The 71,618-nt window shown below is 45.9% G+C and overlaps 1 protein-coding gene, 1 long non-coding RNA gene and 2 pseudogenes across 3 annotated transcripts; all 4 read left to right on the top strand.

Annotated features, from left to right (window-relative positions):
• The first annotated feature begins 14,084 nt into the window (after positions 1-14,084).
• LOC148593031 (sialic acid-binding Ig-like lectin 15 pseudogene) lies at positions 14,085-18,620 on the top strand (annotated as a pseudogene).
• A 1,577-nt stretch (positions 18,621-20,197) lies between these two features.
• On the top strand, positions 20,198-28,695 carry LOC148593032 (TATA element modulatory factor pseudogene; annotated as a pseudogene).
• Positions 28,696-60,606: 31,911 nt separating this feature from the next.
• Positions 60,607-65,168, top strand: LOC148593033 (ectopic P granules protein 5 homolog). 2 transcript variants are annotated; one of them, XR_015913826.1, is made up of 4 exons: positions 60,607-60,955; positions 61,861-62,005; positions 62,918-63,089; positions 63,961-64,117. XR_015913826.1 is itself a non-coding variant. In XM_088532684.1 (4 exons), the coding sequence occupies exons 1-3, from the start codon at positions 61,870-61,872 to the stop codon at positions 64,088-64,090; spliced, it is 438 nt and encodes a 145-aa protein (XP_088388810.1). In that variant the 5' UTR covers positions 61,737-61,869; the 3' UTR covers positions 64,091-64,124; positions 65,133-65,168. The 2 variants fall into 2 exon arrangements, 1 of the variants encoding a protein (XP_088388810.1); XM_088532684.1 differs by lacking the exon at positions 60,607-60,955 and adding an exon at positions 65,133-65,168 and having other exon boundaries at positions 61,737-62,005; positions 63,961-64,124.
• Positions 65,169-66,962: 1,794 nt separating this feature from the next.
• On the top strand, positions 66,963-69,858 carry LOC104571250 (uncharacterized). The gene is made up of 5 exons (XR_728753.2): positions 66,963-66,998; positions 67,664-67,853; positions 68,347-68,560; positions 69,378-69,538; positions 69,658-69,858. It is a non-coding gene; the product is annotated as an uncharacterized LOC104571250 (long non-coding RNA).
• The last annotated feature ends 1,760 nt before the right edge of the window (positions 69,859-71,618 follow it).

The raw sequence follows: 71,618 nt of genomic DNA on the forward strand, positions 1-71,618 counted from the left end.
TTCTTGGAATTCAGATTCTTGGAATCTGAAGTTCTATCTCATCAGCAGCAAACTGTAGTCAAACACAAACAAGATTCAGAAGCAACAGGTGCCAAAGAAGAAATGACATTTTCAGGGGACTGCAATCTTCATACTTCCAACTTAAATCCCTTTGAGATCTTGGCAAATGGTCAAGTCAAACCACCCATCAGCCGCTTTCCAGTATAGCTTAAAATCAGAGCTACAAGCATTTTGCTCCTTGCCAGAGCAGCAATTCTTCAAACAAACAGGAATCCAAAAGACTCCCATGGACCAACCAGGCAGAACCAGTGTCATCCAGGCCACAGCCCATGACAGGCCAAAGACTTGGGAAGCCTTCGATAAGAGCGGAGGGATGTCAGCATGGGAGTCACACAGCAGAGGCACGCTGCCATCACAGCAATTCTCCCAGGGGAGGCCACTAACTTGGGTGCTGCAGGTTTACATAATCGAGCTGAGGAGGTAACCGACGGCCCATTTGCGATGTAACCAATAATCACAGCGGTGAGTTTTGCAAGTTCGTTTGTTCCATTGTCCCTTCAAAGAATGATGGCTACTCACAAGACTTGCAAGAGCCTGTGCTTTTAGATGGAGCTGGGAACAAGCAATGAAAGAAATGCATCTGAACATTGCTGACCATGCATGTGGGACTGTCCATGTGCTCCTCAAATACACATATCTGCATTTCTCCTGACTGCAGGAGGGGTAGCCAGACACTGCTGCTGGACAAGACAGCTGCTTTCGGGCATGTGACAAAGCCATCCACAATGTAAATTCTTCTGGGAATCCATCCAAAAGCATTCAGGGGATAACTGAAAGGCATTTATACATGCAAAGAGAAAAAGGCCCAAAGGCTGGGAAACTAATATTTATTCAAAACAGTCAAGCCTGCCAGGCAAGTAAGTGATTACACCACAGAGAAGGCACATCTCTGTCCTGTCTTCCCTGCCCATATCATGGATTAATTTTTCTACAACACAATTTTCTGCTTCAGGGTAAGCAATGCCTTTCACTTACAGGAACTTGGCTCTATTTCACCAAGTGCTAAACCAAAATCCCTCTGTATGGCACAGTCACCTACAGCCCACTCCTTCAAAGCTTATCTATGAATGGTGGTAGCCAGCCAGCTCCCCATCAGAAGCAGAAACACTCCTCTTACTGCCAAGAAATGAGAACATGGGGAATCTAGGGCCAGATACATATCATTTTTTAGGTACTTAAGGACATGCTGTGACGAGGCACAGTGATTTTCAAACATACGCAGACAAGCTCACACCCAAACCAAGAGATTGTGGAAATCCCAGAACGGGTTTACTTCTGCCTTTCTGGGCTGCAGATCATTGCCACATCTTTGCCTCACCCAATGTTCCAGTTCTTCTTCATCCCACTTTCCAGCTGTGCTTCCCGGACTTCACCTTGTGTGTGCTGAGCAGCTTCCCTCCTCTGGTGCAACCTGACTTTCTAATATGGCCTCTAAGCTTTCAGCAAGGCTCCGGTGGTGGTTCAGTAGCCACTTGCCCCCAATGGCTGTGAGCAGGATGTAGAGTGGTGCAAATTGGTGGATTGTTTGCTCCAGCCCCACGTGTGGTGAGAACTGATATGAACAATGCGCTCCCTGAAACACTTCTCCTGCACTTTATCAGCCTCTGATCTTAATCCCAGGAGTCAATGTCATAATTCACCACGCTAAATGAGTGCAAGCTCCCCTAGGCAGGGACCTTATCTCACTTGATATCTAAAGAGCCAGGCAAGCTTATGGCAATGGCGCAATTAAGTAAAGGTTACAGAGACCTGAAAGTGTTAGCAGGAGATGTTTTGGAACACTTCTATTTTATTAAAGACTCAATGAAGCAAAAGCAAGTACTTTTACATGCTATAACTCACATGACTCTTCCTGGCATTTTTGCCAACCCAGCAGATCCCAGCACCAACACAGAAAGAGAAACCACCAGCCTTGGGCACCTACCAACACACATGTGACAAGTGCTCTAATTTGAAGGACTGCTGAACATTGCAGAACAGTGACTTGATAACCTGGAAAGGAATTTGCCACTTATTGTTAAATATTCCATTGGCTATCAGAAAGCTCTTGTGAGGCAATGGTAAATAAGAAACAAACACCCGGGAATAATATTTTAGCAACATCCTCTTTTTAGCCCATTTGTCTGCACCTATCAAAATTTCACACCCTCTCTCAGTAAACAGAGCTCCAAAATAACATCCCCAAATGAGATAAAATAGCAATCCCACCAATCTCATCTCCAAACCACCTCTTACAGAACCCCTGCTACAGAAAGCAGAAAATGATTCTCTCTGGCTCCTAGGGGGGCAAACCACCCCATCAAGGCAAGCAAAGTTGCCACAGCACCGCCTTCATCTCAGCTAATTTTTCTTCTAGCAAGAAAAGGAACTGAGTTTGTATCCCCAGCCTCTCTGAGAAATCAGCTGAAGGCCTCCTCTTTCAGCAGCACCTACAGTGCTTGCCCTTCATGTAGGCCATGAACTACCTATACGAACTATTGGTAGTAATACCCTTAAAGGCAAAAGTGTCTATAATACTCTAACTACTCATGTCCTTAAAATATAATTGCTCTACCTATGACTCAATCGCAGATTTAACTGCAATGCAGACAATCCTAGGACAATCAGATCAAGGTTATCAAAGGACATTGCTTCTGGATGCAGTTCACAGGAGAGAGTCATCACTCAATAATTCCTCATTTATCACCTCAACAGCTTGGCTTCGAGAAGCCCTTCTGCAACTCACCTTTCCTCCCACATTTTCCCTCTGTGGTGAGGAAGGGCCTGAGTGTACTGCCTCACTTCCTCCTCCTACATATGGTAACTTGGTACTAGGTTAAGTTCTGGAGCTCAGCTCAGGGGCAAATGGATGAAAATCATCTGTGTTATAATGAAAGTTATATACTAGATCAGATTAAAAGGCATAGTGGTCTCTGCCCTTTGAACCTTCCCATGAAAGTCATCCCTTTCAAATGTGTGCTATATTTAAGAGTGAGCACAGAGTCTTGATGCCTACAAAGAATAGAGAACTTCTTGCTGGCACCATTGCATGAGCTGAGGAGTAGTCAGAGCACCTTTGGAGCTGTAAAGCGGCAGATTATACCAAGAGAAGAAATTCAGCTGACGGCTGTAGATGAAGGAGGGAAAAAAGGCTGAACAGTCCAGGCCTTATTCACATTTCAGGCACGTGCCAGCTTAAGGCAGTATTGTTAAATACAAACCAACATAAAAGTTAGATTTTGCATTTGGGTCAGTGAAATGCTATGAACTATCAGACTCTATACAAATAAATAAATAGAATAAATAGAATAATTTTCTTGCAGAAGATGCTACACTAAACATAACTTCAGCCTAGAGGGACTGGATAAATGATCTCAGGCAAGGCAGAGTGTGAGTGATAACAAGAGGTAGAGAGGTATTTTCCAGAGGTTTTTGAGAGTAGGGTTTCCATTCCAGGCTACAAATCTGCCTGTAAGGACTCAGAGCATTAAGTGCTTCTGAATTTGCCCTGAGTCTGTCACATGAAATGACAGACATGATCCAAGCCCAGACCATGCATTGGTCCCATTGCTTCACTGGCCGAGGCTTTCGTATTAAGGGAAAGTTCAGGACCTGCTTCTGATATCCTGTGCTCCTAAATTCAATCAATCCATGCTCCTTTCCCAACCTACGGAGTAGGGCTATGCAGCTCCTATCTGAAGGAAGAGCTTTGAAATCCACTACTAAAGGAGCATCTCTTAAGTGATCGGTTTTGCTCATTCAACAAGGAAAGATACAGAACACAAAACTCTGCAGGCTCCCTTCACGGTACAGGAGGAAGGGTGGCCAGGAACTTCTTTTGTTGTGACATTTTAACTGCCTTTAATGAGACATGTCATTTGGAACTGGCTAAAGGACAGGGTTAGTGTCTCTGTGCTGCCAGTTGCCTCTCCCACTACCTCAGATTAACTCCCAACATCACGTGTAGGAATCCGCTCCGTGCAGAGCTTCAGCGCTCACCAGCCTAAGGGACACGAACTACCCAGTAGTGACTGCCCTGCCAAACTCCACAGACACAACTGAAACTACAGAAAGGCCCTACATGAAGGGGGTACCTGTACAAAAGCTGTATCACGCGCAGAGCCCTCCCTATTCAGCATTACTGTTTGCATGATAGCACTGCCAGGTGGGGAGGAAGGACAGGTTAATGAGACCCAAGCTCACTTGGACATGAAAAGCACTGTGTTCAATCTTAAAACTCTCCATTGGTGTCTTTAAGCAGCAGTCCAGCCAAAGGTCTCTTTTAAGTTGTCTGTCTGGTAACCTGATGGTAACATCAGGCATTTCAAGTCAAAGCAGGAATTGTCAGGTGCATCTACTTATGACCAAGCCCAGTGCTGAGATTAGATGATCACACTAAATTCTGCAAGCCTGTAATAAAAAGTTGCCTTAACCCAAACTCTACTGCTGCCTGGAGAAGGTGGGCACAGGTGTTATCATGATTCTTTCTTTCTTATGGTTCTGACCTGTCTTGGTACAGGCAAAGTTGAGCCCTCATTTATCAGTGGATGTCTCAAAATGCTTTGAACAGCCAGCAGTGAAGACAGAAAGTCCCATTTTAAAGAAATAAAACCCATTCTTCGTTTCAGCATATGGATGTGACCTACAAAGTCAGGAGATATGTGGACACCTTACCAGAGGAATGTTTCCTTATGCATTTGTTCTTTTATCCACAATCCTCTGCCAGCAGTCGGAAAGACACAAGCCTCATTTTTCCTACAGCAATTGCCTGCTAGAGGAAAAACATCTAAAGATGGATCTAACTCTATTTAGTTTACTTCACTAAAGGCAACAAAGGCTCACCAGGATCCTTGCTGATGGCCCTTAAATTCACCATTGCACCTTTGCTGATGGAAGAGCCCAAGGCACTGCAGGAACAACAGGGCAGGCAGGAGAGTCTCCCTTTTGTAAGGGAATAAAAAGAAACCCGAGCCATAAATGAACGACCAAGCCTGTTTCCACACCGGAGCCTGATGCAACAGCGACCATGTTCCGAGCGGCGCCGAGTGCCAGCGAGCAGGCTCAGTGTCACCTGCAGGAATGCTGCCTGGTTAGGCACCCCCATCCCTCATTCACTCCCCACCCCGATGTACTTTCCTTGCACTGCAGGTACTTTGTTTTTCCCTCCAGTTCTGTGAGGATCAAGTGAACACAGGGGAGGTTGGCAGAATGTCCTGAGAACCGCAGTGGCTCCCTGAGAAACTCAGCATGGCTCAGCTGGCAGAAAGCAGTCAGAGGGAAAATTCCACCAGCCTCTTGGATTCACCTCCCAGCTACTTTGCAGGCCCAATCTCTTCAGAGAAGGGTGCCAGATTTAACAAAAGATAAGGCTTTTGCATTGAACATGTGCAGACTGGCATCCTCAAAGGAATAGGGGCAGGACTTATATGTGCCACTGAAATAATTAAAGTAGAAAACCTTGGAATTAAGACTCGGAGGGAGGGAACAAATGGCTCCAGTCTGGTCCCTGCATAAGAGGGTGCATTGTCAGCAAAGGCACAGACACCGCTGCACGAGGACTGTCAGGGATTACAGCTGATCTGTGGAATCCCTGGCTCCCTTAGCAGAGAACGCTAACCTTGAAAAGATTAGAATGTATCTATGAGATAGGGAGTTCACACGGAGACAGCAGAAAGTTATTAACAAGTTTAAGGAGGGTTTGGCCACGGAGCAGAAACTGGCCAAGCTAAGAATCGTCCAATCATAACTCTGTCACTAGCTACTGTCCTTTGTAGTCCTCACCAATAAGCAGCAGCCACGACGAGGAGAGCTCGGTATAAATAATGTACCTAGAAAACAATAAAGCGTAGTTTGCGTTGCATCTTCTCCAGTTGTTTGTGTTTTTGGCCACCACGACTGCGACAACTGGTGACCCCGACATGATAATAAGAAGTGGATCGCCTGGTGACTGGCGGTGGTGGCAGAGCCCGGCGGAACTTGAGAGCAGCAGGGAAGCTGCCTGGTCCAGACCTGTGATTTGACTCCTTGTGAAGGTGAGCCGCCGGGAACGGGATTGACACCTCTCGAAGGTGCGCCGCGGAGAGCAGAAATACACAGACATGGGGCAAAACTTGACAAAGCAGGAAGCCCTAGTCTTATCTACTTGGAAAGCTTTGCTTGTTCACAGAGGTATCACAGTTACTGACTATGCGTTATACCGAATGTTGTTTTGGTGCCGGGGGCAGCGTCCCCCTCCTGTAGAGGCTGTCACGGAGCAAATGGATGCTTTACAGTGCTCTACTGGTGCCCCTGGGCCATCAGACCATAAAGATGATCTGAGTCATAAGTATCCCTTGCCCAGTGAGCAGGCAAAGGTGCAGCAACGGTGGGAGTCTCTTAATGAGCTCTCACCCCCTCTCTATAAAACACCTGTGCAGCAGCTGGCTGAGTGGGAGGCTTTGAATAAACCTGTGCTCCCCTCCTCCTCCTCCTCAGGAGGAGGAAAAGGAAGATGATGAAGAGATCCCCAGTAAAGGCTTTTACCACCATCCCTGACGTTACAGCTTGAGAAAGAGATGGGGGAGGATGTGCCCCCGTTGCCAGAAGATCTGGACTGGGACTTGTAGAGTGCTGCTGGTTATGCAGCATATCCTGGATAAATCTGGGAGGGGTAAGGATATCCAGCTTGGGGATTTGATCCGTCTTTTAAAGTGGGGATTGGAGAATTGTAATGCTTTAAGTGAGGACAGAAACCATTATTAGGGCTATTATTTCTATTTGCTATGTTTGCCTGTATTATGTGTTGTATCCTTTGTATAATGATGCTGACATGAGGTATGGTTGAAACTGCTATGAAAACGTTATCTGTTCAGATCCTTTGCTACAATATATTGACCTCTACAGATCACAGGGTGGCATGTATTGGAGGTGGAAATTTGTATGATCTGTAGAGTCATAAAACTATTGTGTGAAATAGAATCCAGATCTTGAGAAAGAAGATGTTTGCCTGCCCGGGCTGAGTGATAAGGAGCACGGAGGAGGCTGCTCAGCCAGGTTCACATCCGACCTCCTCTGAAAGCAGTTGAAGGCAGCTGCTCGACCGGGCTTGTAGCCAACTTAACTGCAAACATCCTCTAAACTAATTTGAAGGTCAAACACCCAAGAGGGAGGAAGATGAGAAAGGCAGGACCCTCAGATTGACAACTGGGACCACTTACTGGTATGCGCACCTGTGCATCCAGGAGGGAAGGTTATATGACTGAAGGCGGAGTTTGTCCGCCCCCCTGGTCTGCCTGCTGGCACGTACTGGCCCTATGTGGCAGGATGCACCGGGCATAAAAAGACAGTGCAGAGAGAGGAGGGAACGAGGCTCCTAACACTGAGACCCACGTTGTCTCTGTGGGGACGCCTGCCGAGTTAGGAGCCTGTCAGCAACCCTCTAATCCACCAACTCAAGAGGATGTTCAGTCTCAGTATCCTGCTGGCAAGTATTACCTCAAGAGTAATTATTCATACTTTGGTGCTTTGATGTGCTTGCACCTGAATAGACGCTCACCGTAGCCACCTTGTTTTGTGTGATTATTGCCAAATCCCAAGCCCATTTGCAACCTAATTGGCGACAAGGATGGGATTCGGCAATTGAAACAGTGGAACTCACTAGTGGAGTGCACAGCTACGTGAGGTCGTGCCACTGGATAGAAACTGTGTTTGTGCTGTTTGTGTGTGTGGTCTTTAGATCTTTATTGTGTAATATATATCTGCAGAGAGGGCTGAATAAGCACAACAAGAAAGTCCAGAATTTGAAAGCGGGAAAGCCAGGAATAACTCGGACTGCGGCACCCCCCCCCCCCCCCCCCCCAACCACCACCACCAGTGAAAGACTGGGAGCCGTACTCTGACTTGTGTCCTTGGAAAGAGACTAGGGAAATACTTCAGCATAGGAAACAAGAATGAAGTGATGGCCAAGCTTTGTGCGACGGGCACGGAAGGACCGGCAACGGTCCTTACAGATTGTAAAAGCCTCAGTTGCTACTGGAGTGGAGGCCTCCTTAATATATGGAAATCCCAAGCAATTTTTGGGGAGGAAGCCAAATTGAAGCTGTGCAAACATAAATATAAATGAAAATAGAGAACCTCCCAAAATGATTGTATTCAGTTATGATTATTCCTGTCACTGAATATATAATTGGAATTGATATTTTTAAGGGACTGACTTTGAACCTTTCTGATGGTTTGTACCGATTTGGAACAAAGAAAGAACTATATTAATACCCAGAAAATTTTAGTCAGAAAATTCAAAATGCCCCCTGCGCAGATTCATGCCACAACTAAATTGATGGCCATGACGCAGTACAAGATTCTGGGGGGCATGAAGACATTTCACAGACAATTAAAGGCCTAGCAGATACTGGAATTTTAAACCCACTACCACAGCTTGGAATAACCCTGTCTGGCCCATCAAAAAGAGTGACGAGTCACGGAGAATGACTGTGGATTTCAGATAATTATGTATACTCCCTATCCCCCAGTAACCATTCCCAAAGGTACCCGTGTTGCTCAACTTGTGCCTTTTTTGAGCTGTGTTCCTCACACAGAACTTAAGGAATGACGAGAAGGAGGTTTTGGCTTTACGGGTCCACCTCAAGTTTTCTGGTTGCAACCTGTATCAGCGCAGAGGACACAAATGACGTGTACTGTCTCCAACAAAGCCTATTCACCATCAACGTTGAAGATTATGGATTTGTTGGACACTGGGGCTGATGTGACTATTATCTCTCAACATTCCTGGCCGTCTTCTTGGCCCATTACGAACACCGGGAATGGGTGTAGTAGGGCTGGGGGGATCCACTCAGGGGGGCGTGTCTCTTGTACCTGTGCTGATCACCAATCCTGAAGGGCAAGCAGCAATGATCAAACCATACATAACCTCTGCACCCCTGAACTTGTGGGGAAGAGATTGTTTAGGACAATGGGGGGTCAGGATTACGACGGATTTTTGACGGGGGCCACTGCGTTGCAGGGTGTTCGTCGACCCACACTTGCTTTAACCTGGTTAACTGACAGGCCTGTGTGGGTGGATCAGTGGCCCCTAGCAGAGGAAAAGTTGCAAGCCCTGCAAGAATTGGTGTCAGAACAGCTTGTGACTGGGCACATTGAACCCTCTCACAGTCCTTGGAGTACCCCTGTATTGGTGATTAAGAAATCTGGCAAATGGCGACTTTTACATGACCTACGACAGGTAAATGCTGCCATGGCCACCATGGGAGCTTTACAGCCCGGCCTTCCTGCACCCTCAATGATCCCTATGGACTGGAATATTGTGGTAATAGACCTGAAGGACTGTTTCTTTACCATTCCATTAGCACCTCAGGATAGGGAAAAATTTGCTTTTACTGTATTACCTATAAACCATTCTGAGCCAGCCAAAAGATATCAATGGAAGGTGTTACCTCAAGGTATGAAAAATTTGCCAACAATTTGCCAATAGTTTGTTGCTCAAGCTTTATCTCCCGTTCGGGAGCGATTTCCAGACTATTATTGTTACCATTACATGGATGACATTTTGCTTGCAGCCCAGGAAAGGGAGCAGCTGAACGATCTAGAAAAGGTAGCCAGACAATCCTTACAGCATTTTGGCTTGGTTATAGCACCAGAGAAGGTGCAAAGAACTGAACCCTGGAGATATTTAGGGCTTACAGTGACTGCCCGGTGAGTGACGCCACAACCCATCAGACTTAGTGTTAACGTTCAAACGCTTCCTGATGTCCAAAAATTGATGGGGTCCTTGAATTTGATCAGACCTTGACAAGACTTGACTTTCATTTACTGACCAGTGCCCGCTGTTTTCAATACTTTTGGACTTATGGTCCACAATACAACAGAGAACTGAACCCTGCGTTATATTACATATTTGTAGTCGTACTGCATTGCCTTTTTTTTTTTTTTTTTTTTTTTCTTTTCTTTTTCGCTGAGGGCAATGCTAGGGCTGATGCCCTTGTGTCTGGTGTGGCCTTGGGCCCACTCCCTAACAAACACCAGCAGGCTTTATTATCTCATCGCTTTTTTTTCCACCAGGGCAGCTTGGCGCTGAGTCGACAATTTAGCTTGACGCAATCCACGGCACGATCTATAGTTGCTGCCTGCCCTGATTGTCAAGGACAGCAGACTCCTGTTTTCTATGGAGTTAACCCGAGAGGCCTACAAGCATTACAATTGTGGCAAATGGATGTCACCCATATCTCTGAATTTGGACGGCTTTAGTTTGTCCATGTTTCTGTTGATAGATTTTTTCCCACGCTGCTTGTGCTACAGCCCAAGCAGGGGAGAAATCTTTACACGTAATTCATCATTTTCAGCGTGCCTTTGCAACTCTCTGTATTCCTCAAACAGTGAAAACTGACAATGGTCCTGCCTATGTTTCCAAAAAGGTGCAGAGTTTTCTAAATCAATGGGATGTTCACCACATGACTGGGATTCCCCATTCCCCTACAGGCCAAGCCATCGTTGAACGCTTGCATGGCACTCTGAAGCGCCTCGTGCAAAAACAAAAAGGGGGAATGCAGGGGGAGTCCCCACAGGCAAGACTAGACAAAGCTGTATATGTGCTTAACTTTCTCTCCTTCCCTAACAACTCTACTCTGTCACCCATTTTTTCGCATTTTTCCTCTTTGACTACAACAGAAAAGGTACCACAGCGGGTACCAGAGCAAGTTTGTGATTTGGTTACTGGCCAATGGTCTGGGCCACACAAGCTCATAACTTGGGGAAGGGGATATGCTTGTGTCTCCACAGAGAGTGGACCGCGATGGGTTCCAGCACGGTGCGTGCTACCTGCGTTGCAGTCACTGCCCTTTTCCTCCTCGGAAGTTATGGAGGAGGGGATTGGCCTCCAGCCCCTCCCCGAGGAACTGGCAGCAACGTCTGGATAACCCTAGCCAACACCATCACTCAAAGCACCATATGCCTGGCTACCAGCGATCCTCAAAATCCCTTTTCTACGTGTCTGGTGGGAGTTCCAGCAGAGAAACCAATTGGTGGCGGGTATCCATACGAGCCGAATACAAGGGCTTCAACTGCTGCATATTATGCTGGCAATGGATCAATGAGACCAGAGATCCAGATTCGGGGGCGGCAAAGACTACAGTTGCTCTAACTGACGGAGTACACACGCTGCAAGTGGATGATGGATGGGAGTGGTTAAATAAGTTTGGCAACTGGGGTCTGTCTGGGTGGTTACTATCTCTAGTGAAAACCGGTTTGCTGATTTTGGTAATTATTATAATTGTGTTATTAATGGTACCTTGCCTGATCAGTCTGCTGCAAAGGGCCCTGCAGCAAACCGTTAGTGCCATTTTTGTAGCACAAATACAAAAAGGGGGAATTGTCAGGGATTGCAGCTGCTCTGTGGAATCCCTGGCTCCCTTAGTAGAGAACGCTAACCTTGAAAAGATTAGAGTGTATCTATGAGATAGAGAGTCCACATGGAGGCAGCAGAAAGTTATTAACAAGTATAAGGAGGTTTTGGCCACGGACCAGAAACTGGCCAAAGATTTTCACCTCTGTATTTTCAAGTATGGGAAATACATTTTATTACTAATAGCTATCTCATGGCCTGAAAAGGAAATCAGTCAAAAGGCCAGCAAAGTTCAAAAGATTGATACTTCCGCATTACCCTGGGGACCCCCACTAGCACGATGGGATATTTTTTCCACCCAAGAGCTGAGAAACTTCTTGTCCGCTGTATCTTCCACGTACCCTTCATGCCCCCAGTCTGCCTTCGTTGAAGTTAATGGCCTGACACCTGCTCAGCAAGCTGTTTATTGCCTTGGTCCAAGCATTTCTGAGCACTGTGCAGTCATTATGGGCTGCACTCCAAGTGCTTTAGGAAGCAACAGGATTTTTTTCTGACCATTTCACTCCTGGATCAGGCCCTAAATGACAACATTTGCCCCCCTTTAAGTAAAATGCAGCTTCCCCTACAGAATGGGCAAGGTTTATTGGTATTAGTCTAGAAGATGCCAGAATAAAACATTAAGAAAGGAAAAGGTACATATTAACTGTAAACTTCAGCTATTCTTTCCATTGGTCTTTTATGCCTCACTGTACAACACACTTTATGCATAGACTTCACTTCAACAAGTGAGACCCCCCTGTGCTAAGAATGGTGCAGTGCTTTAGAGGCAACCACAAGCTCAACATGTTTGCAGCACAAATAGACAAAAATTAAACCTAGCACACATGGAAAAAGGGTGAAGCTAGACAGTAAAGGTGTATAACAGAGATGGACTAAGAGCACAGATCTCTCACCCCTGGTTTCTACCACTCGGATGCTCAGGTTACTCTGCTGAGTGTGGTATGTGTTATTCATAGGGGTCTCCCACAAGCTAGGGCACAAAGCGGAGCCCTGGCAGCGGTGTTGGAGGGAAGAAGGTGGTTTGTGGGCCCAGGGAAAGAGGAGCTTGTTACAGAGCAGCTTCTTCTTAGCTATTACATTAGCTATGGGAGCCCTCCAGTGGCTGCGCAGCTGCTGCTGTCCAGACAGAAATCACAGGGATGCAGCCACCCTGGTCCCTAGGAGGACAGAGGCAACTGGGCTCCTGCAGTGACCTAGGAGGAGAGGAGGCCTGGAAGAAAAATAAGCAATCCTCAGGCTGAGCCCAGAGCGGGAATACAGGCCCCAAGACTAAACTTTGCATCACTAAAGGGGAGAGGAGATTGGGGGAGCATGGGCAACATGTCATAAGCCCTGATCCCTGCAGGTTAGCCAACTGCAGAGCAAAGTTTGCTATGGCTAAACCCTGAGGAAAATATAGAGTGTTTGCACACAGATTCAGAGTAGAAACCGGAGTTCAGCTTGTTTCCGAGGCAGGGTAACAACAAGGAGGAAAATGACTCACAATCTGTCAGCCATGGGAATGTGGGCAGAACGTGGTACCATGGGGCACTACAGGAGAGAGATCACAAATGAGGCTCTGCCCCTGTTCCCTATCCATGATATGGAAGATATTCACAATGCTGAAGATATTCAGGATACACGTAATTCCTGCCTCCAGCAGAAAGGTATTGGAGTTAGGGAAGACATCAATGGTGTGCTCTGTTTCTTGCCCCGTAGGATTGCTGCGTTTCTACCCAAGTCTTTAGTGCTGGTTCTCAAATTATGAACCAGACAGGACCTCTGCATGATGGTCTGCATGACGCTCTGCATGACATCCACCACCAAATTCATCCAGTGAGCCTGGTGGATGGTCAGAAATGTGTATTCCAGAAAGCGGTGATAGAGTGTACAGCCATTCTCATCCAGGCTTACAGAAAGTAGGTATCTTCTAGACAGGTGGCTGGAAGAGTTGATTGGAAATAGAAAACCCAAGGACCAAAATCACTGGAATAAACACAGGACAGTATAGATACAGAGAGAGCCCAGCAGAATTTACTCTACAAGTATGCTGTGCCTTACAGGACATGTTTCTCACTGACAGCAGAAAGAGGAGATATGCTCATGATGAGAAGTGACCACATAATTTCCAAAAGCATCTCAGACAACAACAGTTTGGGGCACAGTGGTCACCAAAGGTGTTTTACAGCTAGGGACGACAGCAACTGGGAAGTACAAGGGGTAGAGTACACCTGACCTGCAGAGTCCAGATGTAAGAAGACAAACTGCCTCAAGCAAGAAGAGTGCTGATCTCCTTCAGCAGAACTTCCTCCCGATGAGGCATTTTGTAGCACCTGAAAGTTGGTCCCTTTTGCCCCATCACACACATGGAGCAGGAGTTCACAGCCCCAGTCTGCAGCTCCCCTCTTGCTCCTCCTCCTTGGGCTGGAAAGTGGTAACACTTCAATTCCCTCCCTTCTATTTTGCACATGACTGACCACAAAACTATTAATATCTGAATCCAGTTCTGGCTCAGCCAGACAACTCATCAACTCATTCCCTCCAAGGAGGGGGAAAAAAAAAAGCTTCTTCCATTCCTGGAAAAAAAACTTTTGTGACTGAGAAATCAGTAGCTCAGACGTAGCAGAGACAGCTCTGGTTTGCTGATACATCTCTGTGGGGAATGTCAAGCAGCATGAAAAGGTTTGGTTTCTTTCTTCTGTGCCTCCTTTGTATCTTCAAGAAGGGTGAGTTCTGAACTTGCTACAATACCCTGTCTAATAACAGCTTTTCTTCTAGCTCTACTCGAAGTGCCAGTGGAATTGCCTGGTACAACTACTTCTCTAAGAATTGTCCAATCCATCATGCTGCTTAAAAGGCTCCTCATTCCAGACGCTTGTGACAATCCTGGAAAACATGAAGTTTGACTCCACAATTGTCACAGATGTCTTTATTTCCTTTCTTAAAATGTAGAGGGAATTCATCTTCATCTAACTTTCTTCTTTCAGTTGGGTGCAGCATTTTGACCATCATCCAGGAACGCTGTTTGACCTTCCTAGAAATTATTTTGCAATCTATGACACTTGCCCAATATAACCAAGTATTTACGCTCATGTTTATGTTCTTGAATTCCATTAAAATCATTTGCATTTGGTTAAGAATACTATCAAACAGTGTCCATAGTAGTCTCCAGCTCTTGGTCTTTCTGCCATGGTTTGTGACCTCAAATCCTTTCCATTGACAACTATCAATCAGGTGCATTTACCTGACAGACTCTTTCATGGGTTACTTTTTGATACCTGGTGTTCTCCTATTTGCCCATGAACTTCTGTTCCTTATGAGGCCTTCAATCCCAGGAACAGAGGCTGCATAAATAGCACAAGGAAGCCATAGAAGACCCATCATGTCAAAGCTTTACAGATGTAACAAAAGTTTGACAAGGAAATTACAACTAAATGGTGACAATTCCCTCCACTCATAATTTGAGGTCTTCAGGCAGATAGTGTTTCTATAGAAATGCATGGAGCTGAAGATACTAGAAGCAATTATTTTTAGTATTATTTCTCCTGCAGCAGGTGAGGGGATGTTTATGTGCTAATGGAATGCTCTTTGCTTAAAATAAAATAGCAAAAAAAAAAAATGCAGACCAGAAAGGTGACTGAGGAAAGCAAATTATGCACTGAAAAGTACATGATTTGCAGCCCTCCAGAATTAAGGGGTTACACGGACCCACTTGAGAACTCAAATGAAGTATTCAGGCTATGGTCAAGCAGCCACTATTGACCACATCTCACTGCCAAGAGTGGCAGGAATGGGAACAGTGAGATGTCAGCCCTTCATTCCCTGTACTCACAAGTCTGCCTCTGATCAGAGAAACCCTCAGAGCAAGAGCAGGATCCGGAAGATCCGAAAGAAATCAGAGAGCTGATCAATAGGGAAAAGGGCTAATTCTGTAGTGTCAAAATAAAGAACATGAAAGAAACTGGAAAAGCAAAAGCATTCTGCATATTTACTGACAGTTCCTAGTGTTGAGTCCATGAGCTTCATGGAGTTCCCATGGCCATGTAGCCTGTAGGTTAGACTACCCAGGCTGCAAAAGTCAACTATATTGTTTTAGCAAATGACAAGGCAGCTCCACTCCAGATTCCAGTGATTAAAATACTGGCTTGCCACCAATTCCAGATAAATAACTTAATTGGTCCTATACTGGCCTCTATCCACTGTGAAGCATGCAGTAAATACTAACTGCAAAGTCATGGAGGAATTTGCCAAATGTTATGGAGTGTAGATATAAGAATAAGGAATTGCCCTTATCTTCAAATATATTTGTAATGATTAACATGACATCTAAATGCCCACAAATCACAGGGAAGTCAGCCAGACCAGGGATCGGCAGCAATTATTTACTGGTGGCCACTGCATTTTTCCCAAGCGTTCTCATCACAGCTACTGAGAACATTGTCGATTTAATGAAGCCATCAAGGAAGCTTTAGAAAACATAAATGCAGCCAAACACATTTGTGATGCCACAGTGTGGTGTAACAGCTGTTTATAACTACCAACACAGTCAGTAGATATGTGTATCTATGTAGAAAGGTGAGGGCTTCCTGCAGCTGCTGTTTGTTAATGCTTGTGGTTAGTGGTGGATGAAAATGAGATGAGAAATTTAGGGACTTCCCTAAATTTGCATCAAGGGTAGGGTGCACTGGTTGAAGTGAAGACTATTTTTATCATCAGACAGAAATGGTGAAACTGAGTCTGGCAGCAATAACGTTCAACTCCCCAACTGCGCGAGGATTCACAGTAGCCAGATTTGGCCTAGTGTGAAATGTTGCAGCTTGAAAGCTGTAGTGGTGGTGGGGGGAAAGGAGATATCAAATATCGTGTTAGCTATATGCCCATCTCTGGCAGTATCGGATTCACGAACAGTCTGTCAACCATAGGTTCGATCGCCTCCCTCCAAACAAGTAGTCGAATTCACAAACAGCAGGATTTATTCAAATGCAACATTTACAAAGCAGGTTTCGGATGCCAGTACAGGAAATTCTCTACTAGAGCGTGGGGTTTTTCGCTAGCTCTGATGTACAAATGTGCAATCATCACTCACCCCAGAAGATGGGAGAGGACTCTCATTCTCGAGGAGTCTCCTCCTGAGGGGAGGGAAGGGGGATCAGCGCATCTACTGATCCAGAATTTACGATGGATTCTTCCCTCTCCCTTCTTAGTCTCCTCAGGTGGCGTTCCAGTCTGAGGGGAGGAAAGGGGACTCAGCCCGTCGACTGACCGAAGAGTTACGATGGTTTCTTCCCGCCCTCCTTTTCAGCCTTAGTTCACCTTTTATACTTTTCTTTACATTCAGGTGGAGCTTGAGTGACAAGCTCTGCCTGACTTTAGTGGAGTAGAGTCATACTTAATATTGTTATTGATTGGGGAAAAAGTTTCTCGCTTTCATTTAAAGGTGCAGTCAAGTGAAAATCTAGAGCACATGCTCAGTGAGGAGTGGTCATACCTAGGATGCGGGTAACTTTTGGGATGGAGGTGTGTTTTGACATTATAATGAGCTTATAAGGAGCAAGGTTCAAACAAAGTTCATGCGAAGGAGTGATTTGCCACCTTTGCTGGCTCAGCACCGGACATGTTATCGTATATCTCCCATTAGACAGCCACTGTGCGGCTTATCAGCAGCCCAGCACAGGGAGTGCAACAGAGTTTGGCCGCGGTGTCTTCAGTCCACTCCATCCTCCCTTACTCCTCCTTGCAGCTGCGAGGAGGGCAGATCGTGTTGCCTAGGGAAGTGTGGAGGAGCTGAGTCCGTGAGTACCAGCCATCCTGGAAGTGGCAACTGTGTATCACCCCAAGCAAGCTTTTGTAATGCCAAAACTTCAGTTAGGCCCTAATTTTTCTCTAAGTTTCCCCTTTTTCAGGCCATTCTTCCACACCCAGAGAGTAAAATTCCAAGTCTATGCAACATACTATCTGGAAAACTCAAAATTTCCCCTGTTGGGACAAAAGGACAAGGCCTTTCTGGGAAGTCGCTGGCAGCTAGAGTCCATATGATGATAAGCTGTTCTGGTAACATGGGCTCCCTTCCTCCTGCATGTCACATGGGATGAGACATAGGGAACTTGCCTATTCACACCAGCCTTGATAAGATGAGTATCTCTTGAGTCAGTATTTAGGTCTTCTCATATCTTACAGATAAGATGCCACTGTGTGATGGAAGCACTAGAAATATCAGACATCACAATCTTCTCCAGAAATTACTGTAACAACCGTTTTGCACAACAAATCCTCCAACACAGGAATGTTGTTGGAGGCTCAAATACGGGGCTGCAAACTTACTGTATTGCACTGCTGACAAACACTGGATTTCTGGACACAGTCAATTTTCCTTTTTCTTTTTCTTTTTTTTTTTTTTTAATTCCTTGCTTCCAAGTGCACAAAAGAAATGACTGGTGACTGCAAAAGACTGCATTACCACAACTTAAGTTGCTGCTGTTCACTTGCAAAGCAAGATGCCAGCTCAAACAACAAACTGCTTCCAACACAAGCTGGAGAGACAGCCCGCTTAGTCCAGCCGAAGATGGGTAGCTAAGTACACCACAGAACTGGGCTGTTCAATCCCCCGCAAGCCCTCAGCACCAATATCAGTCAGCACAGGGCCCACCAAAGCAACAGAGCACCCATTTTATGGCTAAGAACAGAGCAGATGCAGAAAGGATCCCAAACCCCCCCTCCCCTAGCGCAACGCTCCAGGTTAACCCATCTAAATTGTCTCTTTTTGCTTCCAGGTCTGCAGACCAGCGGCTGGTCCATTCAGGTCCCATCTGACATTACTGGTGAATTTGGGAAGATGGCTTTTCTGCCCTGCACCTTCATGCGTCCCTACAAAACCATCGACCAGACCCTCACTGCCATTTGGAAGATCAGGGAGCCTTACAACGGCATGGTCGTGTTCAAGTGCGTCACCCAAGGTGCCGATGAGCTCAGCAAGATTGCTGTCAGCTACAAAAACAAGTACAAACTGTTTGGCAACCCACGGCACAAGGATCTCACCATCAGGATCGACAACCTGACCTGGAGCGACAGCGAGAGGTATTTCTGCCGAGTGGAGCTCTCCAGAGACATTCATGACAAATATGAAAGGAGGAATGGGTTAAAGCTCCATATAATAGGCAAGAGGCAAACCTGTGGAGGACAGGGACATGGGGGTGTCCTTGACCGTCCTTGACCGGGCAAGGCCGAAACGAGAGGGAGGGGCTGGCCTGTTGAGGCGCACAGCTTTGAGATAGCATAGCCGCCTCGAGATGTCAGTGTGGTTGTTACAGTTGGGCCCTTGGATACGGCTTAGCAACTTCTATGAAGTTGCTGTCTGGCATTCCTGACCCGCTCCAAGTTGCAACAAGTGGTGCCCGAACAGGGACAACGGAACAGGGACAACGACAGCATGGATGCAACCGAGTGATCCGACCAAGAAAGTGGACCGGAGCGGGTAAGCCGGCTGTGATCGCGCACACGGAAAGTCGGCGTCAGGGGGCAAGAAGCCGGGACCCGGGACGAAAAGTCGGCATCGGGGGGGCAAGAAGCCAGGACCCGGATTGCACGTGCAAGAATAGAGCGAGAAGCTGCGGTGCAGCTGCTGCCGGATTTGTTGGCAAAAAGAGAAGCAGCAGTGAGTATGAAAAAGCTGTTCAAGCTGGTTAAATGGGCTAGGGAAAAGGGACATTTAAAAGAGCCACAACTTGTTTTAGTGTGACGGAGTGGCGTGAGATAGGGGACTCATTATGGGACGCCACTCTGGAGGGCAGCAAAACTGCCAAAGAGTTGGGCCACACTTGGCGTGAGGTGACGAATCAGTTGAAGTGCATGCAAGCTGAAAAGAAGATGGCGGCAGTGGCAACTCAGATGCTCCAGGGAGAAGAACCGCCTGTAGCCGATTCTGCCCTAGCATGTGCCACGCCAGGTCGTGGGGCTGTTTCCACGCCATGGAGTTCCCCCCGTGAAATGATCGAGAGTATGGAGAAGGAAAAGCAGCTGCAGTCTAGTCAACCATCGGAGCCTCCGCCACCACCGCCCGTGGAACCCCCATCAGAGCCAAGTTCGTCCACGCTGCTTGAGAGTCTCGAGCCGCGGGTGCAGCCTACAGCACCGCCACTTCCAGCAGAAGAGGCACGAGGCCGGCCGCCGGAACCTGCCAGAGGTCGACCCTCTGATCGACTGCTCCAAGAGATCTCCAAACACCTTAATCAGCTGCGCCTCACAGATGGGGAAGGGGCTGCTGAGGGGTGGCTGGGGAGGTCTACCGGGGGGTCAGGCACGCAGGTATCAGCGCGCTGGTCTGGTGTTATTAGAGATGCAATTTTGGAGGGTCAATGGGAGCCGGCCATGAGGGTGGCGTGCCCAGTGACCTTTGAGCTGGATGGCCAAGGAGGGGGAGCGGGCAAGTGGGATCCATTTGACTGGAAAATTATGAGTCAGCTTAGGGACACGGTGGCACGTTGGGGTGTCAAAGGGGAACCGTCCAGACAAATGCTCTCGTATATTTTTAACAGTGATCTGCTCCTTCCCAGCGATTGTCAGCAGATTGCGAAATTAATCTTGACCCCTGGCCAGCTGCTCCTATGGGAAAGGCAGTGGGCAGCCCACGCAGCTCAGGAATGTGCCTTACCTTGACCTCAAGGCGATCCTTTGGAAGGGCTGCGGGTGGAGGCGGTGTTGGGACAAGGACCATATGGTGGGGTGGATATACAGATGAGGTATCCTGCTATACTGCTGCGGTTAGTAACACAAACAGCTTTGTCCGCCTTTATGTCTCTTCCTGAGGAAAAGAAAGGTCCCTCCTTCGCAGGGGTTAGGCAAGGCGTGAATGAATCCTTTGGGGAGTTCATTGACCGCTTGCTCAAGGCCCTGGAAGAGATGGACACCCTTGACGAGCGGACCAGGAGGATCATGGTGCAATCTTTAGCAGTAGAAAATGCAAATAAGCGCACTCGGGATATCTTGGTCACTTTGCCTCAAGGGGTCTCTTTGGAGGAGATGTTGGAGGAGTTGGCCCGTCGTGGGGTGGGGAGGAGAAGAAAGGCCCTTCCTTCGTGGGAATTAAGCAGGGTATGAACGAGTCCTTTGGTGAATTCGTTGACTGCTTGCTTAAGGCCTTGGAGGAAATGGATACGCTAGATGAGAAAACAAGGAAACTTATGGCTCAATCCTTGGCGGTTGAGAATGCTAATAAGCGCACCAGGGATGTTCTGGTCACTTTGCCACAAGGGGTTTCGCTCGAGGAGATGCTTGAAGAACTTGCCCGTCAGGGTGTGGGAAACCCAGGAGCATTTTTAGGGGCTCAGGTAGAGCAGGCATTGCTTGATTCAGCAGCGCAGCAAGCCCAAGCATTCCGTGTCTTAGTCGCTGCGCTACAACCTTTGGTGGGCCCGAGAGGAAACCAAGGAAAGAGGGAAAACGCAAACGGCCCTAAGTGCTTTAGGTGTGGAAGGAGGGGTCATATCCGAAAAAACTGTAGTGAAGGGCGAGTTTGGTGTCCTCGATGCCAGAATAACACCCATGCTAAACTAGAGAAGAGGGAAACACAGTTATTGAGTACTAGTAAAGAAAAGGCACGGCTGGAGGAAGCTTATTGATAACCTTAAAGATGAAATCCTTAGAATGAAGGAAGAGAGCAATAGCATTTCATCCCTTAAAGAGGAGTTCACTCAGCGAATAGCAGATACTGAAAAGAAGCTCCAGCTTGCATGCAAAGAAAGGGATGCAGCTAAAAAGGAAGTAAAGAATGTTAAAGAAGAATTGGCTACTAGACTTAATTGTAATGAAACAGCTGAATTACTGAAAGAAAAAGATGAACAAATCAAAGGATTAATGGAAGAAGGAGAAAAGCTTTCTAAACAGCAGCTGCACAATTCCAACATTATTAAGAAACTAAGAGCAAAGGAGAAAGAGAGAGAAAATACTAACACAAAACAGAACAAAAAGATTAAGGAACTGGAAGAGGAATTGCAGCATTTAAAACAGGTACTTGATGGCAAAGAGGATCTTGAGAAGCAGCATCGAGACAGTATTAAACAACTGAACAGTGTTGTAGAGGGACAAGAAAAGAATCTTAATAAGCTCCAGGCAGAGGTGGAAGATCTTGAAGAAAGGAACAGAAGTGTCCAGGCAGCACTTGACAGTGCTTACAAGGAACTTGCAGATCTTCATAAAGCTAATGCCACAAAGGACAGTGAGGCACAAGAGGCAGCCCTAAGTCAGGAAATGAAGGCAAAGGAAGAACTTGGTTTAGCTTTGGAGAAGGCCCAGGATGAGGCACGGCAGCAACAAGAAGCTTTGGCGATTCAGGTGGCAGACCTGCGGCTAGCGCTGCAACGTGCAGAACAACAGGCAGCAAGAAGAGAGGACTACTTACGTCAGGAAATCAGTGAACTACAACAGAGACTGCAAGAAGAGAAGAGTCGGAACCAAGAACTGAGTCAAAGTGTTACATCTGCTACACGGCCACTGATCCGGCAGATGGAAAATTTGCAAGCCACGCTGGGAGCGCAAACCTCCTCGTGGGAAAAATTGGAAAAGAATCTTTCCGACAGACTTGGTGAATCTCAAGCCCTTTTGGCAGCAGCTGCCGAAAGAGGACGGGCTGCAACAGAAGAACTTCTTTCTACTAAAGTTCAGATGTCTTCTACTGAATCCCAGAATAGTCTTTTAAGGCAAGAAAATGCTCGTCTCCAGGCTCAACTAGAAGGGGAGAGAAACAGACTGAAGAAAATGGAAAATGAGAACAGTAGATATGAGGTTGAACTGGAAGGTCTCAAAGATGAGTATGCAAAAACCCTTGAGGAGGCAAGAGGGGAAAAGGAATGGTGTAACGGAAATGTTACCCACAATACGGGAACTATCCTGCCTAGGAAGCTTCCCACTGGGTGGTTTTTGATTTGTGGGAACCGAGCTTGGGCTGGCATTCCATCCCAGCCTATTGTGTGGGCCTTGCACATTTGGTCGCCTTAGTATGATTTGGCCACACGGCCCTCCGGGGAACAGCAAGACCCTGTTAAGGCGATCAAAAAGAGCAGCGAACTCTCTTAGCTCAGAATGTGAGGATAGAGTTGATCTCTGGAGCACTTGGGAGGTTGTAGCAGCGTCCTTCTTCGTCCCCGGGGTATCAGCCGCGCGGGCACACTGAAATATTGAGCGCCTTGCCTGCTAGGCCTTGAAACAAGTGAATGCAACCAGTACTGTGCTTAGTGAATTGTCGTATGACTTGTCTCAGGTACAACATGCTGAGCTACAAAACCGTGCCGCTATTGATTTCCTGCTTCTTGCTCATGGTCATGGGTATCAGGACTTTGACAGAATGACCTGCGCGATCACTCAGCAGCCATTCACCAGCAACTTCACGACTTGATCAAGCACACGCAGAAAGTAAAAAAAGATGTTGGGTTTTTCGAATTTGATGGGTTAACTGATTTATTTGAGATTGGGGAATGGATAAAATCGTTAGTGAAATCGCTGTTAATGTTGTTACTATGGGGACTGTTGCTTGTAGTTGGCTTAATGATTGTTTGGACCTGTTTGTGCGTTTTAATATCACGTTTGTTAACTGCCTTTTCACGCAATCCGAATCTGACACCTCAAGGCTGGCTTGTTTCCCGGGGTCACTTAATTTAAAGAAAAAGGGGGAAATGTGGAGGACAGGGACATGGGGGTGTCCTTGACCGTCCTTGACCGGGCAAGGCCGAAACGAGAGGGAGGGGCTGGCCCGTTGAGGCGCACAGCTTTGAGGTAGCATAGCCGCCTCGAGATGTCAGTGTGGTTGTTACAGTTGGGCCCTTGGATACGGTTTAGCAACCTATGAAATGTTAGCGCGTCAATGCATGTAACCAATCACTGATGCTCTGCCAGAACGTTGCTATGCTAGTTGCCTATATATTGTGGTGCGTAACGCAGAATAAACGAAGTCAGTTCCAGCTTCTATGAAGTTGCTGTCTGGCATTCCTGACCCGCTCCAAGTTGCAACACAAACCCACTCTGCAGCAAAGTCAAAAAGATAAAGAAATCAATAAGACCAAGGAGGCCAGTGACAACAGATATTCACCCAAGATGTTCTTCCAAAGGGCTGGCTTTTCTAATGCTGGTCAGCCCTGGGGGAGATTTTACAGCAATTGGACTGGGTATAGACTTTGCCTTCTAAAGTCTTCCAGTAATGAGGTGAGAGGCACAACACAAGGAGGGGAATAGGAATAAAACAGAACAGAAACTGTGATAAGTAAATAGCCAGATTCTGGATGCCGGGGTAAGGGTCAGTCTTCACCTGTGTGTGAAAGCAGCATCTCGAGGTGCCTGTAGCTAAATGCACTTAATATTGTCCCCATGGAGAGAGCCTAGTCCCAGCCTCTCCAAACTTGGCTAAAGACCCTTTAGAAACTACAGGTGCAACAGGAACAAAGCAAAGCAACTTTGGTGGACAGCAAGATACAGTCACACAAGGCAAAAATGCCCTTCCTTTGGTGACAGGAAAAAAAGAAGCTAGAGGAGGGACATCTGAACCCCAAATGAGTTCAGGACCCACTGCAAGAGCTGTTAGATGGACGTGATGGACACACAAGGAATCACTCCTTCCTGAGGAGTCTAAACACACTAGGAGGGAGGGAAACACATCAGCTCAATGCCAAAATCTCAATTTCAAAGCTTCACCCTACCCCTGCTAGGATCACGCTGCTCCTGCTGAAACCCACATGGTGTCCGCAGTACAGATATCCAGCACAAGAGCTCGCTGCTGCAACAGGATGGCTTGTTCTTTTTCAAGTGATAATCTGGTTGAAAAAAATACATTCTTTCAGAACTGCTTAGCATGGCAGAGACACAGCAAGCGAGTAGGGGGTGAATTTCCAGCGCAGATATCACATAGGTCCTCTGCTGCCTTGTCGCAGCAGCCAAAAACACAAACAACTGGGGTAGATACAATGCAAACTACGCTTTATTGTTTTCTAGGTACATTATTTATACCGAGCTCTCCTCGTCATGGCTGCTGCTTATTGATGAGGACTGCAAAGGACAGTAGCTAGTAGCAGAGTTATGATTGGACGATTCTTAGCTTGGCCAGTTTCTGCTCTGTGGCCAAACCTCCTTAAACTTGTTAATAACTTTCTGCTGTCTCCATGTGAACTCCCTATCTCATAGATACACTCTAATCTTTTCAAGGTTAACATTCAGCAGACACAAGGGCATCAGCCCTAGCATTATCCTCAGCAAAGAAGCCAGGTAATGCAGTATGACTGCGAATATTTAATACAAAATAGGGTTCGGTTCTCTGTTGTATTGCAGACCATAGGTCTAAGAGTACCAAAAACAATGGACGTTGATCAATAAAAGACAGAACTGTCTTATCTAGCCGTGCAACTAGATTGGCAACATAAGCAGAGTCCATAACAATATTCACAGGTTGGAGAAACATTTGAAAAGCTACGGCCATAGCTCACAGCTCCACTAATTGAGGTGATCCTCCTTGTAAAACTGCCTTGTCATGCCATCTTTACCGGTCTTTCCAGATCCATCTGTAAAGGCAGTGAGTCCATCAACTGGCCCCATTTGGATCAAGTGCTTTTGACCAACTGTAATTTCCTGAAAAAGCTTAATAAGCGGATGTGAGGGCAAATTATAAGAGATCTGCCCATGAAAATCAGCCATAGCTGCTTGAACTTCATACTTGTTAGCTAAGCACCATTCAAAATGCCACGTTTGTATTGGGACAACAATGCGATACGGATCCCTTCCTGTCAGTTCCACACATCTTTTACGAGCCTTCATAATAAGGTCTGCTAGAAGTTCAAACAATCCTGGTGCAGTCTTTCGAGGTCGAAAAGGTAAAAACAGCCATTCCAGAATATGTAAAGGATCTGTCCATTCAGGGTTCCATTGCACCAAGGCACCGAAAGGAGTTATCCGATCAATGAGGACAAACAACTGAACTATCTGTAATGGGTCAATGCGGGATACAAAATTAGTCTGTAATAACGACTCCACCTGCTGGATTGTTTGAACCACTGCAGGACTCAAAGTCCTAGGTTCAGAGGGATTAACAGAATGCTGGAGCAGTTCCAGTAAGGGCTGCAGCTGGGAATTTGAGAGACCAAGATAGGGTTTAATCCAATTCAGTGACCCCCATCAATTTTTGGACATCAGTAAGTGTTTGAATGTTAACACTAAGTTTGATGGGTTGTGGCGTCACTCACCGGGCAGTGACTGTAAGCCCTAAATATTTCCAGGGCTCAGTCTTTTGCACCTTCTCTGGTGCTATAACCAAGCCAAAATGCTGTAAGGATTGTCTAGCTACTTTTTCTAGATCGTTCAGCTGCTCCCTTTTCTGGGCTGCAAGCAAAATGTCATCCATGTAATGGTAACAGTAACAGTCTGGAAATTGCTCCCGAACAGGAGATAAAGCTTGAGCAACAAACCATTGGCAAATTGTTGGCGAATTTTTCATACCTTGAGGTAACACCTTCCATTGATATCTTTTTGCTGGTTCAGAATGGTTTATAGGTAATACAGTAAAAGCAAATGTTTCCCTATCCTGAGGTGCTAATGGAATGGTAAAGAAACAGTCCTTCTGGTCTATTACCACAATATCCCAGTCCATAGGGATCTTTGAGGGTGCAGGAAGGCTGGGCTGTAAAGCTCCCATGGTGGCCATGGCAGCATTTACCTGTCGTAGGTCATGTAAAAGTTGCCATTTGCCATATTTCTTCTTAATCACCAATACAGGGGTATTCCAAGGACTGTGAGAGGGTTCAATGTGCCCAGTCACAAGCTGTTCTGACACCAATTCTTGCAGGGCTTGCAACTTTTCCTCTGCTAGGGGCCACTGATCCACCCACACAGGCCTGTCAGTTAACCAGGTTAAAGCAAGTGTGGGTCGACGAACACCCTGCAACGCAGTGGCCCCCGTCAAAAATCCGTCGTAATCCTGACCCCCCATTGTCCTAAACAATCTCTTCCCCACAAGTTCAGGGGTGCAGAGGTTATGTATGGTTTGATCGTTGCTGCTTGCCCTTCAGGATTGGTGATCAGCACAGGTACAAGAGACACGCCCCCCTGAGTGGATCCCCCCAGCCCTACTACACCCATTCCCAGTGTTCGTAATGGGCCAAGAAGACGGCCAGGAATGTTGAGAGATAATAGTCACATCAGCCACAGTGTCCAACAAACCCATAATCTTCAACGTTGATGGTGAATAGGCTTTGTTGGAGACGGTAATGGTTTGGGAATGGTTACTGGGGGATAGGGAGTAGACATCATAGCACAAATTTTTCCACTATCATCCAAATCAATAACACCTACATGAACAATTAATCCACTCAAAATACTGCTAGATCATCCAATTAATAATGCACTGAGTCCTTGACCTGCGGGAGGCCAGACATGACTCCTGAAGGCTTCAATATGAGCCTAACAGAAATCGCTTTATTCGCGTTACAGCAGTCTATTTATCTACTACATTTCTGTTAAGTCATCTAGCCACATGTACGCTTACATTGCGATTGGTTCCATACTACTGTCCACGCGTCTTCTACCGTACTAGGTTGGCTGTAGATATGGGGGGCACACGTTTACATGATTGGCCCGCACACAGTCCTCTATCCTGCACTGATAAGCTTGTTTACAGGTTCTTCCTCTCCTACTTCTGTGTTCTTGCAGCTGGTGACTTTCCCACGATCTTTTCGCCTTGGTCTTAGTCCGGCTCATCGTATCCATCTTCTATCGGGAAGCCTCCGTTACTTAGATATGCTCCCACAATTCCCCCTTTTTGTTCTTGAACCAGCCAAACCATCTTTACAGCATTCTCAATCATATTGGATACACGTTTCAATAAACAAGGCACAACTAGTAGAATGCAACACAGAATCAACAACACCATTGCAGCACTTCTAAATAACGAGCGAAACCGTCCCGAAATTCCCCATCCACTTAATGAATTGTCCAACCATGACAGACCCTCATCCTCTGTGACTTTATGCAAAATCTTTGCATGATCCCAAATGTCTTGGATATCCGTAAGCATTTTGCCAGACTGATTGATATTAGATATGTATTCGAGGTGGCTCTTCCAGTGTTGGTCTCCTACTCCCACAGAATAGCTACTTGCAGAACTTATATCCCCGCTATGGGTCAATTTAAGCTTTATGGTCGTCCAATGGCCTGTTTTGTTTTAAAAGGTGCCTAGATTCGGGCATGATAAGTTATAATATATATAAGGCACCGTGTTACTAACCAATTGAAGTATAAAGGGCTTTCCTTCCATTGTGACATTCTCCTGTGTGCACTGATATGATGTACTGAGCAGGCTATACGGATTCAAGTCTGTCCAGTTGCTTAGAGGAATACCTAACACCACTGCATCAAATTGATCTGCTGTCCCACAAAGCCAACAATTAACAATCCGCCTAAGAAGCATAACACATCCATTAGCGTTGAAAGCAGCATTACCTCCTAAAAGCCACAATATACAGCTAATAAAAACAGTAACACTTCTTCCTCCCATGTTGTTCTTCTGCAGGCTCACACTTTCCACAGCTAGGGTACCGGCTGCTTGCCTGCTACGTCTGATGTATGCGAGTCTGCTTCCAGCCAAGGTCTCACCCATTTTTCTGGCACCCATCTGGTTCCAGTATCTGTAACGACACAAGCATACCCTTTTCCCCAGGTTATCAAGTCCAAAGGTTCCGTCCATTTTCCCGTGTTCCAGTCTCTCAGCATCACCTTACACGGGCCCGATTTTACTTCTGTCAGGGGTCCATTTAGCCCAGCCCTGTGTTTGACCATCGGAGGGACTAGGCTGTCCTGGGGTAATCTCAAAAAATTTAAAACATATATTGCTTTTGCCAATCTCTCTGCAGGCATAATTCCCAATTCTCCCCCTTTTTGTTTTTGAAGCTGGCGTTTCAGCGTTTGGTTCATATGTTCCACTATGGCCTGCCCAGTAGGGGAGCATGGAATGCCCGTAACATGCTCTATGCCCCAAAGATGGAAAAACTCTTGTGTCCCTCGTGCGACATAGCCAGGCCCATTATCAGTTTTTACCCTTTGTGGGACTCCCAATGCTGCCATAGCCACCCGCATGTGGCGCTGGACATATTTGCTGGATTCACCCGTCTGTGCCATGGCCCAGACAGCCATAGAAAAGCAGTCAACTGACGCATGGACATATTTTAGTCTGCTGAACTCCGGTATATGGGTAACGTCCATTTGCCACAGTTCCAACAGACCGGTACCTCTGGGATTCACCCCAGTCGGGCGGCCACTCGTGAATTGCTGACCATCAGGGCAACTTTGTATAATCCCTCGTGCCGCAGCGTCTCTCAGGTTAAACTGTCGTTGTAGCGCCTTGGCAGACTGATGGAAAAATTGATGGGAACGCTGAGCCTGTTGAAACTTATCAAGCGTGGGGCCTGTCCATGCTGGAGCTACCAGCCAATCTGCCCGTTGGTTTCCCTCGGACAGATCACCTGACAAATTTGTGTGACTCCGAATATGTGTAATAAAATATCGTGCCTCTCGTATGTTGAGCGTGAGCCAGAGTGTTTTAAAGAGGGCAAACAGAGCTGCATCGCCAACTTCTTTCAGAATTGCGCGCTCCATGTGTTGAACAATACCTACTACATACAGGGAGTCACAGACCACATTCAGGGCCTGATCCGGCCAGCGCTGAAAAGCCATGACGACAGCACGTAATTCTAGTTGTTGAGTGGAACCACTAAAGTCCAATAGCACCACCTACTTCCAGATGTTTCCCTCTTTCCAGGTGAATGCTGACTTCTGTGATCTCCCTCCGGCATCTGTAAACACAGTCACTCCCTTAACCGGCGTTGGGGATCGCCGAGCAGGGCGCTCCTCGAACTGTCCAAGTTTGACCGCGGCCATAAAACGATGGGGTGGCAGGTGGATTCTAACCTGCCCTGGATAGTCCAAGAGGGCAGCTTGAAGTGGCACAGAGTTCTGTAAAGCCCACTGTAGGTATTCTGCAGCCAATGGCACAATGATAAAACTGGGTTCGAATCCTGCTATTTCCACTGCCCGAGATCGTCCTTTCATTATCAGCTGTGCAAAAGATTCTAAACGAGTTGTCACCCTACGCTTGGGTTGAATAGGCAAAAAAATCCACTCGAGTATATGAAGGGGATCTCTATCCTCAAACCATTGCATCAATAGCAGCAGCGAGTAGTGGTTGTGGTTTAGCAAGAGCAAACCCGCCGGTTCATCAGGGTCCCAGCGGCTGGCATATGCGGTTGATACCCTTTCGGATACCCTTTGTAGTGCTAGTTTTGCTTTGGGGGAAAGCTCTCGTGGGGCATCAACTGTGCCTCCCTCCCGAAGGAGTTGTATGAGGGGTTCTATATCCGCGTTGGAAATACCGCAGACCGAGCGTACCCAATTAATATCACCCAGGAGCTTCTGTACATCATTTAGGGTAGTGACTTCTGTTCGCAGAAAGAGCTTTTGTGGCCTAACAACTGTTCTGGTAATCTCCCAGCCCAGGTACCGCCAAGATGGCTGCCGTTGTACTTTCTCTGGCGCTATCTGTAGACCTCCCGCTCCTAGGATCTTTTCCATCTCTGTCAGCAGACTTTCTGCCTCCAGATGCTTTCCGGCTACTAAGATATCATCCATATAATGGTAGATCAGCAGTTCAGGGTGTATCTGACGGATGGGAGTTAATGCCCACGAGACATAGAGCTGGCATAGGGTGGGCGAATTTTTCATACCCTGAGGAAGCACTACCCAATGATATCGCTGCATAGGGGCTTGTTTGTTAACGGAGGGTACAGAGAACATGAATTTTTCATGATCCTCAGGATGCAATGGTATGGTAAAGAAACAATCTTTTAAATCAATTATTAAGATGTCCCAGTCTTTTGGGATCATCACAGGCAATGGCAAGCCTGGTTGCAATGCTCCCATATCTTTCATAACTGCATTTACTTTCCGCAAATCATGCAGCAATCGCCACTTCCCAGATTTTTTCGGGATAGTAAAGACAGGCGTATTCCAGGGACTAGTTGAAGGCTGTATATGGCCCTTTTCTAATTGATCTTGTACTAATGCTTGTAAGTGAGCGACCTTTTCAGTAGACAGCGGCCACTGGTCGACCCAGACAGGTGTACTAGCCGTCCAGGATAATTTTATCACCGGTCGCTCTCTCCCAGTGACCGCCGCTAGAAAACCTGTTGATCAGGAACCAATCGCGCACCTAGCTGGCTTAGCGCGTCTCGTCCTAGCAGTGATACTGGTGCATTGGTGACATATGGTTTAATACTGCAACATCCGCCATCTGCCATACAGCATTGAACTAGCTCCTTACTGACACACATTGTTTGCACTCCACCTACCCCCATAACAGGAATCGATGGAGTTTCTAATGGCCAGGTGTGAGGCCAGGCAGCCACACTGACAATCGTTACATCCGCCCCAGTGTCCACTAACATTGCAATTGTTGTCTGATGCCCACATGGGTGTTTTAATGTTACCCGTTCCATTGGTTGTCGTTTTGAGATGTCCATTGCCAGGTGTATTTCAGGGGTCCCGGTTGAGCCAAAACCCTGTTTCCCTCTGACTTTTGATGTAGATTTGGGAACGCATGCAAAAAACAGCACTAGCTGTGCGATCTTCTCCCCAGCCAGAACATGAATGGGCGGACTGGGGGTCCAGACCATCACATGAATGGTACCCGTAAAGTCCGCATCGATCACGCCAGGCAATACAAAAAGGCCTCTGCGCGTAACCGATGAGCGACCTAACAGTAGTGCACTTAATCCTTTTCCCAGCGGGCCGCAAGTAGTGGATGGGAGGCATTGTACACTGGAGTCAGTGAGCATTGCGTCTACTGCGAGGGCAATGTCCACTCCGGCACTTCCTGTTGTGGCGGCAGTGATGCTATCCAAGCTCTCCGGGATCTTACTTTCATCAGTGCGCGAGATCCCAGCGCGCTCGCCTTCCCGTTTCCCAACCTGGTTCCGTTTGCGTGTGCCTGGGAGCGGCACTCCTTCTCCCGGTGACCAAACCTCCCACATCTATTGCAACCTCCATTAAACACATATCCACCGCCCCTTTTATCGAACTGGCACTGGGCTTTGACATGACCAGGGCGCCCGCACTTAAAGCAGCGCGGGTTGTTTTTGTTAACTAAAGGTCGTACGGCTGCTGCAAATGCACGTGCCATGTAATCCACCTTTTGCTCATCCGAGCCAATATGCTCACAAGCCTCGATCGAGGCATCCCGTGGTAGTGCTCTAAGCGCTCGCTTACACTCCACAGTAGCGTTCTCAACCGCTAAAGACATCAATACGGCTTCTCTCGCTTCTGGAGTCAGAGAGGCGCGTTCTAGGGCCTCTCGCAAGCGCTCTAAGACAGACATATATGACTCCCTGCTTGCTTGTTTTACCTTTGTGTAAGGTGGGACGGGTTTCCCGTCCTCAGGTATAGATCGCAAAGCTTCCCGGGCTAAGTCCGCTGACATGCGTAGCACCTCAGGCGGAAGTTGTGCTTGATCTGCAGGGTTAGCAAAATTTCAAGATCCCTTTAAGGCAGCAGGCCATCCTAGGCGCAACGGATCCCTGTCACGCCATCCATGTTATTGAGGCCTGCAATGTCACAGTCCTCTGTCCAACGGGAGCGCCATAGGACTTCTTGCATAGGGGTCAAAATTACCTGCATGAGCTGGCACAGGTCAAAAGGTGTCAGCAAGTGATTTGATAGAATTGAATTAACAATAGCCTGGGTGAATGGACCACGTAAGCCGTATTGCTGCACCGATTTACGTGCCTCTTTCACTAAATCAAATGATAAAGGTGTCCACTGATTTGGCTGACCCTGAGGACCCGCTATTACAGGAAATGTTCACAACACTCCTTGACTCACTAATGACAGTCTCATCTCCCTCCAGTGACTTTGGGGATCACAGTCCGCTTTTCCTTGCACCACTGTCTCCTTGGTCTCATTCGCTTTCCCTTCCCCGGCCCCCTTGTGTAAGTTTTCAAGGCGATCCAACAAGTCCTGGACTCAGCCGGGCCGTTCTTCAGGCTCTCCGGGGGGGGTCCGGAAGCGGGAGAGCAGACGGCGCAGGCGCGGTCGCAGACGCAGGTGCAGGCGCGGACGCGGGCGCGGACATGGGCGGGGGTAGGGGCGGGGACGCGGGCGGGGGCGGGGACATGGGCGGGGGCAGGGGCGGGGACGCGGGCGCGGGCGGGGGTTTGGGCGGGGGCAGGGGCGGGGACGCGGGCGCGGGTTTGGCAATGGATCTCCAAACACCAGCGGTTTTCGGTGGCGTGGCGGTCCCGGTCCTGAAGTGCTCGCAAAGGCGGACGTGGCTCCGGCGGCCACTTTCTTTTCTGCTTTCATATCGGATAAGGTAGATAGGACCAGCTTCCATGTAGTAGCAAGGTCCCTGGCCTGCTTATCCCCGTCAGTGATATGATCCCAGAGCTGTTGCCCTACATCCTCCCACGTCTCCACATCGAATGCTAGGTGGGGCTCAGCTTTGAACCCATTCTCTCTGCACCAGATCAAAAGCTTGCAGAGGGTCTGTTCATCATACTTAATTTCTCTCTTAGAGAGAATATGCAGGAGGAGCTTAACAATTGCACTTTCTTCCTTAGTTACTGACTGCCCCATCTCCTGCCCCGGCTGCTCACCTCCACCAGGTGACCGTTGCAACGAATCTTCAAATCTTCACGGATTGCCACCCAATCCGTCCCGGACCTCGGTCCCGCCGAGCCGTTCCCCAGCCGGGTGCTCCCGTCAGGGTGTCCCTCTTCAAATGCGCTGAAATCGCATCACGTCGGGGTCACCATCTGCGGGAGGCCAGACATGAGTCCTGAAGGCTTCAATATGAGTCTAGCAGAAATCGCTTTATTCGCATTACAGCAGTCTATTTATCTACTACATTTCTGTTAAGTCATCTAGCCACGCGTACGCTTACATTGCGATTGGTTGCATACTACTGTCCACGCGTCTTCTACCGTACTAGGTTGGCTGTAGATATGGGGGGCACACGTTTACATGATTGGCCCGCACACAGTCCTCTATCCTGCACTGATAAGCTTGTTTACAGGTTCTTCCTCTCCTACTTCTGTGTTCTTGCAGCTGGTGACTTTCCCACGATCTTTTCGCCTTGGTCTTAGTCTGTCTCATCGTATTCGTCTTCTATCAGGAAGCCTCGGTCAGGAAGCCCCACATTGACCTATAGGCCCCTTTGCAACCAGAGGCACTTTAACGATATCCGTAGTCGACAGAGTTACTGTGTCGGTGGTGGATCCATCCATGCCTGCTGATCCACAGGTTTTCCCTGCGAGACAGTCGCAGAGGGATAAGCCATCAGAAGTGCTCCCATGCATGGAATCGCTGTGTGAGGTACTTGTGTCCCCCCGTGCCTCCCTGCGCTTGTTTCCTCGTTTCCCGTCAAAGAATAGCCATTAATATGAAATTTAGATCGACAGTGTCTGGCAAAATGCCCTATCCTGCCACATCAATTACAAGTATTATCCACAGGCTTGGCAAAATGCCCTATCCTACTGCATCAACTACAAGTATTGTCCACTGGCCTGGCAAAATGCCCTGCCTCTTTGCCTTTTCGTTTAGCAGCTGCACTCTAAAACGAGCAAGCAGCCTTGATATGCCCCTCCTGACCGCACCCAAAGCACTTGGGATTGGGATGAAGAACTGCAGCTAGAGCAGTCATTTTATGTGTTATTGTTCCCACTCTTGAACAAGCTGTTACCATATCAGGAATAGTTGGGTTTCCTGGCATTGTTTCAGTTATTTTCTGACAATCTTCATTAGCATTATCTTTAGCTAGCTGAGTACACAGTCTCTCTCTCAAGTCATCATCCTCTACTTGTTTTTCTAATGATGTAGCAATCCGTTCAACAAATTGTAAGAATGGCTCTTTAACCCCTTGCTTGATTGTTGTATATTTAGGACGGGGCGAGGCCAGCTCCATAGTTCGTGTCAGAGCTGACATACCTAAATGTTGTGCCTGTGCAAGAATACTAGGGTCCCATTGAGCCTGAAGATCAGGGTTAGCAAAAAGACCCGTTGCCATCAAAGCGTCAACCCCAACTCCCTGCCGCGGATCTCCTTGCGGCAATCGCATGTTATCTAGTGCAGCCCGCTTAGCTAACCTCCTCCAGTGTGCCATGAACACTTGATTCTCTACAGGATGGAACAGAATTTGAGCAAGATGGGTTATATCATACGGGGCTAAAAGATCCGCATTAATAATCGGATCAGCCGCATTACCTCTGGATAGTTAATACCATATTTTGATGTACATGTCTGCAGGTCTTGCACTACTTTCCAGGCAATCGTGCTGTGTTCATCCCTTCTTCCAGAGTTGGGGGCTGCCTTAAACACAGGAAAAGCTCCCAAACCACAGCCGACAACTTGAGTGGAGGCCTCTGAGGGGCAACCGATCTTATCTAACAAATCCCATTGCCCCATTTCAGCTGCCTTTTTTCTAACCTGATCCCAGAATTTACCAGGCTGTCGCGGCAACACAGTCACCGTGGTGGCGGGTAGAGTCCAGGGTTCAGCCGCTAATTTCAAGGTCCAACATTGAGAACTCCCTATAGTCTCTTTCACAGAAGGACAAACAGCAGAAACCGCCTCCTCCTCCTCATCCGAGGAGTCTTGGGTGGGGAGGGGGAGAATGGTTTTTACTGGGGATTTCTTCATCATTTTTCTTCTCCTCCCCCTCAGGAGGAGCAGAGGGAAGCACAGGTTTATTCAAAGCCTCCCACTCGGCCAACTGCTGCGCAGGTGTCTTATAGAGAGGGGGCAAAAACTCATTGGGAGACTTCCCCCGTCACCGCATCTTAACCAGCTCATCAGGCGAGGGGTACTTATGACTCGAGTTGGTTTCATGTTTCAACGACCCAGAGGTGCCCGTGGAGCACTGCAAAGCGTCCATTTGCTCCGTAACAGACTCTACGGCAGAAGGACGCTTCTCCTGGTCCTCTCTGTCTTCCCCCAATAGAGGGGTACTTTCCGGCATCACCGGAATGCTCTCCTGGTTGTGCTCTGCTTTCCAATCCTCCAAAGTCTCCTGCGGCAGTCGCCAAGTAGTAGGTAAACCCTCTACCTCTTTAGAGCCTCTAGAAAGGGCATCCCACAGCTTATCACCGACCTTCTGCCAAGCGCTCACACTAAATGCAACAGCTGAAGTGGCTTCAAACCCCTATCCTCGGCACCAGAGCAACAGGCGGCATAACGCATAGTTGGTAACTTTAATGCCTCTCTGAGCAAGTAAGGCCTTCCATGTAGATAAAACTAGGGCTTCCTGCTTTGTCAGGTTTTGCCCCATGTCTGTGTATTTCCACTCTTCGCGGTGCACCTTCGAGAGGTGTCAGTCCCGTTCACACCTTCAAGAGGTGTCAATCCTGTTCCCGGCGGCTCACCTTCACAAGGAGTCAAATCACAGGTCTGGACCAGGCAGTTTCCCTGCTGCTCTCAAGTTCCGCCGGGCTCTGCCACCACCGCCAGTCACCAGGCGGTCCACTTCTTATTATCATGTCGGGGTCACCAGTTGTCGCAGTCGTGGTGGCCAAAAACACAAACAACTGGAGAAGATGCAACGCAAACTACGCTTTATTGTTTTCTAGGTACATTATTTATACCGAGCTCTCCTCGTCGTGGCTGCTGCTTATTGGTGAGGACTACAAAGGACAGTAGCTAGTGACAGAATTATGATTGGACGATTCTTAGCTTGGTCAGTTTCTGCTCTGTGGCCAAACCTCCTTAAACTTGTTAATAACTTTCTGCTGTCTCTGTGTGAACTCTATCTCATAGATACACTCTAATCTTTTCAAGGTTAGCGTTCTCTGCTAAGGGAGTCAGGGATTTCACAGACCAGCTGCAATCCCTGACACTGCCTTCCCTCACAGGCCCATCCAGGGCTCTTGCACCTCACGCGGCCAACTCACCCCCAGGCTGCCCTGTGCTCGATTCGCTCCCAGCACCCAAATTTAAGGAGACCCCAGCTCAGGAAAACTCTAATGCTGTATCTGAGGGGGTGCTTGCAGATGTAGAGAATACTAGGAGACATGCATGGCCTCAGGAACAGGCTCAGATCTTAATCAAGTGTGCAGAGATACCATGTGTTGCATGATTTTTGCTTGTGAAGGGAAACTACCTGTTGTGCACTGCAGGTGTCCAGGCAAAGTACAAGGATAAATTAATTAAGTTACTTCTCAGGAACTTCTGGGTATTTGAGGCTCTCCTTTCATCTAGAGCAGCTCTTTGATTGCTTCTAACACAGGGCAGGACCAGGGCAGAAGAGCAGCAAGATTGGTCTCCTACAGGCTGCTTGATTGTAGAAGTCCACGAGACTAGACCAATTATGATACTTTTTAACAATACCTCCCTAAACATTTTGCTTCCCTCATGTTCTTCACCCCTGTTCATTCAGCCACACCATTTCATACCCTGCAAGTACAGGATATGCAATTAACAGCCCTATCTAGGTATCAATGTGATATTCCAAAGCAACCAGGGAGCTAAACCAGCTTTTTGGTGGTCCCTACAAGGACTAAGTGAAACAGTAAATATTGACTATGCCTGAGGGTGGAAAGGAAGCAAGTGTCCTGACAATAATTTATCAGACCTGTGTCTCAGATGTCACTGGGTTGTAATTTATGGTAAAACCACAGAAAACTGCCATTCTTCAAGGATGGCTGCCTTGCTGTAAGAGCACAGGGCCTCTACCTCATCCCATCCCACCAGGGTGACAGGGGCTGAAGTTGAGCACAGCTCAGTAATCTGTACAAGAAGTGACAAGACTGCAACAGAGGTTGCACCTCCACACTTACAGTAAAATAAGCGGGGGGGCGGGGGGGGCGGGAAAGTGAAGGTGGAAAGTGAAAGGAAATTAAATGCAAATGCCAGCGACACCCTGCTAGGACGCACAGTCCCCTGTGCCCAAAAACTTTGCATGGATCACAGACTCTCAGAATGGTTGAGGTTGGAAGGGACCTCTAGAGATCATCCAGTCCAACTCCCTGCTCCAGCAGGGACACCTAGAGCACGGGGCACAGGGTGGCATCCAGGTGGGTTTGGAAGATCTCCAGAGAAGGAGACTCCACAGCCTCTCTGGGCAGCCTGTGCCAGGGCTCTGTCACCCTCACAGGAAAGAAGTTCTTCCTCACATGGAGATTAAACTTTCTGTGTTTCAACTTGTACCCGTTACCCCTTGTCCTGTCACTGGCCACCACCGAGAAGAGTTTGGCCCCAAAAGAGATGAAGCTTTGGAGCTTAACGCGCTTTAGGTTGATTCCCTATCTCTGTCAGGAAATAGTTTTAAGATTTGATTTTGGGACAAGAACAAATGTTTGGTGTAATAAGTGGATTTGCATTCTTCCTTCTCTCTAGAGAAATAGAGAGCACATGCAACTCTTTAGCACATCAGGTATAACACACAGCAGCTTTAATGAAAATAACCTTCACCAAGCGATTCTGGCAAATCATTTTGTTTGCAGCCCATAATGAGCCATTCTCTGAGGAAAAATTGCAGTTGTCTGAGCTTCCACCAGCAAGAAGAGCCTAAAAACAAGACCCCATCAACACCATGCCCTTTGGATGATTTCAAGCGTCAGCCCCTGCAATAACTATGGAAAGGTAATAATAATCATGCTATATAGACAGCCATACAAAAAACAGGTTTGCAGAGACTTGAAAAAAACAACATAGACAGACAAAGAGCAAGATTTCACCTAACGTTAATGACTCAAAGGTCAGCATCTAGGTTGCATTGCAGGCAGAGTGACAAATAGGTAGCATCAGATGTTATTCACTGCATCTTTTTTCAGCTTTGAGGATGGAATGTACATGCACCCTCAGAGTGTAACTACAGGAAACGGGGAAAGGATGACAATAAGAAGCTCCAAAAGGTTTGTGGAGTTTTAGTAAGACAGAGAAACTGAGTTTTCTCCTGCTGTGTTATGTACAGAATGAACAGAAGCAGAGCAAGGATTTAATTCCTACATTTCAAAGAGAAGACTCCCTAAATCTCCATCAACTGTGTGGCATTTCTCCCACACTTTTATTTCCAAGAACAAAGATGTATTACCTGGTTGGGACTCTTCCATCAAGTTGAGAACATGATAGTATTGGTCAGGAATTACTTCATTTTTCAAGTTTATTTTGCATGGTCTTTGCAGACAGAGCATGTTATAAATACATCATTTGTAAAAACTCAAAAGCTGAAATGATATCATTTTAAAAGTGCATGTCATACATATATTTCTGGCTTTTTCACATTTCTTACACAATCGACCAATAACATCGAATCTAGTAAAACCAGTGCTTTTCAGTCTCTGGGAAAAGAAAAAAGAAAAAAAAAAGCATCAAAACTTCCTTCCAGTTGTGAATTTTCCAAAAGAGTCTGTTAAAAACCATGCTACACGGATGTCTGGTTAATAAACGTGTAGGCTCGTGGATAGAGCAAAGAACTGTAAAACCAGATGAAGGTGATTGAATGACCCAGCTGGTAGAGTTAGCAGGATCTGTCGAGAGGAGGGAGGTGGCTTCTTCTCCAGCACTGAAATCCCAGGTAAGTGCAAATCCTTCACAGTGGCACGCTATGGAACACACAGTAGGGAGCACATTTCCTTCCACTAGTGACCAAAACTAAAGTTTAATGTGTAACCATGTTCTAAACAGAAAGGCACAAGACAGAAAAGCTGTCCCTGTTCTTCTGCAGAGCTGCACAGGCTGGGACCTTGGGCCCCCTGGAATAGATCAGGGAGAAAATGGCCAGTTATGTGAGCAACTTGGAAACTCACCTGCTGCTTTCCCTAAAGAAAGGGGCATCTTGCAATCAGATAAGGCAACAAAACCAGTGGTCTTTCCACTGCAATAACAGATTGGCAGGCTCACTGCTCATGCTTTCATAATAGAGTTTTAACAAGTAATCATCAAACTTAACACAAGATAAATAGCTTTTCACAGTGTCATCTCAAACCCTGTTGCATCACATCCAGCTAAGAATATAAGAATAAAATTCAAGAGGTGTCCACTTGATAAACTCCTATCTCCTAAACAGCCAGACTTTCAGAATTAAGCCAGTACTTATTTAACATGAACATGGTTGCCTGCTCCCCTCCCACACACTGAGGAATCCTGAAAATTACCTTCTAGACTTTATCTGACTCCAAAACAACACAGCCAGAAACACTCACATTCAATTAAGCGACATGGAAGCAAACTCACTAGGTTTTAAAAAACAAGAGGGGGGGAAAAAACAACATTTCTTTAGTCCAAATTTTAGCTTGTATATAGAGAAACAGAAGACTGTAAACATACCTTTCAACTACAGAGTTCTGTGGGAGAACAAAGAATTTATATTTTTAATACTATCTTCCCAAATACAAGTTTGCAAGTGTCCGAACACACAATAACTTAAGGTTTAGAGGTACCCTGGGTAAGATGGTCAAACCTCTTTCACAGACAACCCCCTATCCAGTTTGCACTGGCTCAAGGGAGGACACATTGGAAAATGGAAAGGCACAAAGCAAAACCTTAAGACACTACAAGAATCAAGGATGATCTTTGCTGCCTAATGATTTGGGTATCTATTCTCCGGTGCATCGTGCACAGGAGGATAACCAAGTCTTTTCAGTAGACAAAAACTGAGCAATTCCACAGGCTTACAGATCATAAGTGCTTTAAAGAAAAGAAAGGATAAAACTCGCCAGTGTGCAGTTCTCACTCACACCTTTGACTTATTTCAAGTGGAAATCTGCAGGTCCAAATTACTTGTGCAACAACAGCTTCAAATGTAAACCAGAGCAATCCAATGTTGCGTGATGATGTTGGCGCCCGTACTGCTACCGTATGCTGTCCAGATAATGCACTTCTGGGTACAGGGTGTTAACAAGGAGAGATTATTGCCATCTCGAAGATTATTGCCATCTTGAAGACAGGCTACCCAGTTGTTTCTCTACCAACTCTACCCAGTTGTTTCTCTCAGGCCAGGCACCCATAGTTTTGAGGGTTTAAACTGGCTGCCTTCTCCCACTTTTGCAATGAAGTTACTACAGCTGTAAGCTACCGGCATCAGCCAAGGTATTCTTCAAATTCCAAGAACACAGTGGGAATGTGCATTTTCCTAAAACGTTTTCTCTCAGCAAATATGAGCATTATCGGCATTAAAATACAAATATATTCACCAAGTTTTCTAAATTCTGGCAATAATGCCTGTAAATGCCATTGTTACAGATTGTAAATATAAAGTATTGTCATTTTAACCTTTACAGGAAACAAGACCTCTAACTTTAGGCACTCAACCACATACACTAGATTCAGATTTTGTTCAGAAGTGCTGACATTCTGCCTTGCACAGCTATGAACATCAGACCTTTAACGCATCACACAGTATTTAGCATATATCCTATCCTACCTAGTGGGCATTCTGGAAAGTGGATCCCATAGTGATTTAGGATTTGTTTCTAGTAATTTTAATTGAGCATAAATCCAGGCTGCCATTGAAAACAAGCACCTCTGATAACTGACCAAAAGGAAAATGAGAGGTGTTCAAGCAGACAAAATCCCCCCTGGCATTTCATCACATCGTTTTCTGGCACTGGGACACGGGCAGGAAGACAATGTTTGTGATATTATGGAGGACTCAGCAGCCACATTGTAGTATCTGTACAACTGCTGCCTTGCTTGGAAAAATCAAGGCGCGTTCAGCAGACTGGAGGTCTGTACCTTGGATACACTTGCTCCAGCCATTTACTAATAGTTTGCAGGATTTTCATTTCATGGGCAAGTGTCTGGTCAGTATTTAGACTTTGCAGCAGATAGACATATAGACATAGGGTCAAGTAGCTTCCCAAAGAGACACTCCTGCAGGAACTCCTCCATGGTTAGCTCAGGAACTTGGAGGGAGGCAAGGATAGGGCCTCAGCCTAAATCTTGGTGGTGAGGAGACTCTAAAAAGAAAGCAGAAGGACAACATAAAGAGCATAAGCAAGCAGTACTTGGTAAAAAAAAAATAACTAAAACTACCTTGCTGTGTTCCTTTAAACTGCAGAATTCAAACCATTTTAGCACTGTGTTCCGAATAATCTGTGTCACCACTATGATGGCTAGAGATAAAAAAAAAAAAAAAAACTGTGGAGATTATAGTGCAGGTCAAAGTGAGATGTTTTGCCAGGGTTAACTCAGGAATAAAATTATTTTTTTAACAATGGAATTTTAACTGTTTCTTTCAAGTGAACTTATAAACTACCAAATAGAATGTGACAAAAATCATTATCTACACGGTTTATGTGGGAGAAAATTAAAAAGCCACAGAATTTGAGAGATTTGTGAAGAGCATTCCAGCCACTTGCCCAACCCAGTCTACAGAACCCTACAAGGAAGGGACACAAATCTCTTCTGTTCTCTTGGAACAGTTCTTAACAATTATACACTTTTTTCTATAAAAAGGGCAACCATCCCACAGAACAAGTCAGTCTTAACAGAGAATGGAGAAATTTAATTCCCAAGAAAATAATTGTAACAGTTAAAAACAAACCCAAGCCACAACGACATAACTCTTCCATATCCAGTTGTTACAGTTCATTCACAATATATATAATGTTGGGAGCCAAAAAATACAGAGAAAGGAGCTCCAATTATGAGAGCTGAACTAAAACTCAGTTCAAGCTCTCAGGCAGCATGAAGTAAAGGTCTCCCAGGTGATCCCTATTGAAGGGGCACCAAAAACCTCAGGAACACTCTTGACAGGACACGCTGCTATCTGCGCTGAAGTAGGCTGTGATGGAAGCCTCCATGGTCTCAGCCATGTGGCCAGGCCCTGGCACGCCGTTGTGAGGAGGGACATGGCCAGCAGCCCATGTACTCAGCTGCCAACCCACGTGCGCAGGCTCCCCTGCAGCAACTCGGCCAATGCCACACTGGAGTTGTTCAGCATCGTCAGCGCTTCCGGCTGCTGAGGGCCATGTGATGCGTTTGCAGATGCATGTCTGAAAGGCAGAAATAATAATCACAGAATCCCAGAATGGTTGAGGTTGGAAGGGGCCTCTAGAGATCATCTAGTCCAAGCTCCCTGCTCCAGCAGGGACACCTAGAGCACGGGGCACAGGGTGGCATCCAGGCAGGTTTGGAAGCTCTCCAGAGAAGGAGACTCCACAGCCTCTCTGGGCAGCCTGTTCCAGGGCTCTGTCACCCTCACAGGAAATAAATTCCTCCTCACATGGAGGCGGAACTTCCTGTGTTTTAATAATGAACCATTTCAGTAAATGGAAGTTAGACCCTAGACAACTTAAATTCAACTTTGTCACCAAATATTTCTTTAGGTCTTGGGAAAAGCCACTTTTTCATCACATATCCACAATAAGACACTTGCTCCTAACAACTTATTTCCTTTTTCTGATTTTAATGATTTTTCTGATTTTAATGTAATAATCAGTGCCCTAAAAATTCATTCACTGCATCAATTGAGACTTCTCAGCCTCAGTTCTCAATCCGTTACAGCATTTGTCTACCTTATAGAGTGTTATGAGAATAATGAAGTATGAACTCTAACTACAGATATATTTAATACATACAATGAGACATTTGGTCACAGCAATGACAGACTACAAGGTCTGCCTTACAGCTCCCCACAACTTTGAATAAGACCCAGTAACACTTCTTCACAAAATGAGCTTGAACTGTGCAATAAACTTTAAAAGCTTACTGGTTAAAGAACTGTCTCGAGCTCTCCATTACTTCCAAGGACTACAAAGACTATGAGCTTAATTCAACACATACTAGGCATTCACTTTAAAGAACTCTTCCATAAGCATCCTGTCTGGATGCATTTCCTTCCATGGAAGCCTTCTGAATTTGGTATGGAAAAGATAAATAATAAACTCCGGCATTTTGGGGGATGTGCAACATTCACAGTAATGCATTAGATGCTATGGAAGAATTATTTGAAAGCAGGAACTGAGAGGAAAACTAGGGCCTAACCGAAGCTTTGGCATTACAAAAGCTTGCTTGGGGTGATACACAGTTACCACTTCCAGGATGGCTGGTATCCACGGACTCGGCTCCTCCACGGTTCCCTAGGCAACACAATCTGCCCTCCTCGCAGCTGCAAAGGGGAGTAAGGGAGGATGGAGCGGGGTGAAAACACCACGGCCAAACTCTGTTGCACTCCCTGTGCTGGGCTGCTGATAAGCCGCACAGTAGCTGTCCAATGGGAGATATACGATAACATGTCCGGTGCTGAGCCAGCAAAGGTGGCAAATCACTCCTTCGCATGAACTTTGTTTGAACCTTGCTCATTATAATGTGAAAACCACACCTCCATCCCAAAAGTTACCCGCATCCTAGGTATGACCTCTGCTCACTGAGCATGCGCTCTAGATTTTCACTTGACTGCACCTTTAAATGAAAGCGAGAAACTTTTTCCCCAATCAATAACAATATTAAGTATGACTCTACTCCACTAGACTCAGGCAGAGCTTATCACTCAAGCTCCACCTGAATGTAAAGAAAAGTATAAAAGGTGAACTAAGGCTGAAAAGGAGGGCGGGAAGAAACCATCGTAACTCTTCGGTCAGTCGACGGGCTGAGTCACCTTTCCTCCCCTCAGACTGGAACGCCACCTGAGGAGACTAAGAATCATAGAATCATAGAATCATAGAATGCTTAGGGTTGGAAGGGACCTCTAGAGATCATCTAGTCCAACCCCCCTGCATACGCAGGGACACCTAAAGCACGTGGCGCAGGACTGCATCCAAGCGGGTTTTAAAGATCTCCAGAGAAGGAGACTCCACAACCTCTCTGGGCAGCCTGTTCCAGTGCTCTGTCACCCTCACTGTTAAGAAATTTTTCCTTAAGTTCCTATGGAATTTTTGATGTTTCAGTTTCTGGCCATTTCCTCTAGTCCTATCAGTGGCCACCACTGAAAAGAGACCATCCCCGTCCTCTGCACTCCCTCCCTTGAGGTATTTATATACACTGATTAGATCCCCTCTCAGCCTTCTCTTCTCCAGGCTGAACAGGCCCAGCTCCCTCAGCCTCTCCTCATAGGGCAGATGTTCCAGGCCCCTGATCATCCTTGTAGCCCTGCGCTGGACTCTCTCCAGCAGCTCCACATCCCTCTTGTACTGTGGAGCCCAGAACTGGACACAATACTCCAGATGCGGCCTCACCAGGGCTGAGTAGAGGGGCAGGATCACCTCCCTCGACCTGCTGGACACGCTCTTCTTAATGCAGCCCAGGATCCCATTGGCCTTTTTGGCCACGAGGGCACACTGCTGCCTCATGGTCAACTTGTCGTCCACCATGACACCCAGGTCTTTCTCCGCAGAGCTGCTCTCCACAAGCTCGGTCCCCAGCCTGTACTGGTGTCTGGGGTTATTCCTCCCCAGGTGCAGGACCTTGCACTTGGCCTTGTTGAATTGCATGAGGTTTTTCACCGCCCAAAAGAAGGGAGAGGGAAGAATCCATCGTAAATTCTGGATCAGTAGATGCGCTGATCCCCCTTCCCTCCCCTCAGGAGGAGACTCCTCGAGAATGAGAGTCCTCTCCCATCTTCTGGGGTGAGTGATGATTGCACATTTGTACATCAGAGCTAGCGAAAAACCCCACGCTCTAGTAGAGAATTTCCTGTACTGGCATCCGAAACCTGCTTTGTAAATGTTGCATTTGAATAAATCCTGCTGTTTGTGAATTCGACTACTTGTTTGGAGGGAGGCGATCGAACCTATGGTTGACAGACTGTTCGTGAATCCGATACTGCCAGAGATGGGCATATAGCTAACACGATATTTGATATCTCCTTTCCCCCCACCACCACTACAGCTTTCAAGCTGCAACATTTCACACTAGGCCAAATCTGGCTACTGTGAATCCTCGCGCAGTTGGGGAGTTGAACGTTATTGCTGCCAGACTCAGTTTCACCATTTCTGTCTGATGATAAAAATAGTCTTCACTTCAACCGGTGCACCCTACCCTTGATGCAAATTTAGGGAAGTCCCTAAATTTCTCATCTCATTTTCATCCACCACTAACCACAAGCATTAACAGACAGCAGCTGCAGGAAGCCCTCACCTTTCTACATAGATACATATATCTACTGACTGTGTTGGTAGTTATAAACACTACAGACTGAGACTCGGGCAGTCTGACCCACATGATATATGTTTGTTTGTTTTAGTGGCCCGAGAACTAAGAACTCTAAATTACAACCACCAATAAGCTCAGAAATTAGAGGCCGTTTCCTCTAGTTCTGTCAGTGGCCACCGCTGAAAAGAGGCCAGCCCCATCCTCCTCGCTGCCTCCCTTGAGGTATTTATAGACACTGATTAGATATCCTCTCAGCCTTCTCTTCTCCAGGCTGAACAGGCCCAGCTCCCTCAGCCTCTCCTCATAGGGCAGATGTTCCAGGCCCCTGATCATCCTTGTGGCCCTGTGCTGGACTATCTCCAGCAGCTCTACATCCCTCTTGTACTGTGGGGCCCAGAACTGGACACAATACTCCAGATGTGGCCTCACCAGGGCTGAGTAGAGGGGCAGGATCACCTCCCTTGACCTGCTGGAGACGCTCTTCTTAACGCACCCCAGGATCCCATTGGCCTTCTTGGCCACGAGGGCACACTGCTGCCTCATGGTCAACTTGTCATCCACCATGACGCCCAGGTCCCTCTCTGCAGAGCTGCTCTCCAGAAGGTCAGCCCCCAGCCTGTACTGGTGTCTGGGGTTATTCCTCCCCAGGTGCAGGACCTTGCACTTGGCCTTGTTGAATTTCATGAGGTTTTTCATCGCCCAGTTGTCCAGTCTGTCCAGGTCCCTCTGGATGGCAGCGCAGTCCTCTGGGGTATCAGCCACTCCTCCCAGTATCATATCATCAGCAAACTTGCTGAGGGAGCACTCTGTGCCTTCATCCAGGTCATTGATGAATAAATTGAACAGGACTGGACCAAGGACTGACGCCTGGGGGACACCGTTAGCCACAGGCCTCCAACTAGACACTGCACCACTGACCACCACCCTCTGGGCTCTGCCATCCAGCCAGTTCCTAATCCATCCCTGCTGTGCACTCATCTATCCCACACTGCCGGAGCTTGCCCAGGAGGATGTTGTGGGGGACGGTGTCAAAAGCCTTGGTGAAGCTGAGATAGATGACATCCACCGCTCTCCCCTCATCTATCCAGCTGGTGATTCCATCATAGAAGGCTATCAGGTTAGTCAAGCAAGATTTCCCCTTGGTGAATCCATGCTGACTACTCTTGAGCACCTTCTTATCCTCCATGTGCCTGGAGACAACGGCCAGTATGAGCCGTTCCATCACTTTTCCAGGGACGGAGGTGAGGCTGACTGGCCTGTAGTTGCCTGGGTCCTCCTTCTTGCCTTTTTTGAAGACTGGTGTGACAATGGCTTTCTTCGAGTCCTCCAGCACCTCCCCCGTTCTCCAGGATCTTTCAAAGATGATGGAGAGTGGCTTAACTATGACATCTGCCAGCTCTCGCAGCACTCTGGGGTGCATCCCATCAGGGCCCATGGATTTGTCGGTATCGAGTTTCCTTAGCTGCTCTCTGACCCAATCTTCCTCTACCCAGGGCAAGTCTTCCTCCCTCCAGGCTTCTTCTCTTGTCCCTAGGGCCTGGGACTCTAAAGGGCTGCCCTTGGTAAACACCGAAGCAAAGAAGGCATTCAGCAACTCTGCTTTTTCTGTGTTATTTGTAATCAGGGTACCCACCCCGTTCACCAGTGGGCCCACGTTTTCCCTGATCTTCCTTTTGCTGTTAATATATTTGAAGAAGTTTTTCTTATTACTTTTAACATCCCTTGCCAGATTGCGTTCCAAACGTGCCTTAGCTTTCCTCGTTGCATCTCTGCATTCCCTGACTACGTTCCTGTATTTCTCCCAGGGGGCCTGCCCTTTTTTCCACATTCTGTAGACCGCCTTCTTCTGCTTGAGCATTGCCACAAGCTCCTTGCTCATCCACGCAGGTCTCCTGCCCCCTCTGCCTGACTTCTTACACACAGGGACGCACTGTTGCTGGGCGTGGAGGAAGTGCCGCTTGAGAACGAACCAGCTCTCTTGGGCCCCCCTTCCTTCTAGAGCTCTAGCCCTTGGGATTCTTCCGAGGAAGTCTCTGAAGAGGCTAAAGTTGGCCCTCCTGAAGTCCATCGCTGCAAGGCTACTTACAACCCTGCCTCCTCCTCGTTGGATCCTGAACTCCACCAGCTCATGGTCACTGCAGCCGAGGCTACCCCCCACCTTCACATCTCCTGCAAGTCCCTCTCTATTTGATAGCACGAGGTCCAGTAGCCCACCTCTCCTCGTCAGCTCCTCCAAAACCTGCGTCAAAAAGTTATTGTCAACGCTCTGCAGGAACCTCCAGGACTGTTTGTGCCTGGCTGGGTTGTCCTTCCAGTTGATGTCAGGGTAGTTGAAGTCCCCCATGAGAACCAGGGCCTGTGACCATGAGGCAACATCCAACTGACTCTAGAAGGCCTCATCAACTTCCTCATCCTGGTCAGGTCGCCTGTATCAGACACCCACCACAGTGTCTCCCACATTAGCCTGCCCTTTAATCCTTACCCACAAGCTCTCAACTCACTCATCATCCACTCCCAGGTTGAGCTCCATGCATTCCAGTTGCTCTCTCACATAAAGAGCAACTCCACCACCTCGCCTTCCCAGCCTGTCCTTCCTAAAGAGCACATAGCCTTCCATGGCAGCGCTCCAGTCGTGCGAGCTATCCCACCATGTCTCTGTGATTCCAATGAGATCGTGCTGCTGGGACTGCACACAGATCTCCAGTTTGTCCTGCTTATTCCCCTTGCTTCGCGCATTGGTGTACAGGCATTTAAGGGAAGTAATCAAGCCTGCAGGTTCCCCAGGAGGAGTGAAAGAGGAGCCTCTGTAATCATATACTATCCTCACTTCCCCACTATCATACTCCCCCTGGACACCATCTGACCTTGGCTGTGTGGTACTGATTGCCCTGTCTGTGTGACACTCCCCTTCCCCCTTCTCATCTAGTTTAAAGCCCTCCTAACCAGATTGGCCAGCCTTTTGGCAAAGAGACATGTGCCCCTCTTGCTGAGATGGATCCCATCATTCCCCACTAGCTGGTGGTCATCAAACAGATTCCCATGGGCATAGAAGCCAAAACCCTGTTGCCAAGCCCAGCGGCGCAGCCAGTTGTTAATCTGCCATATCCGCCTTCTCCTCCTTGAATCCATTCCCCTCGTTGACAGGATAGAGGAGAACACTACCTGGGCTCCCGTACCTTTGATGGCCATCCCTAGGGCTCTGAAGTCTCGCTTGATATCCCTCAGTTTCCCCATGGCATCATTTGTACCCACGTGAAACAGTACCAGGGGGTAATAGTCAGACTCCTGGACAAGCCTCAGGAGCCTTTCTGTAACATCCTTTATTCAGGCCCCTGGCAGGCAACAGACCTCTCTGCATAAGGGGTCCGGTCTACATATTGGTGCCTCCGTGCTCTGCAGCAGGGAGTCACCCAGGACAATCACCCACCGCTTCTTCCACGTGCTCCTTTTTTCCTTAGCGGGAAGCAGCCACAGGGCAGGGACCTGACTGCCTCTCTGTAGACAGTCCCCTAGATGGGCCTTGGTTCATGACCTCCTCTATCTGATCCCCAAGTTCCAGGGCCTCGTACCTGTTGGATTTGGTCACCGGTGGAGGTGAGGCAGGCCATGGAAGTGTTCTCCTGCCAGCTTGAGTAGGGACCCGTTTCCATTGTTGATCATCCCTTGATACTGTTAATTCTGCCCCCTCTGCCCTACGGCAAGAGGGTACTGGATTTACAGACTGAATTGGGGGGTTCTCTGAGTGGCTTTCCTGGGAAGACTGCAGAACACAGCTCCACCAGTCTATTTCTCTTTCACATTCCCTGATGGCCCTCAGCCTTTCTACCTCCTCCTTCAGCTCCACCACCAGGCTGAGCAGGTCGTCCACCTGCTCACACCTAAGGCAGGCTGTGTTTTCACTACTCCCCGGTAACATGGAGAGGCTCAGGCATTCCCCACAGCCAGAAACCTGGACCACTGCATGTTTCTGTGGCGGTTCAGTCTGTGTCACCACAGTCTTCCTGGTGGAAGCTCTCTGCTGAGGGGAGACCATGGCTTCACCTGATCTGCTGCTGGAAGAGTCTGTGGAGAGAATTCTTTTCCACACCTGGGAGGAAACTGCCTGCACCTCCCACCTGCCCAAACTGACATGCCATACTCCGCTCCCTGGGGGCGGCTTTTGAAATCCCGCCTGCCCTGCTGGCTCCACCCCCGCTGAGTCAGAGCTGCCTCAATTAGAGAAGAAATGACAGGTGGCAAAGGACACTCATGAACTCCGGGAATCAATGAACACTCGTTGGCTGGCAAAGGAGTTTAGTTCGTTTGGATTTGGTGTCACTGGTTGGATCCAAAGTTTAATAGACTATGTGGTGATGTTCATTGTGATGATAATTTTCGTAAGTATAGCAATATCCTGTGTAAAATCAACTATAATGAAAGCTATTAACATAAAGACGATTCCGTTCAAAGCTTATACTCCTTCACAAGCAGATGACCCAATCAATGTCCCGAGTACTAATTTGAGACTAAATTTCAATATACAACAGTAACTGGATTCACGAGGTGGATACAAAGTTTGTTACAATCATTACTTACCATTTTACACCATGTGGAATGTGGAACAGTCTTGCACTTCTCACCAGAGCTCATTTTGTTTTGCTTTTCTTCACATTAACTTTACCATCTGATATCCTCTATGAGTCACTTTCTCTGCTCATGTCAAAAACACAACTGTTTTTTAAGGCTAAGAAATATGCTGCTGGTACCACTGCAGTCCTCATCTCAGCTAAAAATTCATAACAAATGGAAGAACCTCCTCTTGTCCCTAATCTCAAAATGCGTGTTTTGAGATAAAACAGAAAGTGCTGCTAAACTGAAAGTGTGGACTTCACTCACCTTTAAAGCTCTTGTGCAAAAGCTTGACACAGTCTGTAAACGAGCAGATAATCCTGCAAGCCACAGCAGTGTCACACTCTAACCAAGGGTAGCAGATCTGGTTACTTGAAAAAACAGAGGAAGTGAAGCAATATAAATTTCAGAGCTGACACCACCAAAAATGCTTAGACAATTTAAATACTGTAAAACAGTAGACCAAATACAGAAAAGGGTATCAATAATTTTTTCAAACTCAGCTTCTTTAGGACTATTCCTTTCTTTCATAAAATAGGAGGATACTTTAATGTCACAGTGAAGGTCCTCAGTATCAATGAGTAAGCAGAGATTGCTTGTTTGCTATTTCATAATTAAATGACAGTTCAAAGCAGGACTTTCTGAATGTCACCAGCACATCACCAGCAGTGACCCTTCTAATTAAGGGCTGCAGATGCATTCATAGCTCAGAAGGCATTTGACTTTGAAAGAAGGCTTAATTTAAGTGTAAAACAAGAGAAATAATTCTTCTTGCGGAGAGAGAGGTACAGAAGACAGCTGCCAGTAGACCATAATGGGACTAATTTGATCAGATGTCTCTTTACACACTACTGGCATTTGAGGTTGGACTTGAGAGCCTGGGGAGTGCGGGCGTATTGAGGAGCAGGGTCTCTGTGACAGTGAGCCAGAGACCTTGATTTAGGGTTAAACGCCACTTATATGGCTTCGGAGCCCTGAGCAGCCCCCGCCCTGCTCAGCAGCACGAGGAGCCCAGCAACCCAACCAGCCAATCAGGCAGGTGATCACGCGCCGACCACGCGCGAGGCCGCCCAATGAGCTGCCTGGTCATGCGCTGGCTTCGTGGCTGCAGCTCCCACCTCTCCTGCTCAGCTCCCCCATCTGCTGAGGAGACACTGCTCGTGACCGGCCCCATGCTGACTGCAACAGGGGCAAATGTTTGTTTGTTTTACAATACAGAGCTATCTGTATGGAAGACACAGATAACTCTAAATTTGACTAAACATGATTTAGTTTCATAACCATTAAGGATATGACACAAGTAACAGCTATTTAAATTAAAGGTTACCATACAATTATGTGTTGGAAAAAAGTCAGGTGACAAAGAAAGTAATTTATACAGGGCTTAAGTTCTTACTTTAGAAAAAAAATAATTTTTAAATGCATCAGTATATACCTTGCATCTTCCTTATCTAACACCAGTATCCATGGTTTAAAGAGTACAACAATGACTGAATACAAGGACTGCAATGCTAGAAGAAAACAAGGCATAAAGATTAACATTAGTCTCTGAATCATGCTTTTCCAAACTCAGATAAAATGACCTTTGCTTATTCAAACATTATGTTCTGCAGGAATCTGCATTTTTTAAAAATAAGTTCTGCATTTAAAAATAGAATAACATTATTGCTATTAATTTAAGTTTACACAACAACTGATTTAACTTCAGATAGAAAAGAATAATGAGCATTTTGCATTGTTCAGTTAAACACATCTTTCCAACTCTGGAGGTTTTAAAGCTGCATATACTAAAAGAAAAAGAATTTAAGCTATTTACTCCAAACTGTGCAGAAAATCTCACTGTCAAGAACTGAATGTCCAAAAAGGAGACAGAGGAGTCCTAAAACTTTATTCGAATAAAGGGAGAGTCCACCGGGCATATCCCTGGGGGGTCTGTCAAATTGCTGGGGGATGCAGCCCCCCTTTTATCCTAATTTCCTCACCAAGGGACGCCCTCTCCTTTTCCTCATTGGCCAAGGTACTCAGAAGTTACAGCCTTCCCGGCCCGCCTATACCAAACTCCTGCCTCCCTCCATCTGACCTCCACCTGAGGTCACCTGACTCCTTTGTCCCTCTTGCTGAAGAATGTGGGGGAATTCCCCTATTTCCCTCCTTTGTAAAGGCCTCCACTTCTTGGCAGATACTCTTTTGTCCCACTTGCTCATGGCTCCGCTCAGTCTCCCCCCTCCCTTTGTCCTGCTCTTCAGCCAGACTGTGGGGAAATCCCCTTATTCGTGAATACACAACTTGAGCATTCCGCTCAATCCCTCCCCCCCTCTTTTAAAAAAAAAAAAAAAAAAAAAAAAAAACCTCTACACCCATCTCTAGAAGCATAGTGGACTCTGCATAGGTTATTAACTAACAACCTGCATTTGATAGGTCTAGTACACATGGGTAGTCTTCATATCCTCCTGGACTCCCACAGACCCAGCATTTATTTTCCGGACCCACTCCCAACCAGCGGTACAGATCTACGGAGAGTTAGCCAGGGCTTTCCATCCTCTTCCTTCAACTGAGAAGTCCAGATTTCTGGAGTCTTGGAAATCTTAACTCTGGCATGATGAGTCCATCCATGCTCAACTGTCTTGATTGATGTTTCTGTGGTTAGTAATACCTGATAAGGTCCATGCCACTTTGCTAGCAGTGGTGCTTCTTTCCATTCTCTGACCAAGACCCAATCCCCTGGTTGGATATCATGGACTGCAAAATCCAAGGGGAGGGTCTGTGCGAGCTGGGCTTCCTGTCGGAGAGACTTCACAAGAAAAAGTATTCTGGCCACATATTGCTTTAAATATATATCACTTATCTCCACCTCCTTGCCAGGTTGGGTGTTAGCAGGATAGGGAATCCCAAACATTATTTCAAAAGGGGAACAGTTGAATGTCTCCCCTTGGTTTTGTTCTTATTCTTGCTAAAGCTAATGGTAGAAGTCGTGTCCATGGCATCTTAGTTTCTAACACCAATTTCAAAAGATGCTTTTTAATGTTCCCGTTCATCCTTTCCACTCTACCAGAGCTCTGGGGATGCCAAGGGGTATGCAAGTCCCATTGAATCCCTAGGGCAGTCATGACACCTTGAAGGACCTTTCCTGTAAAATGAGTGCCTCTGTCTGAATCTATTGCCTCTACCAACCCATATCTTGGAATTATTTGTTCTAAGAACACCTTAATTACAGATCCAGTTGTTGCTGAGGCAGGTGGAAATGCCTCGGGCCATCCTGTCAACTGACATACTATTACCAGAAGATACTTAAGTCTCCCTCCACCAGGCATCTCAGTAAAGCCTGCTTGGCATCATTGGAATGGGCGTACAGCCCAGGGTTGTCCTCCCCTTGCAACTTCTCTTGCAGCTCGGCCGTTGGCCTTAGCACAAATCAGACAGCCCTCAATAGCCCGTTTTGCCAGAACAAAAAGACCAAGGGCAGCATAGGTTTTAAGGAAGGCTTCCGCCAGCCCTCTAGAGCCCCAATGGCTTCCTTCGTGAAGCTTTTTCAGTATTTGTAGGGCTAGGGCTTTGGGCACCCATTGTTTGCCCTCCTTTGTAAACCAGTCGTGTCTTTTTTTTTTTTTTTTTTTTTTTGCTCCACTATTTTTAATTATCTCTAATTCTTCTGTCGGAAAAGACATCTTTTCTGGTAATGGCTGCACTACCGGTAGGAGAGGGAGGATCTTAGATACTTCTGGTAGGAGTGCTGCTTTTTGAGCTTCCTCATCAGCCAATCGATTGCCTACCTCCTGCTCTGAGTGTCCTGTCTGATGTCCCCTGATATGAATTATTGAGACCTTTTTGGGGAAGTTCACCACCTCCAGCAGGTGAGCAATCAGATCCTTATGCACCAATGCCTTTCCTCGGCAAGTTAATAAACCTCTTTCTTCCCACAGCTTTCCAAACATATGTACCACCCTATATGCATATTTAGAATCTGTAAAGATATTCACTAGCTTGCCTTGATATAATTCACAGGCTCTTATTAGAGAATACAATCCTGCGGTTTCAGCTGACCAGGTAGACAGCAGCTTTCCTCCCACCAGCAGCTCCCTTCCCTTAATGATAGCATATCCTGTGGCCCCATTTCCCCTTTAGTTTTGAAGATCCATCAATAAACACATTGTCCCCATCTGGCCAAAGAACGCCTCTCAAATCTTCCTTAGCCTGAGTCCAGAGATCTGCCACCCTCGATGCTTCTCCCTTGGGGCCAGTCAGGCAAGAAGCTGGGCTAAACCCTCCCCCGCTTCTTAATTTTAAATCTCGTCATCCATTCAGAAGCCCCTTCAGGTAGCAATGCCCCAACTAGATATGGGACCTTGACAACATGGAATCCTCCTATGGTCAGTTTTTGGGCCTCAGTTACCATTAGGGCCGTAGCTGCGCAATTCTGCAGACAATAAGGCCACCCCTTAGCCACTGGGTCTAATATTTTAGAAAAATAAGCTACTAGTCTTCGCAAGCCTCCATGCTTTTGCACTAAAATTCCCTTGGCGTAGCCCTGTTTGACATCCAGATATAATTCAAATTCTTTCTCTGGGTCCAGAAGAGCTAAAGCCGGAGCCTTGGACAATTTATCTTTTAACTTTCTAAAGCTCTGTTCTCCTTCTCGTGTCCATATCAAAATATTGGGGCTGTTTCGGGTTAAACCTCCAGCCAAAATAAGCCCCAAATGTATATACACACATGCATATATATATATATTTTCCCGACACCCTAAACCCTTTTTGGGCCAAGAAATTGAGTAACTTCACAGCGGTTTCCTTCACCACCCTCTCTTGTTCCCCTGATAGGAGCAAGTCATCCATGTACTGCAATAACCTGGCTCCTGGGGGTGGGGTATATTCCTTCCGTACTTTCTGCAAGGCTTGTCCAAATAGCACCGGTGCCTTGGTGTATCCTTGCGAGAGGACTGTCCATGTCAATTGTTGTTTTATCATTTTTCCTCCCTCCTCTGAAATAGGATACTGCTTTTAGAGACTACCTGGCCTGGTTGCTTTAAAGTAATTTGAAGAGATTCCATGTCTAATTTTACATATTTTCCTGGAACTGCCCACACTTCTGAGCTCACTTCAGCCTAGCTTTATCAGACATTTTGCACAAAGTTACAGCAGTGCTAACTTCTTTATCATCCCCCTCAATATCAATTGACATTCCCAATCTAGCCATCAACTCCAACCCCTCAGCAGATTGCAATCACAGTTTGGGACAAAAAGAAAATCATGCATCTCAAATTTATTATCCACATCCACTAATAGGTCTGGAGAAGAAACGCTTGCTCTGTTAGTCCGTAATCTCAATAATCACCCGCACACTCACCCTGATGGGTTAAAAAACAAGCTTTTAGCAGCTGGCCAGCGGCGGACGTCTAACATTTTGCCTGAGATCCACGCCGTCTTAGGAAAAAAAGTTTGGAAAAAAGTTTTTCTTAGGAAAAAGTTTGTGTTTTTATAGACAGATGCAACTCCTTCATACGTTATTTGCAGTTACTAGTTCTTCACGGCTGATATCTTATCTCATGGTTGCAGCAAGAGCAGGGTGGCTCAGCATAAGTAGCAAGCTATGTTCACAGAAGCAAATAGCAAAATTAGGTACCTAGTCACCTCGACCTTATTAACTTCTTATATGGCCCCTCTTTGCACAGGGTGCTACATTTCCCCACTGTCCCCTACCTCAAACCATTGAGGTAATACTCTTCTCCTGGGAGTGGGTTATAGTACGTCCTTGTGACCATTATTTTTGCCTCTGAAATTGTACTAGCGATATGAGTGCAGATGCATTTTAAGATGCAAGGGGCAATGATCATAAAAATAAGAATTAATATTATGGGACCAGCTATTGCGGACATTAGGGTGGTGAGCCATGGGGACCAGTTATACCACGACTGGAACAGATTCTGTTCTTGTGTCCTGTGGTAATATTTTTTTTTTTTTTAAGATTTCTGCACGCCATGGCTAATGTTTCCCTAATGTCTCCTGACTGGTTTGCATAAAAGCAGCACGTTTCTCCAAGAGCTACACATAGGCCTCCTCGCTTCATAAAGAGAAGGTCTAGTCTATTTTGGAGGACTACTTCAGCTAAAGAGTCCACTTGATTTTCCAATCTTCCCACTGTCTCTTCCATATATCCCATATCTTGGGCTATCCCCACCATACAAATACACTTGGGGTAGAATATATTACTAATACTAATTTGATCTCTAGAGGTCCCTTCCAATCTTAAGCATTCTATGATTCTATGATTCTGATACACAGAAATCAGGCCTTGCGCCTGAGGATTCAAGTTGCTGGGTGTTTACACAGTCAGTCAGCCTGCTCATACAGGCCCACCACGCCCCGGTTGGGGCCTCATAATACCTGGTTCTTGTAACATTAACTCTTAATGTTCGGTTACAGTTTTTCTGGTACAAGGCGGGTATCTCTCACCCTGCAGCGATCAAGCATAGTCCTGCTCCCTGCACATCCCCAAGGGTCAATCTGGGGTGATCCCATGTACACTTGTCTGAGTGCTTCCTGGGAGTAGGTGCTCCTTCAGTAGCTACGTCTATATAGTAAGGGGATCTCGGATCTAGGCATAGCCAGCAATCTTTCTCACAAGTAGGGGAATGCTTCTGTATTGTTATGGAAACCCCTGGGTCAGGCCCATGGACATACAGCCGTAGTCCCCACGTCCTGCCCATATCCCAGGTTGTTCCATATCGGCCCCAATACTGGGGTTTAAAAAGGATTGGTTTGCAGGTTCCGGGTATACTGCATTTACCCTTCGGACCCCGCTCTATTCTTATGAAGGGTTCGTGATGCCCCCAGGAGGATTCTTTTTCACAACCCCATTGGGCACAGTGAAACTGGCCATCCCCTTGACACCCAGGATTTCCTATAGCAGGACATACGTAGTATTGTACCTCCTGTAGTAATTCCTTCCCCACAATGGAGACCACATCCCTGAGCCGCTGCTGCCCATGACCCCTTGTTTGGTACCCTGTTCCTCCTGTTGCTCGTCGTATGGGTATCCCTATTTTGCATAAATCAATTGTTATTTCAGGGGCATCACTAGTGCTTATTGACTGGATTGTGCTTCCTTTTTACAGTATCCCTAATTTCCCATTTCTCGTTAATGGGGCGATAAGGACTGTGCTCATATCTTAACCCCAAAGTTTGCATGCACACCGTTAAAATTAACCAGGCTCCCCATATCTCTCTACTCATTTTCTCCATATTGTGACCCTTAGTGCGTTACTAGGGTCCTTGGAAATAATCCACTTATCTGAATCTGGATTCGGTTGAGGAGGAGTTGGTTTCACGTGGGAGTGATGAATCCACGCAGGTTTTCTGGCGACCTTTACCGCTGTTGGAGTGTGAAGTATCACTTGGTGTGGCCCTGTCCACCAAGGTTCCAATGATGCTGTTCGGAACCTTTTGATGTACACCAAGTCCTCCGGTTGGTATGGGTGAGCTGGTTCTTGTATAGGCTTCTGGCTCTCGTAGTGGTCTCGCAAGCCTCGGTGTATCTGCTCTCGTACCTTTTGTAATGTCTGGAGGAACACTGGAGAGCTGTTATTAACGCTCACGTGTTTTGGGAACAAAGGCGGGGGTCTCCCACAGAGTATTTCATAGGGGGATAGTCCTATCTTATATGGGGTGCACTGTGCTCGTAAAAGCGCCATTGGGAGTAAATCGACCTAGTTAGCCCCTGTATCAATATTCCATTTAGTAAGTGTTTCCTTTAAGGTACAATTCATTCTTTCTACCTTTCCTGAGCTCTGGGGGTGGTAGATACCCCTCAATTTCCAGGTGATTTCCAAGGCTTTTGCTACTAACTGTGTAGTAAACCAAACCGAGGAATTATTTCTTGCATGAGCTTTTTCGCAGTTATAGTGGTGGTTTCTGCTTTTGTTGGGTAAGCCTCCACCCATCCCGAGTATGTGTCCACAAATACCAGTAGATACGTATATCCTGACTTTCTGGGTTTTATCTCGGTAAAGTCTAGTTCCCAGTAAACCCCCGATGCGTCCCCCACTTCTTTAGTCCCCTGGTTTGGTGAGGATATTTTGGGGTTCACTTGAGTACATGTAGCACATCGGACAGAGATCCTCTCCAACTTCTGATGTAGACCTGACGTCCAGAGGTGAGGTCATACCAACTCAAGTGCCTTTTTAGGGGAGAGGTGCATGCTGGAGTGCAAGTCTCGTAGCCAGGTTTCTGCCATCTGTTCGGATAAACACAGTATTCCTCCTGGCAGCTACCACCATCCTGCATCTCCCTCTTCCCCTTGATGGTCCTTTAGATAAATCTTTCTCAGCTTCAGTATATTCGGGGGGTATTTCAGGCCACTGGGTCTGAGGCATTAATGTTAATATTTGTAGTGCCCCATTGGCTGTTGAGCCACCTGTTTTGCTTCTCTATTGGCTAGAGCGTTGCCCTGTATCTGGGGACTATTTCCCTTTTGGTGTGCTGGCCAATGGATAATGCCTACTGCTCGGGGGGCCCACACAGCTTCCAGTAGGGCTGAGATCTCTTCTCTATTTTTTATGCCTTTTCCTTCTGATGTTAACAGTCCCCTTTCTTTGTATATCTGCCCATGCACATGGGCAGTGGCAAAGACGTACCAGCTATCAGTATAGATGTTTACCACCTTTCCTCTTGCCCACCTGTTGAAAATGTTGCAGTTTGAAAGCCGTAGTGGTAGTGGTGGTGGTGGCGGGGGAAGGAGATATCAAAAAAAGTATCGGATTCACAAACCATCTGTGGACTGTAGGTCCGATCGCCTTCCTAGGAGCGAATCGAGTTCCCAAATAGTGTGATCCACTATAAGCTCGACCCTGGCAGTATCGGATTCACGAACAGTCCGTGGACCGTAGGTCCGATCGCCTTCCCAGGAGCGAATCGAGTTCCCAAATAGTGTGATCCACTATAAGCTCGACCCTGGCAGTATCGGATTCACGAACAGTCCGTGGACTGTAGGTCCGATCGCCTCCCCCCAAACAAGTAGTCGAGTTCACAAACAGTATGATTTATTCAAATGCAACATTTACAAAGCAGGTTTCAGATGTCAGTACAGGAAATTCTCTACTAGAGCGTGGGGTTTTTAGCTAGCTCTGATGTACAAATGTGTAATCATCACTCACCCCAGAAGGTGGGAGAGGGCTCTCAGTCTCCAGTCTCCTCAGGCGGTGTCCTGACGCAAGGGGAGGAAAGGGGGGGATCAGTGCATCAACTGATCCAGAATTTATGATGGTTTCTTCCCCCCTCACTCCTTAGTCTCCTCAGGCAGTGTCCCAACCTGAGGGGAGGGAAGGGGACTCAGCCTGTCCACTGACCCAAGAGTTACGATGGATTCTTCCCTTCCAGACTTTTCATCCTTAGTTCACCTTTTATACTTTTCTTTACATTCAGGTGGAGCTTGAGTGACTAGAGTCATACTTAATATTGTTATTGATTGGTGAAAATGTTTCTCGCTTTCATTTAAAGGTACAGTCAACCGAAAATCTAGAGCGCATGCTCAGTGAGGGGTGGTCGTACCTCGGAGGCGGGTAACTTTTGGGATGGAGGTGTGGTTTTCACATTATAATGAGCAAAGTTCAAGCAAAGTTCATCATTTGCCACCTTTGCTGGCTCAGCACTGGACTTGTTATCGTATATCTCCCATTAGACAGCCACTGTGCAGCTTATCAGCAGCCCAGCACAGGGAGTGCAACAGAGTTTGGCTGTGGTGTTTTCACCCCGCTCCATCCTCTGTTACTCCCCTTTGCAGCTGCGAGGAGGGCAGATTGCGTTGCCCAGGGAACCGTGGAGGAGCAGAGTCCGTGCGTACCAACCATCCTGGAAGTGGCAACTGTGTAGCACCCCAAGCAGGCCTCTATAATGCCAAAACTTCTGTTATGCCCTAGTTTTCCTCTCAGTTCCTGCTTTCAAACAATTCTTCCACAAACACTTCTTCCACATATGTATGAAATTGCATGGTAGTGTGAAGGAATGATAAATTCCAACTGGAATAGCTGCAAAGAAAAGTTGCTGGAATGTTTTAAGGAATGGAAAAAGCTTACTTCATTTGAGGAATGTGATCAAAAACTTGACTTGTTAGCCAGCTGAGCAAAAGTGGGCATGTTTTTGTTTGCCATAAATGTAGTGATGCTAGTGAGGGAAGGATATATGTTTTGAAATACAGTGTTAGCAGAGGAAGAACCGGGACTAAATTGGATGTGAATTTGAGCCTTAAGAGAAGTTGTTGGGTGTAGCAGCTCATTTCAGGTGTGAGCTTTTGGAGCAGGCTCTCTAGAGAAGCAGTAGGGCAAGAAGCCAATCTTGTTCAAACATTATTATTTTTTTTTTTCTTCATTAGCTTTTGAGTAGGATTATAGATGTAGTTCCCTGAGCTAAGAGACATTTCCTTTCTGGGTCCCATGTGCTATTTAGAATAATTATTTTGCTTTTTAAAAATTCATTGTGTTACTTTTGACTATTGCCCTTAATGTTTTCTAAATAGCATCTTTCCATTGTTGGTCTTTGAACTGACACTTAGATGTTTCAGATGCCCCTAGATTAGTTCACTAAATTTTTGAACCATGTCTTCTTAAAACATGATTTGTTGCCTTAACTTGAACGCCCAGAATCACACTACTGTGTAATATATGCTCTGCACATGCATGCAATTAAGGTTCCTATTGATTTTTATTTTTTCTTGTCTTTTTTTCTTCTCAGGCTTTGTAATGTCTTTGTGTTGTGGTTAGAAGAGAGCTTTCAGAAAGGAGACGCATATATTCCCTCTTTACCAAAGCAGTACGATGCATATAGACTTGCTAAAATCATGCAAAATCAGCAGGTGAAGTACTTCCAACTCTGGCAATCTGAAATCCAAAATTCACTTCTCTTTGTAAAGTCTCTCTTGAGGAGACTTGAGTGTCACAGGTTTTTAATATGCCTGTGGCAAGTACAGTAGCTTTACAGCTCTAACTTATTTTTTGCTAAAAATCCTATGTCTTTATATTTAAATGAGAATTCACATGCAGGCTTCTTGCATGTGCTAATGAGAATGCAGTCCTTATTCTGTAGTGTGTTATATATAAACATAGATGTAGATACATTTTTTATTTTCTCAGAGAACTGTAGAGAATTATTTAAATTGGATCTTTAAGTAACAAAGGACTGGGAACACAAATCTGCTCTGATAGTTTGTAAGAAGTCTGGATAGATTTAAATTAGTGAGTGGGAAGTGAATATTATTCTGCTCGTTAAGCCTGAAATAGTTAAAAGGGCTTTGGGAGGGAGGCTTTGGAAAAGGCTCATTTTGTGCCTCCGAATGTACTGCTGCTTTGCTCTTGGTCCCGCAGCATGCGTGAGTACTGAAAATGCAGCCTGCTTCAGTCTGAATTGTAGTTACTCATGGTTAGGGAATCTGTTTTCTCTTTCTTTTAAAAGGAACCGATTTTTTGATTGTCTCCTACTCTTTCTCTCTTCTAGTCTGTTCGAATTTACACCATGTGTGTCTGTCAGACTTCTCTAATGGTCATGAATGCTTTTCATGGCTTATCTGTATATATGATAAGACTTTAGCTTTTCTTCTGTGTCTTCGATTCTTTTTTTTTCCCCCCGGTAATATATATTACTATGACTTAAACACATGCTCTAGTTTTATTTAATTACTTAATACCCCAGTTACTGGGATGGGTTTGCAGTATGTGATAATGAACAAAATGGTCACAATAATTTGATTCTTTTGTGCCATAGGATTTGTGGATGGAATATGTCAACATTGAACTCATCCACCTTGAGTTTCAGGAAGCCCTGAACCTTTGGCTCCAGGTTCAGCTGGAATCACATATGGCCTCCAGTACTTCTGCAGGGCAAACGGATTTCACCAACCCTGTATCAGGTGGGAGATAGAGTACATTAACCAACGTGGGTGGAAAGAGTTATTAACAGGCAGAAGTCTTGGCTCCTTTACTCATATCATCCCTATGTTATTAAAACTGTTAATATAGTTAGTGTTTTCTACTGATATATAGTTTTTGTGATGTTCTTGCTAAGATGCCTGTGTAGGAGGCTGGATTTTTTTGGTGCAAAATTCAGGAGTGGCTAGAGCTTAATGGGGGAGCTCCCTCAGGGTTGTTCCATGCAGAGTATGCTCCAGACTGGCTGAATTTGCTTGCAAGTTCCCTCTCCCAAATTGCAAGGAAAAGAGTAACATTGCTGAAAATAGCAATATTGTCTCTGTTTTGTTTTCTGGCTTGCTTTTGTTGTTTGTTCTGTTTGTTTTTGCTGACGGTCTCTTTCCTTGTTGCTCTGTGGCATTATAGCACAGTGAAAGGATTGTTCAAGCATCAAAAGGGATTAGAGTCATGGTAGGTTTATTAAGGATGAGGCGAGATTGAATTTTTGTGGGGGCTAATTAAAAGAGAGTAAGGAGGAAAGAGAAGGAAACTGGAACAGGATCGTAGATGAACTGGCATTTGGGCAAGGAAACCGGGTGGGAACAGCAGGAGGAAAGAACTGTCCTGGAAAGAGACTGTGCTTTGAGGAAAAATAATTGGAGCTGGTTATGCTGGAGAAAATTGGAAGAGCAGAGAATACAGGAAATGAGGAAAATCAGTGGGGCCTGGGATCCTAATGCAGCTACTCAGTGAAAAGGAGATGGGTGAAATAAACTTGGTAAACACAAACAGATCGATTAAGTGACTATAAAAAGTGAGGAATCCTGGGAGTATAAATATTTGCCCATTGTTAAAAATATGCTTCATGGGGGAAAAATCATAATTTTCTTAAATAATCTTGTAATTTTTTTTAGCCAAAGAGAGAATAATGAATAATTTGAAGAAGTTTGATATTCCCAAGCCCCCTCTTCCACTCCAGCCAGTGAAAGCTCCTGTGCCAGTTATTTCCTCTGCCAGTCTAGTAAGTCAGAAAGAAGCAATTCAGCTTATGCACACGAACCTGAACCTCTTGCAGCGACATGCCAAGTAAGACTTAGCTTTTTATCTTTTATTTATTTTTTCCCCTGCACAGCTAGTGCTTCTAGCTGTGTTCAGCTGCCATTTCAAGCAGCCTTATTTGTGGTGTTAGCGTAAGACTAGCAGTACTTGATTTCGTTCTTCTTTCTTCCTTGGTTATTATGTCATTATTCCACTGTTTTAAGCGACTGCACAAGTTGTATCCAGTGACTGAAATCATATCCATCAGCTCGGGTCTAACATCAGCAGTTTCTTTCTTTATTTGGAATGCTTCATAAAGTGAAGCCCCTGCTGTAGCCTAGATTTTTCTTGACAAAGAGGTTAGTTTTAACCAACCTCATTAATGGTTGTCTGAGGCAATGGAACCCTCCAGAGAAAAATCTGTTTTCTGGCACTGCTGGCTTTGTGGATGGATGAGTGCTTTGTTTTTAATGATCTTACTATGGGAATCCAGCTGAAGTATCTTCAAAGTTTCAAGCAGAGTAAATTAATGTCTCTGAGCTAGTCTCACCCAATGTAATTTGTTAGTAACAGTATTAAAAGGAAAAAAAAAAAACACACAAAGGCTAAAAGGGTTGTATCTAAATGCTTCCTGCAGCATTTTTCAGTGGGATTTTTTTCTCTGTTGACTGAATCATCCCATTCAGTTTGTCTTTGCCTACTGTGGAAGATACTTTTTTTTTTTTTTTCCTCCACCAATCTGTTTAATTTCATGCCAGTTTGTGATAGAATAATTAAAACAAAACATCTTATGCAGACTTGAGTGTAGTTGCATTTTTCCTATGAAACTGTTTGGTATTGCTTTGAAGTGCTGTTACTTTGAAGCTTAACTCATTTTTGTTTAAAGATTTTGGTAACTTGAGCAATAAACTGTTTTTAGGACTGAAGCCGTGTGGGAATCGCAGCACATCGCCCTCAACAGTGAGATCCTGGACACAATTCCCAGGCTGTTGGTGAACCTGGAAGAGCAGATCACCCTCCACGTGGAGTGCCGAGGGGAGCTCGAATAAAGGCTGCCAGGGAGCAGCTCATCTAACAGTCCAAGTTAGAGACATAGAATCATAGAACGCTTAAGGTTGGAAGGGACCTCTAGAGGTCATCTAGTCCAACCCCCCTGCACACGCAGGGTCACCTAGAGCACGTGGCACAGGACTGCATCCAAGCGGGTTTTGAAGATCTCCAGAGAAGGAGACATGGCTTTGCCTCTGATTTTGGACCTACATAATGACATTTAAATGATTGAACGGTTACATGGTTACAATAATTATTTGGTGTGGTGCTGCCATATACCCTTGAATACCTCATATGTATTGCTCAAAAGGAGTTGCAGATCATCTGCTGAAGACTTAGTCCTTGCATAAGGCTTGTATTTCTCAGCTTAAATTGCTTCCTGATGTGTGAACGTAGGAATGTGTTCACTGAATGTAAGTATGAAAGTGTTCATAGGAGTGTTTGCATGTTGCTTAGTTTGTGAATTTCTTGATCTTCTCTCACTTTTAATCCTTATGAATTAAAAGTATTACTTAAGACATGGATCATATCATCGTGTGATAATTAAATAGGAATGTGACCAAGAATGTGTGTTTGGGCAGTATGTACTAAATCTGATCAAAATTCTCGGGGAAAGCAGTCTATGCTCTGAGCTGTTTGCCAGACTTTGACTCATTATTGCAATTAGTTGCAGCATTGGAAGAATTTTAGCAGAAGATGCTATTTTGAAATGAATACCTGTGGGAGCATTGAAGTAGCAGGGGCTTAAAGTTTAGGACCAGAAGCCATTTTATTGAGCATCAGACCAAACACATATATTCTCCGAGTATGTGAGCATATGCTGTCCATGCGCTCCCTCCCCCTGCCTCCAGCCAATTCCTTGACTCTGTTGCTATCTGGGTCCAATCCTGCTACCGGCCAGCAGGTAACCAACCAGAGACTGGCGTGTCCAGCCTGTGTTTTAGGTTTCTCTATCTGCTAATCTGTTATTCAGCACATTCCTAACTTTCCCAGTTTCCCACAGTTTCTCACAGTTTCCCACAAATACCTTTTCTCATTTAGTTTGAAGGGAAGCACAAAAACGAAGCAGTGAGCCAGCAGCTTCATGCTTTGCACAAAGTGAGACAACTGCAAGCAGAAGCCGCAAAGCCACCTTCTCTGGGTGTTGTGGAAGCAGCAGGACATGTGGAAAACTTTATAATGTAGGTTGTTTAGACACTGTTTTAGGCAGTGTTGTTTTATACAGAAAATTAAGTATATTGGAGTTGAAATGTGGAACTTGTTTGTATGCTTCTGGTAACGAATATTGTCTTGGCTGGACAACAGAGTCTGGATCTGTGTGTTTGTAACAAGAACTTCTGAAGGAGCAACTCCACATTTTCAGAAGAGGTAACTCTGGTCATTCTGCCTAAACAGGACACATAGTACTGGCTTCTATTTCAGTTTATTGTACTGTGCCATTAAATAGCCATTCTAACCCTGCAAAAGCAAGTGTTGTCAGGGATGCTATGTAAAACTCGAATAGCAAACTTGTACCATAGCTAGCAAACTTGTACCATTGCTATCTCAGCCATGAGCTATAACCATTCTTAACACCTGTGTCTGTAGGCTTTATCCTTTACTAGTGAAGAAGGTGGTTCTGTGGTGAGAGTTATGAACTGAAGCCATCTCAGCAACTTTGCAAAAATGTTAAAATAGTGTAATGGAGAGGGACTATATAATCTGACTTTTTGGATGAATTAATAGAGTAGCCCAAGGCCTTGTCCTTCTTGAGGACTTTATCCCAGCTCCTAGTTGAAGTCAAGAAGATCAAGAAAAATGGTGTTGGAAAACTTTTTTTGATATCCTGCAAGGCTTACTCACCTGGTAAAACAGTATTCTTATAAAACAACAACTATTTCTGCTTGTTCTTCTTTTTCATAAATCTGAAAAATTCTGTATATGATCTAGTCCTTAGGATTTATATCTGCGGGATTCCATGTTTTTCCAGTGTTGTTTCAATGCAATTTGTTCAGACTCAAACTGCAGAGGGCTTGATTTGAGCTTAATAACTATCACTGCCAATTGAATGTTTAAGATTGATTTTGTTTTTATTCTTTTATAACTGAGTCTTTTATGTCAGCAAGTAAAGTGGTATGTTCTTACAGTACAAATGTAGTATAAGCACATAACATTATTTGAGGGAATAATTGTGGGGTTTTTTAATTTATTTTTATTTGAACTATAGTATGAAATGTCTCTGATCACCTTCTAACTCTGTAAGATTTGTAGGTGTCACTTAAGATAAACCCCACTTTGTTGCACCTTGCGAAAGAACGGACTCAGTCTGGGATGCAGAGTGAGACAACTTTATTCTCAAACCAACTTCTTTTATACCTTTTTAACACAAGTGTTGCAAAGATTACAACCAATCAGCATCTTGCCAGCCGTGCAGTTGTGGTTATCTTCTTCTCCTTGCTTTGTTCCTCATCTGCTGACAAGACATTCCGCATGCGATTGTAGTCCTCCTCCTTTTCCTGCTTTGCTCTTTGCTGATAAGACATTAGTCCTTGTGGGTCAGCCCATCAGCCGTGCACTACTAAGGCATTCTTGTGATTAACTATTAACAAGGCATCTATTATCTACTGACAAGGTACTATGCCTCCACACCACTTGATTAACATTAAAACTAGAAATAACCATTTTAATAGCTATACATTGAGGAAAAACTCTTCTTTTCTTATTATAGCTTGATTTCTATACTTGAGTTTAATCTGCTTTTTTTTTAACCGGGTCTTAATAAATATCTACAAGCCCCTGGGAGTCCCTGCCTGCAATTCAGAAAGTTGGAATTAGCTTGTTTTTTACATTAGTGGAGTATGTGATGAAACCCAGCAAAACCCTCCCAGGAGGCAGTTTTTCTCTTCCTGCAGTGAGATTCTTGGCCAAGTGAGTTTATTTTCTCTTTATTTTTGGATGCCTAACACTAACACAAATAGACCTTCAATGCCAGCAGGCTATAACCTTCAGAAGGCAGAAAATTCACTTCTGAGCTTCTACTCCATTCTTATCTCAGCCAACTGTATAACATATGTAGCTTATGCAACAAGTGCAATCTTAAATTCTTCTGAGTGCTCTGGAGAGGGGTGGGGGGAAGGCATTAGTCCCTGCTTTGTGTCCAAATTGTTGCTTTGATGTCTTAGATGCTATTTGTTTCCATGTGCAACTGTCCTTATTTACCTCTTATGGCTGAGCTGCAGAAGAGCATAGTCATAGCTGTGTTGACATTTTTTTACTGAAGACAGACAGAGCTGCTGAAATAGGGATTCATTTTCTTAGCCCATGAGGAAAGAAGAGACTCTCTGGGTATTTTTATACTGCTTCTGTGGCCACAAGTGCTATTCAGGAGTGTTAGGTGAATGCATTTATTTTGCATATAGATTTTGTGGAATAGAAGTATTTAATTGAAACTGATGATGTACGCTTTGTCTTTGTTTTTGAAAAAGCTGTTTTTTTTTTCCCAAAAAAACGTTTGTCCTGACAAAAGTCTTTTAGAGATATTTTTCGAGTAAATTAATTCTGGGCTATTTTTCTCTCTATTCCTGCTTCCTCAGATGTTTATCAGCGGGACCAAATCGGAGTGCAAGTGCCTTCTCTAGATGATCCTCCAGAATCGAAGGCTCTGTACTCTCTCCTTACTTCACTCCTGTTGCCTCTCCCAGTGAGTTTGTGACTTTGTATGAGAAAGTCATGGCCTTTCTGAGTGAGGATAACAGTGATGTTGTCTTCATGCTGCTGACAAAGGTAAGATGCTCATGAATGGTCTCTCTCTTGTTGCTCTGAGTGAGATATGTCTAAGGAAAACTATGACTATAAAGAAATAGCTACAGAACTAGTCTTTTAAAGTACCAGAGAGACTAGAGTCTGCCAAGGCCTTGCCTTAGAGCCTCAGTTTATGGACTATACAGATTAGCCCAGCTTGTAAGTATTAAGATTTGGCAGTGGTACTAAAATGCGCAAATCTACGTGTGTTTTCTTAATTGAAGACCAGATAAAGAGCTGTTTCATGGAAACAGGAACTTTTGTAAATAGGCTGCAAATTTATGCTAAATAGCCATTTTGAGAGTTACCTTGATTTTGAGCTAGAGATGATGAAATGCAAATATACATGGTTAGTACAGATCTCATATTAAAGGAATTCTTTCCCCCTAAGTATTTCTTCCCCTCTATCTTCCCCAAGAGTTTGTGACTGTTATTTGAAATGCTAAAACTTATAAATGCTCCCTGTCTGTTCTAGTTCGACCTTACACAGTGGTTAAGCGTAACTAAGCCACCTTTATCTGAACGTACCAGGCTCCTGGAATCTATTCACTTGGCTCTCAGTGCACGTGGCCTTGAACCTGAAGAAGATATTTAAATGCCCTTTAATATCTTCTGCAAGCATTGGACTAACCTTCTCCAGTATTAGTTCCCTGATCACTATAATGACTTCTTAAGATTGTTCATGCAAAGTGAGTATCTGAATCAGTGTGTTAATTGATGTCATTTTTTACTCAATTTTTAATTGCTGTTCAACTCTTTCATACAGATATTACATACATTCATATTTTTAGGCCAGAAAAGATAGCAACAAACACAGAATAATTTGCTTCCCTTCCCTCCCCTCTTAAGTTTCTTTATGCACTTTTGTGTGCATGCTATACAATACATTTTTATTAGACATAATTTAGCTTTACTAGAAAGCATAATTTTTTTCACAGATTGTATACACACAGATGATAAGTTTTCAGCCCATGCTGCAGGAGAAGGACAAAGAAGAGCTTTCTGTTAATGGAAGCAATTGATAATTATGCCACCATACAGTGTCCCTATTCTTGAGCAGACTTCACTGTCAAATCAGGAGTTATGAAGACCTGGGACTGATATTGAAGTCTGCTGTGCACATTCTGTTGGACATCAGGTTCTACCTATAAGATGCTGTGCCTCTAAAATGGGGACACGGTGCTTCCTTTCTGTCAAACTGTGTGATGAGCAGCAACTATCTCTTAGTGTGCTTTTGTAGCCAGGGATGATGTACTAAGTGCTTGGGAAACTCTCCAAGAAGGAGTTACCTATCATTCCTTTTCTTGCATCTACATTACCTGTGTTTGGGAATGAAGTGTCTCTTGCCTTTAAACTTGGGATTTTCAAGCTATCACCTTACCTCTTTTTTTTTTTTTTTTTTTTTTTTTTTGTAGTTGGTAGCTCCTATTTCAGGCTTCTCTAACTTATATGGAGGAAAGAATTAATATCCTTATGACTTCCATAAGAACATGATTTTCTTCTAAGGCTCTTCAGAGCAGCTTCTGAGCCCTGACTGCTGGAAGATATTGCTGGAAGCTCTGGGCTGTGGCTCCTTGGGGACTGAACAGGGAAGTGTCAAAAGGAGGGATTCTAGCATGAGCCCAGTCTTGTGGGAGGCTGTGGGAGTTCTGCTCTCTGCAGAGCAGGTGGGCCCCTCTCTGCTTGATTAACTACATTTTGCAGCCAAAACAGATGCCCTCCAGGGACAAATAATGCTGCCCTGCAGGCTTTCTGTAGATGATGAATAATTTTTTGCATTTCACAGATCAGAGACACGATAGAATGGCTTTCTGCCTCTTTCTGCAAACTCGAGCTGGCTTCAGTGGACTTCAGGACCTTCGTCCTGTTTGCAAAGTGGAGTCCTTACATGGCTGAAGTGAACACCTTTCTCAAGTATCTTGCTAAACTGCTCATTGACAGTGAAGTTGTCAGTTTAGCCCAGGAGCCTATTGGCAGTAACAGAATTCTAGCAGGTAACCTGTCTTAAAAGCTAATGCATTTAAGAAAGAAGCTCATCCTGTTCTTAATTTCTTCTGCTGAAAATACTTTTATTTAAATATACAATAAAACCTTAACTGAGAGGGTCTCTGCGAGGATGTCAGTGACTATTGAGTTTTACCCTGGTTTGGTGTTTGGTTTTGAGCGGAATGCTCAAGTTGTGTATTCACGAATAAGGGGATTCCGCCACAGTCTGGCTGAAGAGCAGGACAAAGGGAGGGGGGAGACTGAGCGGAGCCATGAGCAAGTGGGACAAAAGAGTATCTGCCAAGAAGTGGAGGCCTTTACAAAGGAGGGAAATAGGGTAATTCCCCCACATTCTTCAGCAAGGGGGACAAAGGAGTCAGGTGACCTCAGGTGGAGGTCAGATGGAGGGAGGCAGGAGTTTGGTATAGGCGGGCCAGGAAGGCTGTAACTTCTGAGTACCTTGGCCAATGGGGAAAAGGAGAGGGCGTCCCTTGGTCAGGAAATTGGGATAAAAGGGGGGCTGCGTCCTCCAGCAATTTGAGAGGCCCCCCAGGGATATGCCCGGTGGACTCTCCCTTTATTCGAATAAAGTTTTAGGACTCCTCTATCTCCTTTTTGGACATTCAGTTCTTGACAGTGAGATTGTCCGAACAATAGGGGGCTTGTTCAGGATCCTTCCACCTTCTGGAAATGGCAGACGGAGATCGGGGTCAACTGTGCGCCTCACCAAAGTTTTGGTGATCAACTCCCTTCGACGGAGGCCGGTACCAGATGACTGATTGGGTTCCCGAGACTGTCAGACAAGAAGCGGATCAGGGGGATCCGCAGATAGGACTGGGAGGGGGTCCTCAAGTAGTCCGACGGATATGCCTCTAGGAGGCGTTCCAAGAATGCAGTTGGGGATTCAGAGGATCCCTGTTTAACTTCTGCTACTGTTGACAAATTCGTAGGTTTTCTGCCTGGTAGGGTTGTGCTTTTTTTTTTAGACAGCCACTGTGCAGCTTAGCAGCAGCCCAGCACAGGGAGTGCAACAGAGTTTGGCCGCGGTGCCTTCACCCCGCTCCATCCTCCGTTACTCCCCTTTGCAGCTGCGAGGAGGGCAGATTGCGTTGCCCAGGGAACCGTGGAGGAGCAGAGTCCGTGCGTACCAACCAGCCTGGAAGTGGCAACTGTGTAGCACCCCAAACAGGCCTCTGTAATGCCAGAGCTGTGTTAGGCCCTAGTTTTCCTCTCAGTTCCTGCTTTCAAACAATTCTTCCACAAACACTTCTTCCACACCACCGTAGTGCTCATGTCAGAGCAATGAGTTCAGCTCTTTGTGCCGAACTGCCACGCGACAACGATTGGGCCCATATTACTCGGCCTTTTTGTGTTACCACTGTGGCCCCTGCATACCGGACTCCGTCTTTTACGGAACTGCTGCCATCCGTCCGGTGGCACCCTGTACCCTAGTTGTTTCTTGGGACAGGGGGCCTAATGGTTCTTTAAGTTACTGAGTGTGACGCTCCGGTTCCAATAAGGAACGACACAGGTTGCCCCCGAACCTTCAAAGTTACCCTGGGCTCTTGGGGCTGTCAGAGCCCCGGCCCCGTCAGTCGTTTTATTTTTTTGCATAAATAGAATTTCTCGTGAGTTTGGTGGCGCATTTTGGTAAGGGCACTCATTTTTCCAATATCCTTTCTTTTTACAAATCGCACACTGATCTCGGTCAAGAATGGATCGTCTAGGGGGTTTATCCATATTATCCCCTCTTTCCCTTCC

Source organism: Tinamus guttatus, unplaced genomic scaffold, assembly GCF_059628265.1.
Source record: "Tinamus guttatus ecotype Peru unplaced genomic scaffold, ASM5962826v1 Tinamus_guttatus_pri_ptg000465l, whole genome shotgun sequence".
In the NCBI taxonomy this organism is placed as follows: Eukaryota; Metazoa; Chordata; class Aves; order Tinamiformes; family Tinamidae; genus Tinamus; species Tinamus guttatus.

Bases quoted from the DNA above. Each gene is read 5' to 3' on its own strand.
- LOC148593033 (XM_088532684.1), top strand. From the start codon at position 61,870: ATGGAATATGTCAACATTGAACTCATCCACCTTGAGTTTCAGGAAGCC. The intron at 62,006-62,917 runs GTGGGAGATAGA...AATTTTTTTTAG, and splicing joins TTTCACCAACCCTGTATCAG to CCAAAGAGAGAATAATGAAT. The intron at 63,090-63,960 runs GTAAGACTTAGC...AACTGTTTTTAG, and splicing joins CTCTTGCAGCGACATGCCAA to GACTGAAGCCGTGTGGGAAT.